Source organism: Chiloscyllium punctatum, chromosome 3, assembly GCF_047496795.1.
Source record: "Chiloscyllium punctatum isolate Juve2018m chromosome 3, sChiPun1.3, whole genome shotgun sequence".
Lineage (NCBI taxonomy): Eukaryota > Metazoa > Chordata > Chondrichthyes > Orectolobiformes > Hemiscylliidae > Chiloscyllium > Chiloscyllium punctatum.
In genome coordinates, this window is record NC_092741.1 from 64,988,284 (window position 1) to 65,060,372 (window position 72,089).

Sequence of the window (72,089 nt, forward strand, 5' to 3'; positions counted from 1 at the left end):
GATCATAGAACTGGAATTAATTTGTTAGCTTGTACAATGAAGTGGTATCAATATAATGGGCTGTATGGTCTTTTCTGAGCCATATGATTCAACCATTCTACAATGTACACTCAGTTCTTGTATAACACGCCTCAAGAACAGCATTTAAAGTTTTGGTGCTGTAATTGCATTACAGCTAACACATGTTTTAAAAGTTTTGTGCTGTAGAAACAGTGTCCCCAATTCATCAATCACATTACAGCGAATTCGCATTGATGAAACATACGTTGTAACAGGATGACCTGTAGTTTAGTTATTCTTAGATTTCTTAATTTCATAATGATGAACAACAACATCATTCGTTTTTTTTCTTGATTTGACTCTTACTTGCTACATTTTGCAGGTTCTACTTCTCCTGTCTCAAACAGTATCTGTGAAGTAGCCTAATTTAAACTGTTGCCTGTCACAACCAAAGGAGTCGAGTGGACATAAACAATTTCACTAGGGAATAAAAGAGGAAAAAAAAATGAAACAGGAATTTATTGACATGTCTTCCACTTCTAGGCAGCACTGGTGACGTTGCCTTTAAGAAGAACACCAGGTTAAGCAGAATGTGAACCTGATTTAAAGGGTTTTTTTGTTTTAATCCCCTCAACTTCCTTCAGGGTATAAGCAGCAAATGCTAACTATATTTTCCCATCTTGGGAATAATCAGGATGCATGGATTTCATTTGCATGCTGATGATGACACAAGGGTTTAAGGTGTCAAGGTACATGAATCCAATTTTGAGGATAAATAACCTTCTCTGCAGGATTGTGGCAAGGTCTGAGCATCTGGGGGAGCACATAACTCAGATAATAATGCCCTCTCTTCCCTCGACATAATAGATGTATATAACTTCAGGATTGCTAGGTTTTCATAATTTTATCTATTTCTTGTCCCAGTACGGGCTGTCATTATAGCTCTGCTTCTCTGTTGCCAATTCCCACATGGAAATGGCTCACGCATCAGAACATTTTTTTAAATATTTCTGTTCATTTGCCAATTTTTATCCATGTATGGTGTGAATGTCGATAATATCATTTGCTTCTATTGCAGGGAACATGTGTTATAATGAAAGAAAAGCAGACAACGTGGAAAATGTTCAGTAGGTCAGGTAGTATGTGTGGAGACAGATACAGAGTTAACATTTCAGATCACCTATCTTTCATTGAATAAGTTCCATTTGAAATCTTTGGTGTCAAAGCAGAATTAGTATGAAATGAAGTTCACAAAATACTCTCTGGGAACAATTTGAGCACAAAATCAGAAGGTGTGTGCTCACATCCACAGGACTCCCATTGTTCCCATAGAATGTAGTGGCACCCAATTGAAACTTCATATTTTGTAACTCGCTAATCCCTGGAACTTTAAAAAATAAATCATGGAAGGGTGCCATCAGTAGCATGTAAATTATGGAAAACGTTAATGGGTGGGAGGGCTCAGCAAAGGTTATTAAAGTTTCCAAACCAAGTAATACGACAGAGAGCATGGAAAGGATCAGAAATCTAACTTCAGGCAATGAGAAGGGTGGCAGGCAACGCAGGACTGAGTGTACTGTACTTAGATACATGCAGTATACAAGACAAGGTAAATGAGCTTGTAGTGTAGATTGAAACTGGCAGGTACGATGTTGTGGGTATCACAGAGACATAGCTGCAATAGATCAGGGCTAAATATCCAAGAATGCACATCCAACTGAAATGAGAGGCAGATGAGCAGAGGGGACAGGTTTGCCTTGTTTGTAGGAAATGAAATTAAATTAATAGCAAGAAGTGACAGAGTCAGAAAATGTAGGATCTGTGTGGTTCGAGTTGAGGAACCACAAAGGAAAAAAATACCCTGATGAGAGTTGTGTCTAGGCCTCCTAGCAATAGTCAGAAGGTGAGAAAAAAAAACAGGATATAGAAAAGGCACATGATGGGGTACTTCAATATGGAGGTGTACTGGGAAAATCAGGTTGGTAATGGATCTCAAGAAAAGGAATTCTTGGAATGTCTACAAGATGTCTTTTTTTGGACCAGCTTGTGGTAGAGTCCACGAGGGAATAGGTAATTCTGGATTTGGAGATGTACAGTGAGGCAGATTTGATTACGGAGCTTAAGGTGAAGGAGCCCCTGGGGGACAGTGACTATGTATGAAAGAATTCACCTTTAGTTTGAGAGGAAGAATCTGGAATCAGATTTAATGGTATTACAATTGAACAAACTCCAAAGATGTGTGGCAAAAACTGCCCAGAGTTGATCGGAAGGGGAGCCTAGCGAGAAAGATGTTGGAGCAGCAAAGGCAGAAATTTCAGGGGGTAATTCAGGAGGCACAGCAGAAATTCATCTCAAGGAAGAAGACACATATAAGGGAAGGCAACCATGGTTGAAAAGGGAAGTCAGGGACAGCATAAAAGCCAAAGATAAAGCATACAATGCGATGAAGATTAGTGGGAAACCAGAGAATTGGGAAGCCTTTAAAAACTAGCAGAGGATAACTCATAAAAAAGGGACAAGGGAGGTGAAATATGAGAGCTGGCTAAATATTAACATAGAAGAAGATTGTAAGGGTTTTTTATAGATACCTAAAAGTACAAGAGAGGCAAGAGTGTACATTAGATAACTGGAAAATGAAGTTGACGACATGATAATGGGAAACAAAGAAATGGCAGAGGAAGTGATTGAATATTTTATGTTAGTTTTCACAGTGGAAGACACCAGCAGCATACCAGAACTTCAAGAGAATCAGGGAGCAGAGGTGAGTGTAGTTGCTATCATTAAGGAGAGGTTGTTGGGGAAGATCAAAGGTCTGAAAGTGGATAAATCATTCAGACTAGATGGACGACACCCCAGCGGTCTGAAGGGAACAGCTGAGGAGATTATAGAAACTTACTGATGATCTTACAGGAATCGCAGGAGTCAGGGAGGTTGCCAGAAGACTGGAAAATGGCAAGTGTAACACCCCTGTTTAAAAAGGGAGAGAAGCAGAGAACAGAAAACAATAAGCTATTTAGCTTGACCTCGGTTGTTGGTAAGATGTTAGAATCTATTACAAAAGATGAGATTGTGAAATACTTGAAAGTGCGTACAGCATAATAGAGTAAGTCAGCATGGCTTTGTCAAGGGGAGGCCATGTCTGACAAATCTTTTTGAATTCTTTGAGGAGATAACGAGCAAGTTTGACAAAGGATAGCCAGTGGACACGGTCTGTTTGGATCTCCAGAAATTGTTTGGCAACTTGCTGCTCAGGAGGCTGTTGAATAAGACCTCATGGTGTTAGGGGCAAGATATTGGCTTGGATAGAGGATTGCCTGACTGGCAGAGGACAGACAGTAGGGATTAAGGGATCTTTTTCAGTCTGACAGCTGCTGATTATGGAGTTATGCACAGGTCTGTGTTGTGACGACAACTATTCACATCGTACAGTAACAATCTGCACAAAAGAACTGAGAACATTGTTGCTAAGTTTGCAGATGACACAAAGATAGATGGGGGGAAAGGGAATGTTGAGGAAATAGGGAGGTTGAAGAAGGACTTGGACATGCGAGGAGTGGCAGATGGATTACAATGTGGGAAAGTGTAAAGTGATGCACTTTGGAGGGAAGACTAGAGGGGAAGACTATTTTCTAAATGAGGAAGGCTTTGGAACTCTGAAGCACAGAGGGACTTGGGAGCCCTAGCTCAGGATTCTCTTAAGGTTAACATTCAGGCTCGGTTGGCAGTGAGGAAAGCAAATGCATTCTTAGCATTGATTTCAAGAGAGCTAGAATACAAGAGCAGAGATGTACTACTGAGGCTGTAGAAGGTTCTGGTCAAATCACATTTGGAATATTGTGAGTATTTTGGGCCCTGTATCTAAGGAAGGATGCACTGACATTTGAAGTGGTCCAGAGGAGGTTTACAAGAATGATCCCAGGTATGAAGACCTTGTCATATAAGGAGTGGTTTGGGACCCTGGGTCTGTATTTGGCATTTAGAAGGATGGGAGGAATCTGATTGAAACTAATGGAATACTGAGAGGCCTTGATAGAGTGGATGTAGAGAAGATGGGAGAGACTAGGGCACGAGGGCACAGCCTCAACGTGAAGGAGTGACTCTTTAGAACTGAGATGAGGAGAAATATCTTCAGTTATAGGGTGGTGAATCTGTGGAACTCATTGCCATAGAAGGCTATGAAGGCCAAGTCATAGAGTGTATTTAGGACAGAGATAGATAGGTTCATCATTGAGAAGGGAATCAAAGATTATGGGGAGAAGGCAAGAGGATTTGGCTGAGAAACATATCAATCATGATCTAATGGCAGAGCAGACTTGATGGGCCAAATGGCCTAATTTTGCTCCTATATCTGAGAGAACTTTCAACCAGGTTGGTTGCTACTTATGCTGTTTGCTGCCGATGGTACATGTGGAAAAGCTCAAGAAGCGTGAAAAGATAAAAATCCTTTAAAAGGACAAGGCTTACCGTGGGCAAAGAAATTGAAGTATTAACAAAGCCTCTAACTGTTGATAATTTGTACGTTCAAGCAGCAGAAAAGGTCAATCAGACCATCAAAACTTAGTCATATTGCACCTTCACTCCTATAGCTTAGCCAGTCATGTTGTGAGTGCCTCTAATGTATTAACTTATATGTCAGTTATTTTAAACATGTAAGGAACAAAATTCTTATTTTCTGTTTTATGTTAATTTTTCACTATTTAAATTTAAGGCCTTTGTTCCTCCAATACTAAATTATTTTGAATAGTATTCTGGAATTACTCTACTTTGTCTTAATAATTAACACCGTCTGTATCTCATTAAAATCCCCAGCACATTTATTTCGAGCCTTAAGCTTCTCTAGCTATTAGTTAGATACAAACATTCAAATTAGGAGAAGAGTAGCCTATAGAGCCTGCTCCGCTATTCAATAAGATCATGGTTGGTCTGTTTATTTCATATTCCCATCTAACCTCAGGAATATTTTCCTCCCTTGCTTATCAAGAATCTACCTCCCACTACCTTAAAAATATTCAAGGACTCTGCTTTCACTGTCTTTTGAGGAAACAAGTTCACACGGGTCTGTGAGAAAAAAAATCTACTTATCTCTGTTCTGATTGGATGACCGATCAGTGATCATGAGTTCTAAATTCGCCTGTAAGAGGAAATATCTTTTCCACATGAGCCCTGTCAAGCACACTCAGGATCTTATATGTTTTGATCAAGTCACCTCTTACTCTTGTGGTAATTTTTAATGAGTCCCTTTGCAACTTTTTTGATGCACATTGAACATTTTTTTGTTTATGGTTAACAGAACTAAAAATATTCTTTCATGTTTGGTCTCATCAAAGCATCGCAGATTCTCTGCAGACTTGCATGGAAGAAGTTGCAGTTCAGTGACTACTCAATCGCAGTTAAGGCTGATATGAAGCCCAAAGCATTTTAAGAAACATATTATTGGCTCAATGGTTTTGGAATGGTGGGGGGATCAACCACAGCACACACTAAACTGACCAGTGGGTTTGACCCAGATTGAGGTTTGCAATCTCTGGAGAATCTGCAAGTAGGTCAAGGGAGTTTACCCGATGTGTTAGGAATTGGCATTCCAAGTAGTTGAATTCTCCAGGCTTTAAAATTAGGGCATTAAACAAGGTGGAAGATATATATGACTCTAATTGAGGAACACAGCACTAAAATATTCCCAAGAGCTATGCAATACCCAAAACCAAAGGGACAGTGACCCAGGTAACCCAGCATTCAGGTCAATATATATTTTATTATTGTATTTGGTTGTTAATTAAAAACACATTGTAAACCCTTTAACTCATTAGAGTGAGTGCTTGAGCTGAATCCTGTCTGTGCTTTGGGACATCAGTTTGCAGTAGTCCATCTGCTCTGCTGCCTGCTGACATCAATTAGATGACAAAAGTGAAAATGCCTATGTCAGTTTTTCAGGCAATCATGTTAACAATGTGTGCAATTGATGTCAGCAGCAGGTATAAACTGCATTTAAACATACGTGTAATATTGTGAATGTACAGAATGTACTTATATTTCAGGTGAGAAAGAAAACTGAAATACCCACTTATTTTTCAATTTTTGTGCTCTTTTCTCACCACTACTGTAATTACTGGTGTAAAGCTTCACCAATGTCATCTGGTACCATGTCTAAGTGTTAACTCTGCATATATGAGCCTTGACGGAATATTTATTTGATTGGAAAGATGGAGTAAGTGACATTGTGCAGGGTGATGTGTTTCATTCATCCTTATTTGCTGGACACAGGGGTTTAGGGATTAAAGAGTCAATTTCAATTATATTTTTGACTCTAAATTCATATTGTAACCAGGACTGTAAAAATCTGCAGGAGAGAATACAAACACTGGTTGGATGGGCAGATTGGTGGCAGATGAAGTCCAGTTAAAGAACAGTGAAGCAGGATTGAGAATAGCAGAAGGAACTGCCCCTCAGATGGTAAGGTTTGGAATGAAATAGAGCTGCCTTGATGTGTTAACAAACAAATCAGTGGAGACAGTGTACTTAGCTAAGGTGATATAAAATAGAACTTTTCATTTTATATTTAGAGATAGTCATAAAAACAAAATAAGTAGTGTTCAACTTATACTGGGCCTTAGTTAGGTCATAGTTTAATACACAATCAGGTTTTGTACACTCCATTATTAAGTCTAGTCTAGTTTTCTTATATTTAATGATTTAAAATATTACATTGGTTTATTATTATTGAAAGGTTGCTGTGTTAATTCACAAGGGTATTCTCAAGGATATGGGTTGCTGTATTGATGACAGACTTGCAGAGATAAAGTTATTTTCACTGGAGCTGAGAACGTTGACAGGTAAGTTGGCTGCTCACTTTTAAAAATCAAGCAGTTTTCAAAACTGACAGCCTTGTGCTGTTGACAAACTCCAATTTCACACCCTCGTTATCAACTTGCAGTTCAGTAGACACTGCTGAATGTTCATCCTTGGACTGTAGAAATTGCTGGAAATGCTCAGCAAATCTGGCAGCAGCTGTGGAGAAGGTTAACGGGCAGGATGTTATGAATGTAAAATATAGTTGTATGAACTATGCCAGGATGAGGACCACAAAAGCTGAGGGAAAACTCAGACATTAGTAGGGCCCCTGCCATATTTTCAAGCTGACTGACACCAATTAGTTGAGGTCTGTACCTTTAAAGAATGGTCACCTCCAAACCCACCCCCTAACTTCCTGCCCCTCTCTCCTTGTAGCCAACCAATTGGATGGTCAGGGGCTCAGCAGTTTCAGAAACATCATTGGGTGTGATAGTCAACTACTGGAACTATGTCTGGAAGAAAGGACACCATGCAACTGACTTCCTTCTCAACCAGGAAAATGGGATCTGGGGGCTGGCCAACATAGACCCAGGCTGGTGGTTGACAGGTTGGGGGCAGACGATTGTGGAAGGGAATGTTGCCATGATGCTGGCCGTTGCTGTCAGGGGCCATTTCATAGAACACAGGAACACCAACCTCTCCTGACCACGCAGAGGTGACAAAGGTTCAAGTGCCAACCTCCCTAAGCGGCAAAGAGTCCAAATATCACCTGATAAATTGCCAGCAGCAGTGGGGAGAGACCTTACATTAGCCAATTAATTTGCTAAATTGACCTCTGTCTTCCCTGCTTCTGCTAAAGTGGCAAATTAGCAAGAAGGTGATGGGCACTCTTATTCCACCTTCCCTTATCACTATCACAGCCCCCACCCCCACTCCCTCCTCTCAATCCGCTTCCCATACTTTCCCCTGAGGGCTGATATCATCTGGATTAACGATTTCTCATCAGAGCTGAAACAGGTCAGAGATGTAATAGGTTTTAATGGGTAAGGAAATGGTTAAAAAATAGAAAATAAAAGTTCTGCGATAGATTGAATTTGGATAAGTCAAAAGGCAAAAGAGTTGGTGCAAAGACAAGGAGACTCATAATGGGGCAAGTGAAGAAGCAAAGGGTATGTCTCGAGGGAGTGTGAATGAAAGAATCATGAACTGCTGCCATCCAAAATCAAACAGAGAAGAAACCCAAGAAAGAAAAAAAAGCAGCAACAAAGGAAGTGGTGGAGGCTGGTACAATTACATTTAAAAGGCATCTTGGAGATTATGAGGATTGCAGTTGCTGGAAGATCAGAGTCGATGGGGTGTGGAGCTAGAGGGAGCACATCAGATCAAGCAGCATCAGAGGATGAAGGGCCCTGCCTGAAACATTGACTCTGCTGCTCTTCTGATGCTGCTTAATCTGATGTGCTCCCTCCAGCTTCACATTTTATTGACTTTAAAAGGCATCTGGAAGGGTAAACAAATAGGAAGGGATTAGAGGTATATGGGCCATATTCTGGAAAATGCGACTAGATTTATCTAGGATATCTGGTCGACATGGACAAGTTGGATCGAAGGATCTACTTTCATGCTGTATATTCTTATGACTGCAAGAAGCCTCAACCTATTCTTTTTTTCTCTGCTTAGTGTAACTTCTCAGTTCGGGGAGTATTCTATAACTCTAATTTCCATTGCCCAATCTTTTAATAATATGGAACCCAGAATCATTCCAAGGTTTACGTGAGATCTAACCATGCTTCTGTACAAATTTAAGCAACTTCTCTGCTTTTCAATTTTATCCATCTCAAAATGAATTCCATGCTTTGATTCCATTATTCTTGTCTTATTAATCTATGATGGGACTTCTATTGATTTATGTGTTTGATCCCCAGATCCTTCTGCCGCTCTATTCTTGTTAGGTATTTATCCAAAAGTAAATTACTGGAAATCTGAAATAAAAACACAAAATGCTGGAAATTTTCAAATCTGGCAGCGGTTGTGGAAAGAGAAGTTAAAGGTAGCGATTTTTGAGAAAATTTGTAGCTCAAGTTGATAATATGGATGTAAGTTAGCTTGCTGAGCTGGAAGGTTTGTTTTCAGATCTTTCGTCACCATATAAGGAAACATCATCAGGTGAGAGACTCGGTGAAGCACTGATGGTATGTCCCACCCCTATTTGTATGTCTTGATTTCTTAAAGTGGGTGATGTCATTTCCGGTTCTTTTTTATCAAGGGAAGGTGGATGGGGTCTAAATCAATGTGTTTATTGATGGAGTTCTGGGTGGAATGCCAGGCCTCTATGAATTCTCATGCGTGTCTTTGTTTCGTTTGTCCTAGGATGTGTCTTGTCCCAGTAGTGTCCTCCTTTATCTGTATGTATGGAATTTCAGATTGATGACTTTTCGTAAGAACTTAGCTATACTTCACCACATCAAACACTGGCAATCTTACTATTCTGTGTCAAAATTACACCTGAGTTCAGGGTCACAGTATATCAAACATAACTGACTATCACTTCCAACTGTCTTTAAAAAAAGCTTTTCCCTGACCTTTTTATTAAGTGTGTGGAGCTCTTTGACGTGGTCTTCATGATCTGAGACCTTCTGTTAACTGCTTTTGATGGTACTCATTACCTCCTTGCCCCATCCCACCAAGTTATTTGGGTGGAACTGAGAAACAAGAAAGGGAAGATCACCTTATTGGGATTGTATTATTGATCTAATAGTCAGTGGGAAATTGAGAAACAAATTTGTAAGGAGATTTCAGTTATCGAAAAGAATACTAGGGTGGTTATGGTAGGGAATTTTAACTTTCCAAACATAGACTGGGACCGCTGTAGTGTTAAGGGTTTAGATGGAGAGGAATTTGTTAAATGTGTACAAGAAAATTTTCTGATTCAGTATGTAAATATACCTACTAGAGATGATGCAACACTACCTACTCTTGAGAAATAAGGCAGGGCTGGTGATTGAGGTGTCAGTGGGGGAGCACTTTGGGGCCAGCGACCATAATTCTATTAGTTTTAAAATAGTGATGGAAAAGGATAGACCAGATCTAAAGGTTGAAGTTCTAAATTGGAGAAAGGTTAATTTTGACAGTATTAGGCAAGAGCTTTCAAAGCTGATTGGGGGCAGATGTTCGCAGGTAAAGGGATGACTGGAAAATGGGAAGTCTTCAGAATTGAGATAACGAGAGTACCGAGACTGTACATTTCTGTTAGGGTGAAAGGAAAGGCTGGTAGGTGTAGGGAAAGCTGGATGACTGCAGAAATTGAGGTTTTGGTTAAGGAAAAAAAGGAAGCATATGTTAGGTATAGACAGGAGAGATCAAGTGAATCCTTAGAGTATAAAAGCAGTAGAGGTATACTTAAGAGGGAAATCAGGAGGGCAAAAAGGGGACATGAGATAGCTTTGGCAAATAAGGTTAAGGAGAATCCAAAGGGAGTTTATAAATACATTAAGGACAAATGGCTCAGTGGTTAGTACTGCTGCCTTACAGCACCAGGGACCTGGGTTCAATTCCAGTCTGTGTGGAGTTTGCACGTTCTCCCGTGTCTGTGTGGGTTCCCGCCCACAATCCAAAGATGCACAGATTAGGTAAATTGACCATGCTAAAGTTCCCATCGTGTTCAGGGATGTGTCAGTTGGGTGCATTTGTTAGGATTAAATGTAGAGCAGTAGGGTCTGGGTGTGTTACTCTTTGAAAGGTCGGTGTGGATTTGTTGGGCCGAAGGGCCTATTTCCACACTGTGAAAAAATGGGTAACTAGGGAGAGAATAAGGCCCCTCAAAGATCAGCAAGGTGGCCTATGTATGGACATACATGAAATGGATGTGATACTAAACAGAAAAAAAAAACAGAATGGGAGCATCAGAATGAGAACTGTGTTATGAATAGACTCTGGCAATATTCCCTAATTCATTTAAGTTCTAGATATGACACCCCAACTATGAAGCTTCCAGGTGAATAGGGATGAACTGGACTGCCTCTTTATTCATCCCATTGGTTGGTAACGACCAGTTAATTTCAAAGGATCCCATCCATGTCTTTCTGCTATTGATGAATTGGGGACGCTGTGAACTTTTAAAACATGTGTTGGCTGTCATGTGATTACATTACCAACACTTTAAATGCTGTTTCTAGACTGTGATTTTTCTATATCACTGGGTTGCACAAGAATGCAACCACCACACTTTAGAAGAACCGACTGTACCTTTCTCCCAGATCCAAATACTTATTTTAAAAGGTACTAATTTAACCAGGCTTTCTTAAGTTAACAGTGTGAATGCATTAATGATTAACATGAAACAAATTAATACTACAACATATTTACATATTGATTAAAACAATGTTGCAATTGCAAAAAGAAAGAAGTAAAGTTAGGAGTAATGCAAAAAGGTTATCCTGATCAATCACTGAATTGATCCTGAAGAGTGGATGGTTTAATGTTGCAACAAGTGAAGTAATGGTTCCCAGTAATATAGGTATATGTAGGTGGGCAGGTAGCTGATGATCCTTTTGAATATTGGTTGAGATTCTGTAGTTCTGATGCCTTTTGACTCTGATTGACTTCCAGCATTCAGGATGACAGAGATCTCTCTTGTCCTGTTTCCTTTTTGACTGGTTTGTAGCACTTGGACTGAGAGAGATCTGTTCCTCACTTACAAATCAAGAGTAACCAAAGAACAATTCATTGACTGTGACATTTGCAGCACACTAATACTCAAACCCAGACTGGTACAAATAACAGCATTCAGTCCCACTAGTCCATGGTAGTGGAGTTGACATTGCTTTTGTCCTGCGTTTCCTTGTTGTCTGCAGCTTGCGACGTTATCTGCAGGTGATGGCTTACTATTGATCCATCAATCCCCCATTATCTTTGTAGATATAAGAGATCAGAGTCCATTCTGTTCAAAGATTCCTTGATTAGTTTCGTATCCTATTGATCACACACCGAAGTGTTTTATGAATGCAGTTATTGTGTTTGTTAGGGGTCGTTTTAAAAAAACACATTTTGGAATTAAGGGCTAAAAATGCTGGTATTACCTTTTGTGGAACCATGTTGGACAGGAAAGCTGCACAGATTTTGTTTATTCATTTATGGGATGAGGGAATTGCTGACTAGGCCAGCATATATTGCCCAGCCCTAGTTGTCCAGATGGCATTTAAGAGCCTGGAGTTACATTTGGGTCAGCCAAGGTAAGGATAGCAGTTTCCTTCCCTGAAGGACATTAGTGAACCAGATGGGTTTTTCTGGCAATCGACAATGGTCATTGTTAGGCTCTTAATTTTGGATTTTTGTTGAATTTAATTTTTATTATTTTTAGTGCCTAGTCGAAAAGTGAGGTGCTGTTTGAGCCTCATTGAAACACTATAGGAGATCGGGGCTAAGAGGCCAATGCGAGAGCAATTAGTGACTAGTTTCTAAATCTTATTCCCTCTTTAAGTTCAAAATCTTGTACATCAGAAATGTTTGACCACATGAGTCATTCACAGATTGGCAGCAGTGTTGAATTTGGCCAATCTCTCGTTGACTCAGATATTCCAGTCAGGTTTGGAAACCTTATTTCCGACCCTGATCCCATTAAAAAACTACCTCCTTTCATTTAGATGCCTATAATCTTTGTAGAAACCGTAACCTCCTTTGAAGCAGTCAGGGTGCTGTGTTTGGTGATTTCAAAAGTCCAGCAGCACAGCCAGCTGCTCCAGTGAAAGGGCAAGTATTAAATGCAAGTGTGGGGTTAGGATGGTTGTTGTTTTAGAGTTAGAGTGCCAGGTGAGTAAGAGGTTAGTGTGTCAGATGGGCAGGTTAATAGGTATATGAGTGAGTGATTTGGATACATTATGAATTGTGGGAGTTGGATCAGGTTGTTGGGAGAATATCTTAGACCTGACAGGTGGGATGGGTGTATTGACTTAATGGGGGTGAGCTGCTGGGGTGGGGAGGTTGTCAGTGTCAGGCCAGGCTGGTCAAATCCGCAGTGGGGAATGGTGGGCATGGGGTCTGCTGGGTTTTGGATGGTGTCAGGAGGGGTTGCCAGGAAGTCTGGGGATCTCAGGAGTATACAGTGTGCAGTCTTGGTCTCTATAATTAGAAAGGGATGTAATTGCAGTGGAGGCAGTCAGAGAAGATTCACTCAGCTGATTCCTGGGATCAGGGTTCATCTTATAAGTGAAGGTTAGACAGATCAAGCCTGTATCCATTCAGTTTGGAAGAATGAAAACTCCCCTAATTGAATTTGGTGTCGTTGGGGGATTCAGGGGTGAGTTGAGGTATTGCTTTAATTGTTACCCAAGCATTAGTGGCTGCTTTTAACCCTCTAACCCTTCAATATAACTATTCGACTGAAGTGAGTCAAACTCCCCCGAATTCTTTGAATTTAGTGAGCTCTTTGAAAAGTTTCCAGATACAAGGGAACTGCCCATCAGAAATTTCCCAGGCAATTCCCATAGGGACAGCTGTTCTGGGCGTTCTGCATAGTCCTGCTATACAACTCCAAATATGTTGCTCTAAAGACTCCCTTTCCAGGCTATTACATGTTTTCCTCATGTTTTTTGAATTTTTTCATAAATGTTTTATTGTGTATTCATTTTTATGTGAACAAATTGTGTGTTATTTCTTCTCATGACGGTGAACATGAAGGAAAAAACATTGATGATGAAAATATTGTAAGGTTGGGCTACTTTGATTGGCATACCATTTGTGTTTTGTTATAAAACAGAATAAAAAAGCAATGCTTTGATCACTGAAAGGGATATATGAATTGTAAATTGTGTATTTAGGGTTTGTATCAGCTTATACTTAAAATTGGTCTCAATGCAAACCAGTAATATTTATGAACTCACTGGGGCTTAGAACAATTCGAAATTCTATTTGACTATATATTTAGGAACTCTGTACAGTTCACGTTGCAAACGCTATAACTAATACCCCAGGTGGGATAACAGTGAGCAAAGAATGAAATCAAGGCTAGAAACAAGGTTTAAGGCAATGCAGCAAGAATGCAAAGATGCAACAGTTTTCTTTTGGCAATTCTTCAAACACACACATTTTGAACAACCTTTCTTGTCTATTTGATAAAGAAATTTGTGTTTGGCTCTCCCCATGTTATGGTGTATGTTTGTGTTCAATGCATGAATAAAGTATGTCTAGTTTTAATTAGTTTAAAAATATTACTCAAAGCCTGATCTCCTGGGAATTCTGGCAACCACAATTCAGTTTCTTTTCTTTTTTATCTTTTCTGCTTCCATCACCCAAGGCAGTGTCTGATGTTAAAGACATTCTTTTTTTAATGAATTTTTCAGGGGTTTCTATTTTTTTTTAAAAAAATCCTTAATTATGGGGAGTAAGACCAGGCCTCATTCTTAATCCTGACCCCCAGCTATTGGCTTGAAGCATTAATCCAGCCTGGTGCTATGCAGTGGGATGCAGGCCTTGTCGGGGGCTGCTGGGAACGCGTAAGAGTGAGGCCAAGCAAGTGAATACAAAATAAAAGAATTTTGTATGTGATTTGCCACAGGGGTTGAGTTTAAAGCCAGATGATAGGAGTTGGTATTGTGGAGATAATCCAGAAGACTCGTGGAACAAGCTACTTGAAGCTGCTTCCCAGTGGAAGGTTTTACTTTGCCTGAAAGGACCGGCCTTGGTTTGATAACCCTCACAGGACCAGAACACTCCGTTACCTGGGGCTGTTTGTGCGGCTGGTGAAAGATTTTGATCTGCTTAAAGCCTCTAATTTAAGGACTTTTTAGACAAAAAAAGCTAAAACCTTAATAGATTTTAGAGCACAGCTTGGAGTGGGATAGGAAAAGGCATTAATTATTGTTGGTTCTAATACTAATTAAATGGTTCATTTAATTCCTTTCCTTTTTTGTTACAAACGTCTGTTTGTCAAAGATAGAAGAATAAGATCAATAAAGAATGATACGGACAAGTCAGATTTCGAGGATGCTGTTTAGGTGCACAAGCGAAAGCTGCAAGATGACAGATCTAAAGAAAGTAACCATCATCTGACTGAGCAATTGAAAGGAGGGGATAATACCCACGTGGATGTTTCTGTTTTTTGGGGCCCTTGGTGCTTTTAGGCGTTAATGATGTGCCTGATTACACTGTCATTGTTTAGCTGTATTCTTTCTCACCAAAAGATGTTTAATTATATTAAGATTTTTTTCATGTGATGTGAGCATCACTGGCTGACCTCGCATTTATTGCCCATTCCTAGTTAACCTTGAAAAGATGGTGCTGACCTGCCCTTTTGAATCATTGCAGTCTATTTGATGTAAGGACACCCATATACTGTTAAGGAGGCAGTTCCAAGATATTGATCCACTACATAATGAAGAATACAGGAAGAAGAAATACTCACTCACATACAATTCCTTGCAACATAAGTTGATATCCCATTGATGTCAAATGAAAATATTACTCAAGCCTCACAGATAACAGCACATTTTGGACAGGGGCTGAGGTATCTATGACAGTAACTTCTGCACTTCCTTATTTAACTGTACTTCTCAGATTCCAGAGTTTGTTGTCAGTTTTATCTAATAATCGTGAGTGCTCAAGACCTCAAGAATTTGTAGGTGTCCCGCACGATCCCTCAACTAACAAGAAAATGTGTGAGCTGGGTGTGGTCTCATCTTCACTTTTATATCTGCCCAATATAATCTTTGCTTCTCTTTGATGATCAAAAATCTGTTGAACTCAACCTTGAATATGTAAACGATCAACCTCCACAGTTCTCGGGGGAAGAGAATTCCAATAACTAATCACACTGTCCCTTAAATGTGAGACTCTAAAATCTTAAATGCTGATTCCTAATTCTAGATACCCCTGCAAGGAAAACACCTTCTCAGTACTCACCTGTTGTGACCTTTTAGGATCATATATGTTTCAAAAGAATGACCGTTCATTTCTCTAAACGCTGGTGGGTATAGGCCCAGCCTACTCATATATTCTTGTGGCCAGCTTCATTGTATAGCACAAAAAAATGGCCCACAAATTGCTTCAATGCTCCAATAATTTGTAAAGACTCAAAGTTATAATTGGTCCTGTCTATCTTGAATGTCTTAGATCTTCGCAACCATACTTTTGGGTGTATGTGATTCCAGTTCTTGATTGAATAGTAGAAGAACTCTCATTGTGGGCTTGATTCAACCATGATTGCCAAAGGTCTGAGTTACTGTCACTATATCTGCAGACAATTGTCTCTAAGAATGAAAAGTAAATGCAACATTTCAAAAAATAAAACTTTGTAACCAAAACTCTTTTTTGGTTAAGAAAATCTTTTTTTAATATTGTATGCAAAGACATAGCAGCTTTAAAAATACATACTGTTTACTCAGACCAAGTGATAAACAGAGACCAAATTAGTCCTGATTTTGCTATTGATGAATATTCAACCTATTCTGAGTCAAACTGATTCAGTACTGGTTTAGATAAAGCCCCTAGTTAAATCTCTGGCACTGGTAATGCTCATGGGGCTAAGAGGGAGTCCTTTATTTCTTCCAAATTCATGCTCTGTTCATGCCCTGCCCCATTCATCTTCCGTCAGCCAGTTACCTGCATTCTGTCAAAGATATAACAATGGTTTTCAGGTGCATTACAGTTGCCTTCAGACAAATGGAAACTCAATACTCTAGACTCAAGACTTAAAATTGCAGAATCATCCATCATTGTTAATACCCATGAAGTACAGAATTTGCAGGCTCTGACTAACTATAAAGCAGCAGAATCACAAAATCTATTATTTTCTTAACATGGGATGAAAATTGAATTAAGAAAGAGCAAAAAAGGAAATTAATGTTGAATTTGATACTGGAAATCTCAAGCTAACTACACCTGAGTTGTAGCAAGAATTGCATTTGGGGAAAAAACATCCAGATGCAGGAAATACTCAGATACTCAGTGTCAGTGAGGAAGAAACAAATGTGATGATTTAGAGCAATGACCTGTCAGCTGGAATGCCAACGATATTGTTGTTATCGCATAGTTGGTTAGTCAAATGTCAGTGGCAGTTAAAGTGGTGGTGGATAGATCAACTTCTCTTGCATCTTAGTTTGAATGCATAGTCTCTGACAACACACCACCTAAATCTATCAAAATCCCATTGCGACTGAGTCCGGCAGATTTGAGATGAAGTTTTGTGTAGCTCTTGTGCTAAGCTGGAAACCAGCTTGAAGTAAACCTAAACTAAGCACAGCGCACAGTTTCATTATCCCCACTGACTGAAATATCAGAGAGTCCTCGGACAACTAACCTTCTAGGCTGCAGGTACACTTTCACTTTGCATATGAATTTTTACCCATTGTCTGGCTTTTCCTTTGTTGCTTACAATTTGGACTCACTGAGAAGGAGTGGTTGGAGATGGGAGAATTCAATGCCAGTCAGAAAATTGGAGGCTGACTTAATTCTAACTGCCTAAAGGAAAAGAAATGCTGCCTTGAAGAACAATACTGGCACAATATGTTCGAATCGGAGAAGATTACCCTACGGGACTTTGGTTGCGATCTTTTTCAGATATGGAGGATGACTAGGGTTCATGGAGAAGGAAATTCATGTGGCTTTAATCCAGCTCCCAGGGGACATAAGTCAACTGCACAAAATTTCCCTCAAATTTGACACTAATTGGCACTTAGTCAGCAATCTCTCAAAGATGGCTAAAAAGAGTGAAAGCAAAAGAAATAAAAATGTCACATAGGTATGTTTCTCTCAGGCTGAAGTGAGGCAGAATATCATGGCAATAGAAGGAACTTAATATTGCACCTGACACTTGCTGTGTCCAACTTGAGATAAATGAAATAAAATTAGAAAAGACACATACATCAGTTAATATTTAAAAAGAATAAGATGATGGGTGGCACAATGCTTAACTGATACAAAATGGAAAATGTTTCTATTATGGTTGTGTATCAGAATCTTATTGATCAACTGTTTACACAAACAATACACAAAAGAAGCAAATTGGTTATTCACTGCGTAAACAGAGGTGAATGTGAGTTGCCCATGCAAAATCATAAAAGTAAGATATTGTTCTACATCTACCTTGAATTCTGTAATACCTTTCATTCTTCCAAAGTGAATGTAATCAGGAAATCCCGTAATTGCGAAAATCTGTTATCCCAATTATTGGATTTGGAGTAATGCCATTGCGTGCAAATAAATGTGGTTTAATGCAGGTTAGACAACCAGAAGTAGCTTATGTAGGTCACAGACAAAACACAGGTATAAGTTGGTGCATCAGTGATGACTGACATAATGGAAGCATGTAGTATCACATGACTTAATGGTGCGCCATTCATATTGATCTCAGTCTCATACAGAACCCCTTTGGCACATGAATACAATTTGGATCCTAATACAGAATTTGAGATCAACATTCTAGCAGTCTGAAGCCAGAGGCAATTGTCAGATCTAGTGACACACAGACTATTAAAGGAGTATCCCTGTACACAGGCAATAAATATGACAAAGTATGTATTGTTCAATTAACAGAGTAATGCTGGCTTATTCATTATGAAAGATTGTTTCTTTTCCTTTGCACCAGCTCAATAAATCTGACAAAGGTACCATTTGTTGGCACTCAAGAATGTGATGCATGTTTCTTCGATGAGGTGAATTAATGCAAATTTCATTGAAAGATGTTAGAACATTCACAGTACCAAAAAGATATTTAGTGAAATTGCAGTACTAAATATAGATATTTTCAACCAGCATAGACATGCACAGTTCTACACAGACTTAAAGACACAGAGTAAAAGAGTAAAATCACTCATTTTATTTTGTTATTGGCCATTCATAATTATATCTCAGATCATTTTAAAGTACAGCACAACACAAACTACATCCTGTTGGTGTTTCTTTACTTACCTCGTAAAACAATCAGCTTGTATCTATTCTGTATGAAGAGGTTGATTATATAAAATGACCAATTTAATTTGATCCAACATACTACGTTTAATATTATTGGGGAAGAGCAAAGGAAAGGAACTAATTTGTAGCTGTTATAGTTACTGGAGCAGGAATGATGGACTGAATAATCTCTCTTTGTATGATATAATATGATGGGCTTGCTTTGCTTTGCTGGTATGGTTCAGGACTTGGATGATGACACAAAATGGAAGTTCTGAAAGCCACACTTGCTGGCAATGAGTAATTCCTTCCACAGGATCAAAATCAGTCATAATATTCATTCAGTTCATTCAGCGTTCATATCACACCTCAAATTAACTTTTACTCTAGATTCAACTTAAACCAACTAGCTTGTAAAGTGTGGATGCCTTACACATTGAATTTGTCCACCAATAGTTCAGGGCCATTTAAACTGATTGATATTGAGGTAGTGTCCACATAAATCATAGACATTTCAGAGAATAGAAAATTTTCTGAATTTTGAACTTTTGCAAGGCAGAGTTACTTTTATCGTCAACTCTTCCAAAAATAGCTAAACAAGACCTTTTGCCTATCCTATTTTTCTCCTCATGACAATCAGATGCCACTCTGATGAAGGGCTATCAATTCTCACTCCACAGATGCAGTTTATCCTTTTGATTATTTAAAGCATTTTCTGTCTTGATTTCAGGTTTACAGCATCTGCAGAATTCTACCTTTTCATGTGTCTTTCTGATTCTATAATCCATAGTGAGTTCCCAACAATTGCAGTTAATTAACAATATTCACAGCAGCAATAGAAATAACATCCTCAGTGAGATTGGTCATCGGGTGGATGAAGCTTAGATTAATTTAGCTGTATCTGAGCTCCTCTAATCAAGTTACAGAATTTTATTGTTTTTAAAAATCAACTTTTATATTTTTAAGAACACAGAATTTTTTGATTTTTCTGTTTTTAATTTTCTCAACACAATTGTGGGAAAGTTGAAGGCACAATTAGAGCTCAAAAACAGGGTAAATAAAGGTAAAATATTATCAGTAAAAAGCATACTTACTTTGAATAAAGTAAGAGACTGTGTAGAAACAGTCAATTAAAAATGGGCAACAATTTCCAAGCTTAGAATTAACAGAGACATCAACTTAAATATTCATATTTATTCAAGTTTTTCCATTTGTAAAGTTGTTTTCTGTGTATTCTGATGGTCGATCATCAGAAATTTAGAAATGTAATTGATTTTGTTCGACAACAAATGTCTCTTGTCCTGGTTTTTTGACACGGATTCCCTATTTAGGCCTTGAATCCAATTTTGAGTCTCCTGCTCCTCAGATGCTATCTGACCTGCTGTGCTTTTCCCGCGCCACCCTTTTCAACTCCAATTTTGACATCTATCCATGGGCCCATGGACCTTCACTCTCAGCCTCCATGCTCACCCTTGCCCCCAAACTACCACCACCACCCTGTAACTTAGTATTTGTCATATATTGATCAATAAATACAATTTAATTAAATAAAATGCAATGGATTCCTCAAGGGAAATCATATTTAACCAAATTCTTGCAGCTGAATGATGAGGTAAAAGAAAGGGTTGGCCGGGGCAATGCTGTTAATGTGGTTTACATGGACGTCCAGAAGGCATTTGATGCAGTACAGCGCAGTACATGTGTGCAAAGTTACAGCTCCTGGAATAAAAAGGATTGTAACAACCTGGATACAGGAAACCGAAACAAGTGGTTAATTGCTGATTTTCAGGTTGAGAGAAGGTTTGCAATGCAGTTCCCCAGGTATAAGGACCTTTCCTTCTCCTGATATAAATTAGTTATCTAAAACTTGCGGTGCAGTGCACAATTTCAAAATTTGTGGATGATACTAAATTTGGAGGCAATGTAAACTTTGAAGAGGATGTGGACAAGTTGGTGGAGCAGGTAGATAATTGGCAGATGAAGTTCAATATAGAAAAGGATGAAGTGACACATTTGATATAAAGAACAAGGAGACACAATATAAAATAAATGGTACAACTCTTCATCGGGTCGAGGAGCAAAGGAACCCGAAAATGCATAAGTCTGTAAAGGCAGCTAGACATATATCAGACACAAGAGCTGGTTCAGCTGGAGTATTGCTCTGAAAGGCAGCAATGGATTAAGAATTGTACGTAACATGAAAGTTATGAACTATCCTAAGTTGGTTGGTGTCTTTCTGGCCAGAGACTGTAGGGCTGGTTGATGTGTGTAAAGTTGGATATGAAGGGATTGTTCAAATCTTACATTTCTGCTACATTAACCCTCGGGGTGTCCTTTCTCGTCATTTTGAATTGTTCACATTAGTATTTAATTTCAATCGTGTCATAATATCAGATGGAGATGAATTCCATAGTTTGCTGAAAACTTCATGAAGTGACTAGAAACAAAACTGTACCATTACACGTAGTGATAGAATCCAGTAAACTCTAGTTTTTAACAAGTTATCTGCACTGTGATTGAACTGGAGGTTATGGAATTTTTTTTGTTTTAATTTCCGGCCATTGGTTATGTAACGTGTGAAAAATTAGCAAAAATATTGCTTTTTTGTGTTGCATGCATTTCTCCAATTTGGAGTTGTTGCTATGGTTTTGTTGGCTACACAGTTTCTAACAAACACTTCTATATAGCAATCTATTACTGAGAAACAGACTACTTCATGGGATTGCTGATTCACCTTAACAATACTTACATGTACTGCATGGGTTAGGTGCAATAGGCATAGCTGTACCTGTTTTGTGATAGCTGCTTAAGTTACACATGCAATACAGGAATCGTCAGTTGCTGTGAGTTCACTACGTACTCTAGTGCAGGGTCAATTCTTCCACTATTTTGCAAGATGACTTACTTTTTTGGATATTGGCTTACTTTCTGAGCTATACTGTCTGTCATCAGCACAGCCTTCAACTCCACTTATGTTACAAGGTTCATAGAAATGTGAGAAATCATTTCATTTGTGTGGACTTTAATGTCACAATTCACTTCAGTATCACTAATGCTGTCCATGATAGCAATATAGCTACATGTGTTAGCTACTTGATGGTGGGATATTTAGGGTGACATGACTGGTCCCCCTCAATTTTTCATTAAATGTCCTGCTGCCTTCATTGGTAGTTTATTGGTAGTTCATCACAGTTGTTGTGTAACCAGGAAAGACAGGAGCTCAATCTAAGGGGGTTACCTCTATGTTTTGCTGCCGATGACCCCAATGCTAATGATGCCTTTTGAGCATCATGTGTCATAATAAAGCAAAGTTGATAAAGGGAAACTACTAGTTGTAGTGTACTTAGATTTCCAAAAGGCATTGGGTGTGTTAATATGGTATTAACATGGATTGATGATTAGGTCAACACACAGGGACAGAGAACCAGGACTGGTGGGTGATTTTCAGGTTGTGAAGACATAACTAGTAAAGTGCTACAATGATCAATCCTATGTCTTAATTATTTATTATCTTTACTGTTGAGCTGGAGAAGAGGGTACAGAGAAATCTGTCCAAGTTTGCTGATGATACAAACATAGGTAGGAGGGCATGTTATGATAAGGACATAATAAATCCACAAGGGAATACTATAGGTTGAGTGAGTGGGCAAAAACTTGGCAGATTATCTTTAATGTAGGAAACTGTGAGTTCCTGCACTTTTGTAGGAAGAATCAAAAGACAGACAATTATTTAAATAGAGAAAAACACCAAAAATGTGTAGCAGAGCTCTACTGTGTTCTTAAGCCTGAGACATAAAAGGTCAACATTAAGGTACAGCAAGTAATTAAAAAGGGAAATTATATTTTGATCTTTATTGCTAGAGTGTTGGAATTTAAAAACAGAATAGAACAGAATAGAATAGCAATTTATTGTCATGTGTGTTTTTACAAAAAAAGTGGAAGTTTTCGAAGTCACCATATCATGGTGCCTGTATTATTGACAGAAGTTATAGTTAAGAAGAAAACAGTAATAATTAAGACAGAGTTCATCTCAGATCAATTTCAGTTTGGGGAAAGTCAATTAAGATGACAAACACTGGAAATCCCAGAAGCTACCGCTGAAGAAAACCTATACATTAATGAGACCTCCACACTGAGACAAGACTACCAAACCTGGAGACTGCCATGGAGAAACCAAGACCACCCCTCTGGGACAAGGATGCCACAATGAGACACCATTGATCCAGAGTGGAGTACAAGCCCTCCACGCTGGGATGAGAGCACCACAGCACACATCGAGACATGCTGGGGCTGAATGAGGTTGCCAGGCTGGGCCACTGGAAAATCTTGGAATCTGCTGCTGAAGATCTCCACATTGATGTGACCTTCACACAAACTTGGAGACTACCACGCAAAGTTGAGACAGCGCCTCTAGGATGAGGCTGCCATAACAAGACACCACTGCACCAGGCCAATACTGCCATGCCAGGCTGGAAGCCTTCTCTTCACCGAGTCTGGGCTGGGAGAAGATGCCTTTTGTCAAAGAAGTTAAAGAAAGTAATGTAATAAATGGAAACAGTAAGAAAAAGTAAAAGAGTAAAAAGCAGATGGAGCAGATGAGCTCCTGGACTGAGGAGCCTGCAAATTGCACTGCTACACTACCACCATCTTGCTTCTTTAAATAGGGATTTTTTTATGCAACTGTACTGGATGTGGGTGAAACCACACCTGGAGTACTATGTACAATTCTACTTTCTAACTTTAAGAAGGGATATACTGATATTGAAGGTAGTTCAAAAGAGATGCACTTAGCTGATTCCTGGGATGAATTGCCAAACAGGTTCACCTTTATTCATTAGAGTGATACAATTCTGAGGGGTTTGAAAGGGTGAATGTTGAGAAGATGTTTCCACTAGTAGGGCAACCTCAATCTAGGGGACATAGTTACAGAGGAAAGACAAACTCATTCAAAATCAAGATTCAAATGAGTAGCGAATGGCTGGAAAAATCTATGTCAGAGAGTGGATGGCTACATTCATGCAAATACGTAAAGGGGAAGCAGATAGATTTTTGAAATATTGAGGAATTGTGAGCTAAGAGAAGCTTACATGAAAGAGGAGTTGAGATGTGGGGAAGATCAGCCAAGACCTTATAGAATGGCAGGCCAGCATTGAGGTGCTGAACGGATTACTCCTGCTGCTACTTCTTACGTTCTTTTGTGTCACTCAGCAATTTGCTCATCTTGCCTGACAACAGCATAGGTGCTGCTGAACCCAAAGTGACACAGGTGCTCCACAACTGACTGTGTCCCTGAGCACTGTGTATTTGGAATTCTGTGATTCCCACTCCAGAAGTCACCTGCACCAGTGAGCCATCTGTGTGACTGTGAGGAGCTGTCAATTATTTGCAGGTTAAGATGATCCCATCCAATGAGTTTGTTTGTTGTCCAGAGCATTACAATGCATGTGCATAGTAAACAACTCAACTGGACAATTTATCTTCGCATAATTTTTATAATTAGCTGATTGTTATGGGCAATTATCAGTAAGGACAAACAAGAAGCATGAATTGTAATGTAGATAGCTAATGAACCCATTACCAGGCTCAAATGCATAAATTTGTAGAATTGAGGTACAGCGATAATTAATAAATACCTGTAAATGCAATCCTTCAACCATATGCCAACACAATTTGCACTTATTTCTAACTAATGGCTGGATTGCTGACAACACTGTTCAGAGATACTTGTTCAGAATTACTATGTTTAAATTGTGTAACATTTTTTGTACAGTAATAAGTTGGCACGCAAGATGTAAAGTTACGGAAGACTGGAAGCAGAATTGAAATGGTTTCTTAAAGGCGTGAGGTATACTCCAAAGGAAGACATTAGTTCACAATTAAATTTGTTAGGTACTTTTTCATGACTCAAGATTTATAGAAAAGGAAACCCAACTCTGTCTGGATATATTCTGGAAGATGTGAACTCCTGCCTTTAACTAATCATTGCTCACACTCTCTAAATCGCAGCGCCCACCAACCGCCCCCCACCCCCCACCCCCACCCCCAGCTTCACCGTCCCCCAGTCTCCAACACTCTTCAAACACCCCACAGTAAGAACATTGCCATTGGTTGCTCAGCATGGCAATCTGACACTGCTTGGTGACCTGTGTTAAAAATGAAATCTCTACTTTAGAGGTTAACGTGCCAATGTTCACAGGTGTAGGTGCAGGGGAATGTTTCCCATCTCCAACAGATTATTGGCATTCAGTTTCTGACAACATGTCTGGACTTATACACTACGAGTCATAGAGTCATAGAGATGTAAAGCATGGAAGCAGACCCTTCGGTCCAACTTGCCCATGCTGACCAGATATCCCAACTAATCTCGTCCCATTTGCCAGCACTTGGCCCATATCCCTCCCAAACCTTCCTATTCCTACTCATATACCCATTACAAATTTGTTTCTCAATTTCCCACTGACTATGAGGGGTCCATAATGCAATCCCAATAAGGTGATCATCCCTTTCTTATTTCTCAGTTCTACCTAAATAACTTCCCTGGATGTATTTCCAGGAATATCCTCCCTCAGTACAGCTGTAATCCCGTCCCTTATCAAAAGTGCCTCTCCCCCTCCTCTCTTGCACCCTGCCATTTCTGTCCTTTCTATAACATTTGTATCCTGGAACATTAAGCTGCCAGTCCTGCCCATCCCTGAGCCACATTTCTGTAATTGCTATGATATTCCAGTCCCGTGCTCCTACCCATACCCTGAATTCATCCGCCTTCCCTGTTAGGACTCCTGCAATGAAGTAAATGCAGTTTAATTTATCAGTCCTACCTTCTTCTCTGCTTTGTTCCTGCCTTCCCTGGCTGTTTGACTCACCCACTTTCTCAACTGTACCAGTCTCAGATTGATCTCTATCCTCACTATCTTCCTGGGTCCCACTTCCACCACTATGTTACTCGTTTAAATCCTCCCGAGCAACTCGAGCAAATCTCCCTGCCGGTATATTTGTCCCCTTCCAATTCGGGTGCAATCTGTCCTTCTTGTACAGGTCACTTCTACCCCAGAAGAAATTTCAATCATCTAAAATGTGAACTCTTCTTCCGTGCACCAGCTCCTCAGCCATACATTTATTTGCTCTATCCTCCTATTCCTACCCTCATTAGCTCATAGCACCAGGAGTAATCCAAATATTACTACTCTTCAGGACTTCTCTTTTCAATTCCTGCCTAACTCTCTATATTCTACCTTTAGAATCGCATCCATTTCCTTTCCTATGTCATTGATTCCAATGTGTACAATGACCTCCTGCTGTTCCCTCTCCCCTTTGGGAATATTCTGCACCCTTTCTGAGACATCCTTGATCCAGGCACAAGGGAGGCAACACACCATTCTGATTTTTCGCTGCTGGCCGCAGAAAGATCAGTCTGTGCCTCTGACTAGAGAGTCCCCGATTACAATCGATTGCTTAGAACCTGACATACCCCTCATTACATTAGACCTGGTGTTGATAACCAGAAACTTGGTTGTTCATGCTACATTCCCCTGAGAGGCCATTACCCCCTTCATTTTCAAAAAACAATATTCTTAATTGAAATGGGGATAGCCATGGAAGACTCCTGCACTACCTGCCTACCTCTCCTACTTTTCTTGGAGTTAACACATCTATCTGACTGCATCGACAGCTTTTCTCCCCTCCCATAACTGCCATCCATCACATCCACTTACTCTTGTAAATTCCTCATTGCCTCTAACTGTCGCTCCAACCGATTCATTCGATCTGAGAGGATTCGCAACTAATGGCATTTGTTGCAGATATAATCCTCAGTAACACGTAAAATCTCCCTAACCTCCCACATAGAGTCATAGAGTCATAGAGATGTACAGCATGGAAACAGACCCTTCCGTCCAACCCGTCCATGCCGACCAGATATCCCAATCCAATCTAGTCCCACCTGCCAGCACCTGGCCCATATCCCTCCAAACCCTTCCTATTCATATACCCATCCAAATGCCTCTTAAATGTTGCAATTGTACCAGCCTCCACCACATCCTCTGGCAGCTCATTCCATACACATACCACCCTCTGTGTGAAAACGTTACCCCTGAGGTTTCTTATATATCTTTCCCCTCTCACGCTAAACCTATGCCCTCTAGTTCTGGACTTGCCCCACCCCAGGGAAAAGACTTTGTCTATTTATCCTATCCATGCCCTTCATAATTTTGTAAACCTATATATGGTCACCCTTCAGCCTCCGACGCTCCAGGGAAAACAGCCCCAGCCTGTTCAGCCTCTCCCTGTAGCTCAGATCCACCAATCCTGGCAACATTCTTGTAAATCGTTTCTGTACCCTTGCAAGTTTCACAACATCTTTCCGATAGGAAGGAGACCAGAATTGCATGCAATATTCCAACAGTGGCCTAACCAATGTTCTGTATAGCTGCAATATGACCTTCCAACTCCTGTACTCAATACTCTGACCAATAAAGGAAAGCATACCAAACGCCTTCTTCACTATCCTATCTACCTGCGACTCTACTTTCAAGGAGCTATGAACCTGCATTCCAAGGTCTCTTTGTTCAGTAACACTCCCTAGGACCTTACTATTAAGTGTATAAGTCCTGCTAAGATTTACTTTCCCAAAATGCAGCACCTCGCATTTATCTGAATTAAACTCCATCTGCCACTTCTCAGCCCATTGGCCCATCTGGTCCAGATCGTGTTGTAATCTGAGGTAACCCTCTTCACTGTCCACTACACCTCCAATTTTGGTGTCATCTGCAAACTTACTAACTGTATCTCTTATGCTCGCATCCAAATCATTTATGTAAATGACAAAAAGTAGAGGGCCCAGCACCGATCCTTGTGGCACTCCATTGGTCACAGACCTCCAGTCTGAAAAACAACCCTCCACCACTACCCTTTGTCTTCTACCTTTGAGCCCCTCAGCCATACTTTCATCTGCTCTATCCTCCTATTCCTGCCCTCACTAGCTCGTAGCACTGGGAGTAATCCAGATATTACTACCCTTGAGGACTTCCTTTTTAAATTTCTGCCTAACTCTCTGTAATCTCCCCTCAGAGCGTCAACCTTTTCCCTTTGAATGTCTTTGGTTCCAATGTGGACAATGACCTCCTGCTGGCCCCTCTCCCCCATGAGAACATTCTGCACCCTCTCTGAGACATCCTTGATCCTGGCACCATGTCACGCTACTAAAGGCCATCTTTGCTCCTCCACAATTTACAGACACAGAAAATAGCACCATCTTATTGCTCTAAACAAAACTGCCCCAGGCTAACTTAATACTTGTGGCTTATAATTGTAATATTTAATCAAGAGACAGATCTCAGTAAAACTTATAATTAAGAAAGAACTATCTCTACTCACTATTGTAGATTTACAGCAAGGCTACACTTAAAAACTATTCACTTATCTGTTCCTGTGCTGTGAGCTCTCCCACACAGGTTCCTCCAAGATCAGTTGTGAATTTCATTGTTTATTAAGTTTTCCTAGCTGCAGTCCAGTGTCCAGAAATACATGAGTTTAAACAGCAAGGAAGTAACTGCACAGATTCACTGCTGTGTCAGTTAGCAATCTGGGTTTCTTTCTCTCTATCTCTCCTTCACAGACCATATTGTCTGTCCTCCTCCCCTTTATTTTGACTTTTTCTTCTCCAAAGTTACAAAAACAATGCAATAGCATACAAAACAATAATTGCTGCTCCTGGAATTCAAGGAAATCACCTCAAACACCTAAAATACAGCAAAAAAGGAGCAGCTCTTCTAGGCAGAATTTTTTTCCCATCCTCCATCTTGGATTACCCAGAATTCTTTATTGACATTTACAGCACAGAAGGAGGCCATTTGGCCTATTTTGTCTGTGCCTGTTGACAAAGTGCATGTGCCTGTACACTAATCCTACTTTTGACCACAGTCTTTGAGGATATGACACAAGTGAATATTGAAACACTGCTTAAATGTTATAAAGTTAAAAATCACGCAACAGCAGGCCCACAACCACCTGATGAAGGAGCAGTGTTCCGAAAGCTAGTGCTTCCAAGTAAACCTGTTGGATTATAACCTGGTGTTATGTGATGTTTAACTTTGTACACCCCAGTCCAACATTGGAACCTCCAAATCATAAGAGTTACAAGAGGTTCTGACTCACTACCCTTTCAGCCAGTGAGTTCCAGATGCCCACCACTTTGTGAGTGATAAGAAATACTAGAACATAGAACATAGAAAAGTACAGCACATAACAGACCCTTTGGCCCACGATGTTGTGCCGAGGTTTAATCCTAATGTAAAGTATAGTAACTTAGCCTACACACCCCTCAATTCACTGCTCTCCATGTGCATGTCTAGCAGTCACTTAAATGTCCACAATGACTCTGCTTCCACAGCTGGCAATGCATTCCATGCATTCACAACTCTCTGCGTAAAGAACCTACCTCTGATGTCTCCTTTATACCTTCCTCCTAATATCTTCAAACTATGACTCCTTGTACCAGTCAACCCTGCCCTGGGGAAAAGTCTCTGGCTATTGACTCTATCTATTCCTCTCAGTATTTTGTACACATCGATCAGGTCTCCTCCCTTCCTCCTTCTCTCCAGAGAGAAAAGTCCGAGCTTTTTCAACCTTTCTTCATAAGGCAAGCCCGCCAGTCCAGGCAACATCCTGGTAAACATTCTTTGCACCCTCTCCAAAGCCTCTGTATCTTTCCTATAGTAGGACGACCAGAACTGGACACAATATTCCAAGTGTGGTCTCACCAGGGACTTGTAGAACTGCAGCAAAACCTCGCGGCTCTTAAACTCGATCCCCCTGTTAATGAATGTCAAAACACCACATGCTTTCTTAACAACCCTATCCACCTGGGTGGCAACTTTGAGGGATCTATGTACTTGCACACCCAGATCCCTCTGTTTATCCACACTGCCAAGAATCCTGTCTTTAATCCTATATTCAGCATTCGAGTTCGACCTTCCAAAATGCATCAGTTCGCATTTATCGAGGTTGAACTCCATCTGCCATTTCTCAGCCCAGCTCTGCATCCTGTCTATGTCGCACTGCAGCCTGCAGTAGCCCTCGATACTATCGACGACACCTCCAACCTTGGTGTCATCTGCAAATTTAGTAACCCACCCCTCAACCTCCTCATCCAAGTCATTTATAAAAAGAACTCATTGGAATTCATTCAAATACTCATCAACTTATTCTCATCCTTCACTATACTGTGAGAGTACAATTCCAATTGCATTTCTCTGCTCATTAATTGTGACATGTTTCTGCATGTGGGCTGAAAATTGCTGTGGTGTCATCCTCCCTTTGAATATTGTGAGCTGTGCAATTGTTCATCTCCACTGTGCAACTTTGCTCCTTGACAAACATCACACACATTATGTTCCATCTGTCCTACTGCTGGTCACTCGTTCAGCCTGTCTAAATCTACTTCAAGTGACTTTACATCCAACTTACAACTCACACTCACACCTAGTTATATATTAGCTGATCTTCTGCTCCATGAAAGACATATCAGGGTTGCTTTCTTAGAGTTACTGATTATGGTGAAGTCACTGTAGTGCTATCCATCTATAAGGATGCTCTCAATGGAGAGTCACCATACCTTAGGTGAGTGCAGAGGTTGAGGAGAGTACTGCATGGCAACCTCAGTGAGTCTGGGAATTGAACACATGCTGTTGGTATCACACTGTGGGTGCTGGAGCCTGAGAATGTAAACTATTTTCCATCAGGCTCATTGCCATTTATATTGCTCTATATTTTATGCCTCAGTGTAATGCAGAAATAAAATTAGTTTCTCTGTGTGTAATAGGTTTTGTTGATTGAGTTTAAAATATCTACTCCATGCTTCAGTTGCAGCTCCCAGCTCTTTCCCCGGTTTGTTTATTTACCTCTGAGTGCATATCCAGGCCAAATCAGTACTGTACAGTGAGCATCGATAATAAACTTCTCACATGATCAAACACAGAACGATTGAACACTCAAATAACCAATCAGTAACAATCAGGAGATGGCATTCATTGTCTTTCAATGTGAGGGAATACATGATTATTGATTTTAAAAAAGCATATGTCTCTTGAATGGTTCCTATGGCAGCACAAAGGAATCTGAGATTTCTGGTTTGCTAGACATTAAAAGCAGGAACTCAAGCAATATGACCATTAAAAGAAAATAGGCTTTATTGTGAGTGGTTTAAGATATCAATGCTACACTGCAATAGGAGAGTCTATAAAAATTCCTGGCAGAACAATAGTTAATTAAAGTACTGTGTGCTGCTAAAACTTCCCAAGGTAACTAGAATATTGAAGAAATATGAACATATCTCATAAAACTTTGAGAATAATGCCTAATAAGAGGAAAAACAGACATGAAAGGGATGTTAAATTAGATAAAAAGCAAAGTACTGTGAATTCTGGTCATCTAAAATAAAAACAGAAATTGCTGGAGAAACTCAGCAGGTCTGTCAATGTCTGTGGTGGGTGAAACAGACTAAAAGTTTTTATCCGATATAACTGTTGTTGTCAGTTTAATTTCAATGGTGGGAAAACTTCTGGAGACGGTTATTCCAGACAGAATTAGTAGTTACATGAAGCGGAAGAGTCAGTATAGATTTCTAAAGGAAAACTAATTTTTAACTAACTCGCTGTTGCTTTTTGAAGAAGTGACAGAAAAGGCTTGATGAGAGTATTGTGAGGTGATAAAAGGTTATTTTTTTAAAAAGCACACGTAAGCATATCTGAAGCATACGTGGTATATAAACATTCAAAATGCATTTGATACAGCATCACACATCAGACTTGTAAGAAAGATTATAGCTCATGGAATAAAAGGGTAAGTAACAACGTGGATATAAAATTGGTTCAGTTAAACTAAGGAAAAGAGCGTAGCAGTCAATGGATAATTTTAGGGCTGGAGGATTGTTTGTAATAAACTTTTGGAGTCTTTGCTTTTCCTGATACAGTACATGTTAACGATCCAAATCTTAGTATGCAGGGCATAATTTCAAAGTTCACAGATGACATGAAACTTGGAAATATTGTAAACTGTGAGGAGGCTAATGTAGAACTCCAAAAGATGGCAGATGCTGTTCAATGTGCAGAAGGGTGAGGCAATGCATTTTGGTTAGATGAACATTGAAAGACTATATGAAGCAATGGATACAATTCTACAAATGGTGTAAGAGCAAAGGGACATGGATGAATATGTGCACAGGTCATTGAAGATGACAGGGCAGATAGAGAGAGAAGTTAATAACGTTATTATTACGGGCATAAAGGACAAGATCAAGGGGGTAATATTGAACTTGTAGAAGACACCTGTTAGACCTCGGCTGGAGTTTTGTGTACAGTTCTGCATGCCTCACTTCAGCAAAGGATGTGAACACATTGGAGACAGAGCAGAAGGGATTTACAAGAACAGTTCAGGATGAGAAATGGTTCAGTTATGAGGATAGATTGAAGAAGTTGGTACTGGTCTCCTTGGAGAGAAGAAGGTTGAGAGTTATCATGAGTGAGTTGGATAAAATAGACCGGGATAAACTATTTCAGTTTGTGAAAGGAACAAGTACAAGAAGACATAGATATAACATGATTTGCAAAAGAAGCAAAGGTGAGATGTTAAAAATAATATTTTCACTCAGCAAATAACTTAGGGTTTGGAATGAACTACTTGGAAGTGTGAATGAGGCAGGTTCAATTGAACCATTCAAGAGTGTATTGATGATTATTTGGACGAAAGTAATGTGCAAGGATGTGGCACAAGGGGTAAAAGCAGAAGATTGGCTCGAAGCAATGGCACTAGTAGTTGAAGGCTAGTACAGGCTCCATCAGCTGAATAGCTTCCCTCTGTGTTTGTGACACTGTGATGAAGAAAGCAAATCCTCTCCAACTTCAGTATCTGTTATGATCCACATATAGAGATCATCATTTGGCCTGCACTTGTTTTATCGGTTGTCTCATCAGAAGCAAGAGTTGAACTTGAAAACTCCAACAGAACCTTATGTCCAAGCCATATTTTTAATGCCACCTGGTGCAATCCTGTGAGATAAGCTGACTTTGAAATAATTTAAGTTTCACTGGAATCAGTGAAGCTGTGCTGGCAATGATGCACTCCATTGCAAGTTCTCCATTTGTATGATACCTAAGGTTTTTTTTCTTGCAATGAGGTCATTCACCACGTAACTGGCTCGAGTAACCCTGCCCATCTCCTTTCTCAGCTTTATGAAATTTTCTGTGTATGTCCTTGACCTTGTTCATATTTGATGTACTTTACACTGCAATATCATTTCATATTGTTTTGGTTGCATGCCTCTGAAGAAATCAGGCACTCAGACTTGCATTTCACCTTGCAAAACAAAAACATTATTTGCTCATTTCTCATTAAAAATATGAAACTCTGCAACCAATTTCCTTTTCTTTGCAGTAGCCATTTTTGTTGTCATTCTGTGCCAGATACAGGCCTCTGCTGGCATTTCTCTAACATTGGCTTTTGGGCCTTCAGGCTGCTTTCCTCTGGCAGCCATTGCTTCTCTGGTGGTGGATTCTGGGTTTACTCTGATATGCACGTGGCCTGCTATTTTACTCATGGTCCCTTGCTCTCAAGTCTCATCCCCTCGATGTGCAGTGCTACTGTTTCCACTTCGAAGTCAATTACTCCTTTGTAGCAACTATTTTCTCCAGGATCCTGTCAATCATGGTGGGTTGGTTTCAATATATTACAGGGCCAGATTCAACCCATAGGCTGGAGGTTTCCCACCCTGACATACAATACAATAACGTCTTAAATTGAGGTCAGATGAAAACTAAGATGTTGTGTAGTCTGCAAAATTGGTTCTTTTAGAGGTGGGTTCTTTACACAGAGAGTTTTGAGAGCATGGAATGCATTGCCAGCAGCAGTTGTGGAGGCAGGGTCATTGGGGACACTTAAGAGACTCCTGGACATGCATATGGTCACAGAAATTTGAGGGTGCATACATGAGGATCAGTGGTCGGCACAACATCCTGGGCTGAAGAGCCTGTTCTGTGCTGTACTGTTCTATTAACCCGGCCCCCACTAACATCCCCAAAAGAGGAAAATTGAGGGAATGTCTTTCACTCAGAGGTTGGTGGGAATCTGGGTGCTCACAGGCAGGATAAGTAGTTGATTCAGAAGCTGTCTTAACTTTAAGCTTTATTTAAGTGTTCACTTGTATTGTCATGGTCTCCAGGACATTGGGTTAAGAGTTGGAAAATGAGGTTAGTGTAGCCAGATCTTGTTGACCCGCATAGACATGATGAACTGAATAGCCTTCTACTGAGCTGGAGTGTATCTATGAATCTATGTGGAAGGAGTTTCCATCCTTCCACTTCACTGGCCTCCCCTGAGGACACCATCATGTATTAACTACATCTACAAGCTGGCAAGTGTGACTTTTAGAACCGTTACAATTAACATCAAACATGGACAATAATAGATACTTCACTCAATGTGCAAAATATCTACAACATCTCATATTTTTAACCAAAAGAATACTCTCTGATGTTCGAATAATATAATTGCAAATCAGTTGTAAAGATATCAGTTATAAGTCCAGGAATAATTTCAAATAGGTTTCCATTTTAAAAGGATAAACAAATCACTGTGGGGAGAATATCTAAAAAAATTCAGTTTTTTTAAAAAAACATTCATTGTGGGATTTATTATTGTGATAAGCATATACAAAGAAAGTTTCTTTGGCCATTCAATGGGGTTTACCTTTTGTCGACAAAATAGTCAGATGCAGGTGATAGTAGTTTGTGAGGTAAGAGGCTCAGGCTTTTAGCTGTGACGGAGGCCTTGTGAAACACAGCTAGATGATTAAACCGTCTTGTTAATTGTTCTTTCTAGAATGAAAGGGATCTAGAAGTAGGATGAATTTGTAGAATCACTTTCATTGATTCCTCTTCCCATAACACTTCATGGCCAAAGACAATCTCTTCAAAGTGCAGTAGATTTGCTAATTCTGAATGAAGCTAATTCAGGAGATTATTTTTTTTCTCAAAATGTTTCACATCATTGATTGACATTTCGGTTCAATGTGTATACAATGAAGCAGCCAGGCTGTTTTGTGCACAGGGGATCCTTGATTGTCTTCTTACACCTCATACATTCAGTTTGTGCCTAATTGGATGCCAACAAGATCTCTGCGATGCTTGCCTTTTACGGCACTGCAGCTTCATTCCAAAGCTAGGAGCTGGCAATGGTTTTCTGTTTCACTTTGCCTTTTAGCACAGAATTTAAAAAGCCAGATAGCTTGTCATGGTGTCTAACAATGATCAGTCAAGGGAGTAGACGTGCACGTTGCTATGTAAATGACACTTCAACAGCAAGTGGCAGCTGTTTATGTGGCAAACACACCACATGTGATTCACCCAAATGTCCATTTCTGAAAGTCTAAATAGAGTAGTCCTTAGTCTAGTGAAAGAGCACTATGGTCAGTTCTCAGTCAGGAAAGGTGGTGAGGGTCCTGAGTGAATGGGTAAAAAGTTTTGTGGAGACGAAGGATTAGTAGTTTGAGAGTGGGGGGGTGAGAGACGTTGAGGGAAGGTACTTCATGCAAGAGTGAGACCTTGAGCCTGGAAGGTGGATATAGTGGCAGAGATAGCGTGATGTGAGATAGCAGAGAAAAAATGATGATACTTACCCTTGCAGAGAGCAAAAAGGCCATGAACCTTCTTACTACAGTGCTGTGTATTCCTCTAAATTGCAGACACTGCATTGATCCAGATAATTACTTTAATTCACGCTAGCATACTATGCGGTTGGTTTAAACACTGCCGTGCATGACGTGAACTCTGTAAATTCTCAGCACTTGGGAAAGGTTTCACTGCTGCCGTATACAATACATTGTATTATGTAACAATGACACTGTGGAGGTGGGGTTCATACTTAAATGAGGTGAGCAGCAGAAAATTGTATCAGGAAAGTCTCCAGTGATCATAGAGGGAAACTCTCCATAAAACTTCCCAAGACTGACACATGGCCAAAATTTGGGAAAAATCAGTCAAATTATATACTTATCATGGTTCTGCCTTTTGAGATAACTTGGCCAAATTCAATCTCCATCAACCCTGCTGCAATAAAGCACTTTAACTTCAGCCACAGAATAACACTCACATATGACAACTGGGAATTTTTAAATTTCCTACATTCGCTATACTTCAAGGTTCTTGTAGTAATAGAAAAATTCAGGGATCAACTCATGTTGAATTATGTTGAAAGTTGCACAGAATTAATGTCAAACCTTTTCATAGCGTATCCACGCTTTGTTTGGAGGGTGGTCTAAATTCATATTGCTCACTCATCATCCGCACTGCTTTCCTTGAGGTGGAGACTCAGTGTTGGCAGGAAAACACAAAGCACCATTACATTCCTGGAGAAGATAGATAAGTGAGTCAGTGTCGGCTTTGGGTGGAATTTTCCACTACCTTAAGCAGCAAAGGCAATGGTGAGAAAACATGGAAAATATGGCAAGAATGGGGAAAAAAAATCAGATTTGTAACCTTGTGAGAAAGTATTTCCATTTTCCCCTTACCATTTTAAACCGCATATTCTGAATTTCTCTGACCAATGACGACTGACTTACTTCCATGCATTTGTATCTCCTTATGAGGTAACCTCACCTCATTACTCACCTCAGCTCCCCCATTATCCCCTCCTTCCCTGAGAAACTAATTCCCAATGTGCAAGACAGAAAGGTTACTGAGAGCTGTTTGCTTCTTAAGCCTTCATCCAGTTTCACGACCACCATTTCCCAGCAGTCTCCATGGACACCACCTCTTCACCTACCCACCCCTGTGTAAATGGGCATTGCCAAACTACCAGCCTCAGCCTATCTTCATGGCTGCTTTCCGAACAACTCTCACATCTCTTCAGACTTCAGGACTTCACTTCGGAGCTTGGGACAAATAGAACTTACATACTTCTATAAGGTTCGCCTTGGCCACAGGGACACAGACACACATCTCATGCATCTACATATGCAGCAACTGAATTTACATTCTTAATGCTCACTCATCTTGTGCTGATTTTGAGGCTGACATTGCTGTTTAGTGCAGAGGGAGAAGTCAGCAGTTTTTCTCAGTTTAGAACACTGAGAGCAGGCACAAGTGTGGATATGTTACTGTACTGCACCAGACCATGTCAGAGTCAAACATATAGCATGTGACTGGGTTCAGTAAATACACTATTTGTGCTTCTCTTAACCACTCCATCCATGGACATCTCGAGGGCTCTGTCTGCTTTCAGTTCTGCTTGAAGGACTGCTGCCACCTATATAATACCCAGCACAAATCTTTCAAGTGTCTCTTTCCAAGCTATTAAGTTAGAATAGGTGAGACCGTAGTGATGATGACTCTAGAATCCAGAACTGCACATTCAAATGTTCTCAGGACATGGGTTCAAGTCCCACAGTTAAAATAAGAATTCAACTAAGTTCTAGAATTAAAAGGTTCATGGCAATGCTGTAACCGCTACTAATTGCTTTACAAAGACCATGTGTTCTAATGCACTTTAAGGGATGTTGTTAACTGGTCTGATTTACATGTGACTTCAGACCCATAGCAATGCATTCATCAATCTTAAATGTCCTCTGAACTGCCTTAGCAAGCCATTCGGATTCAGATCAATTAGGGATTGGCAGTAAATGCTGGCCTAGCCAGAGCCACCTGATACCCATGAATGTTTTGTTTTTTGAAAAAAATTGCAGTACATCTATATTTATCTTACTCAAAGAGAGTTGGTTTTCTAAAAGTAGTACAAAAGTTCTTTTATTTTTGCACTTTAATCAGTTCAAGATTTTTTTCTTACTAATAGCAAACCTATTCGAAATACTGACTACATCAAGCTTAATTATTCTGGAATTTCCATATAAAATATTGGTGAGCAACAGTTTTTCAAAGTGTTGAAGATCTTATCTGATCTGTTCAAAACAAGATTCTAAATTTATCCATTTTCCAGGATATAAAGATTCAGACTGTGGAGTGCAATGTCAAATCAAATTGCAGTATTAGAATGGCTGCCTGTTCTTTTTTTCCGTGACGGATTTTTGCAGAAATGTCTATTGATTTCCTAGGAAGATATGGTGGAGTCTGGATGTACAGAATATCTCCACCCTAGTATTTAAAATGATTCAACACATCACAAATCTCTGCCTGTGGTCATATCTGAACATCAGACAAGCGCCTCATGAAAGTGATGCCTTTTAAGCAAGAGGCAGTTCCAGCTGCCATTGTGATGTATAGATGTGGCAGAGGGAAGATGAGCGATTAATTATGTCTGTCTAAAACCACTGCCACGGGATCAGTTCTGTAAGCTGTGATGGAAAGCAAGAATGGAACACATTATTCTTTCATTGTTGTCAGGTCAAATGCAACAGTGTAAAAGAAAAGATGCAAACTAGGGCTTCAAGGCATGACAATGAGTCAGTTTAAAGCGCTTGGAGTCTTAAAACTCACAATCAATTAGTCTCTCTTGTAATTCTTTGTAACAGAGCCCCATACTAGCTTGACAGGAAGAGCAATAAGTTTCCTTTATTTATAATTATGTAGCTACAGAGAATGATATATCATAAGCTGCCTTTTTTTTAAAAAGAGAAATGTTCCTGTATTAAGTGTCTCATGAAAGTGGCAGAGAGTAATCTTATGGGTTTATTTTAAATATGAAAAGGTTATCAGTAGTGATGAATGGCAAAATTAGACTCCACATATTCCAGATCTTACACAAAATTATATTTAATTGGAAATGTGCTTTGAGTTGCACCATTTGGCTTTTGCTCTGTTTATTTCTTTTGAGACAATGGATCAGGCTGAATAACACGACTGTAGTCCCTTAAAGCTTTGGTGCGTCGGGTTTTCCTCTTGTGCTGCTGGTACCTGTAGACTCAGTCCCCAAAGACAATGCCAGAGGGGTTGAACCAGGTAGGTGACTGGCTTTTCCCTTGGTGATTCAAAACAGATTAATGTCAATGATTTATCCTCAGCTGCCTGAAAATGTGATGTAGAATTTATCTCCAATTTCTCTCCATTTGCCATTTTATATGAAATTTGAATTGTGAATATTTGAATTTCATGCTTCCCAGTGTTGATCCAAAGTTCATAATATGGTCATTCTTGGATATTAATTTAGATATTACTTTGATCTCATCCCTCTTAGTTATTAATACTCTGGGATCTTGTCCTATTTACAATATAATACAATAATACAATACAGGAACAGGTCCTTTGACCCATCAAACTTGCACTGATTCCTATTCCTTATTTAGACCTACTACTTACTGCTCATTTTCCATATTTATCTATCAGGAAATGCCTTAAACATTGCAAATGTGCTTTTAACGTGGTTCCACCATCTCCACTGGCAGTGCATTCCAGGCAGCCATCATCCTCTGTGAGAAAAGGTTTTCCCACACTTCTCCCCTCAACTTTCCCCCTCTCACTTGTGCCCTCTTGTAGCTGACTTTTCCACCCTGGGAAAAAGCCTCTGGCTATCCACCCTATCTATGCCTCTCATAATTTGGTAGACCTCCATCAGGATGCCTCTCAGCCTCCAACTTCCCAGTGAAAATAATCCAAGTTTATCCAACCTCTCCTCATAACTAAAACCCTCAAGACCAGGCAACATCCTGTTCAATCTTCTTTGTATTGCCTGTTAATATAGCAAATTAGACTGATTTCTCTAACTTCTGAGGTAAGACTGCTAACTGTGACCACCGTAATAGAAAAAATCAAATTGACTGTTGCTTCTTAACAACAGCTGGGAATTTTTAACAGTCAAGTGATGTTTTTCAATGATGGGTGTGGACAGAGCATTTTCGAGCAAGCAGGCAGAATAAAACAGCCAACGCATCACAATTTTAAGGTAATGCCACAGGTGTGCTCACGTAGCAAGTGACCTCAGTAAGAATAGTGATCCCTTATGCCTTTATGTTTATTTGGTCCTGATAGGATGTTTCAAGGCAGGTTCAGGAGGTCTCTGAGTCGAGAGTGTGGTGCTAGAAAAGCACAGCAGATCAGACGGCATTTGAAGAGCAGGAAAATTGGCGGTTCAGGCAAAAACTCTTCATCACGATTCATGCTGTCTCTGGTTGCGTGTTACAGAGGAAATGGTCATCTGAGGGCAGGCTGTCTGTTTGCCTTTGTACCGTTCAGCGTAGGTTGTCAGAAGGTGGAAGTCAATTCAATTAAGCATTAGAAATCACATTCAGAAAGTTCTTTTTTAAAAAAGCTAAAAACAACATGGGGTGGAATTTTCATTTCTCTAGTTTCGCAAGAGTAGGATGACAAGATGAGGATGAAATGCAAAATCAGATTCTCCATGTGAAGAAAATCTTCCAGATAATCTTCTCAAGCTTTAAATGGCAAGCTCAGAAGCTCACCCTTGAGTGATAACAACAGTCAGACTGATAGATGAGATGGCAGCACTGACATATGAGGAGAGGTTGAATTAGGTAGGAATACATTCACTGGAATGCAGAAGAATGAGATTATATCTCATAGAAACCTGTAAATCTTGAACAAAACTCGACATGGTGGACACAGGAAGAATGTTCCTGATGACAGGGTAGTCCACAATCAGGAGTCATATTCTAAGGATATGGAATAGGCCATTTAGGACTGAGGTGAGGAGAAATCTATTCACCCAAAGATTTGGACACCTCTGGAATTCACTACCACAAGAAACAGTCAAAAACAAAATGATTTCAAGTAAGAGTTGGCTATAGCACTTGGAACTAAAGGGATCAAAAGATATGGGGGGAAAAGTGGGAAATTATTGAGTTGAGATTAGCCATAATCATAATGATTGGCACAGCAAGTTTGTTGGGCTGAATGGCCTACTCCTTTTTATGTTTCTATGTTTCTAAGATGCATTTGGATCACATTAAACTCAACTTGCTCAATTAACATCCTACTTCCAATTCTATTCTTCTCCACTGAGAAACTACCCCATACAAATTACTGATATGTAAGTTAGAGTGGGTATCTGCTGGCTCCAAAGTATATCAATATCACTTTTATCTGTCTATCATTGTCCCCATAGTTGCCTTGTTCTTTCTCAATTGCATTTCTTCTAAGGCTTTGTCTATTGTCTCAATCTGTTAGCTGGCCTAATTTGTATTCATTTTCTTTTCTTTTCCTGATTCTATTAATAATCTAGTATCTCTTCTATTTTTCAATTGAAAAGAAATTCTACTTTTTGAGTGTTTGTCTGTCTATCATCTCTACAAAGGCTGATTGACATGTTACATGGTTCCATAACATTTCCAGCATCTACAAGGGTGGCACGGTGACTCAGTGGTTAGCACTGCTGCCTCACAGTGCCAGGTACCTAGGTTTGATTCCAGCCTTGAGTGACTGTCTAAGTGGAGTTTGCACATTCTCCCCATGTCTGCGTGGGTTTCCTCTGAGTGCTCTGGTTTCCTCCCACAGTCCAAAGATGTGCAGGTTAGGTGAACTGGCCATGGCAAATTGTCCATAGTGTTCAGGGATGTGTAGATTAGTTGGATTAGTCAGTGGTAAATGTAATGTAATAGGGTAGGGGAATGAGCGTGAGTGGGTTACTCTTTGGAGGGTAGGTGTGGACTTGTTGGGCTAAATGGCTTGTTTCCACACTGTAGGGATTCTGTTCTATTTACTGTGCTTTCCGTTTCACTGTTCTAATGATAAGTGTCACTGCACTGCTAAGATTGCCACTTTTGGACAATTGTTTGAGACAGATAGATTAGCTCATACACCTCAACACAAATTTATCTGTTCTCCTTTCATTCAGGTAAGCCCCCATGATTCCTTGCTATAATCTTTCATGGAAGATCTCCAGTTCTGATAGTACAAAGAGTAGACTATAAAAGAGGTGAACTCAATCAAAGAGCAGAGTATCTCTTTACATTCAGTCATTTTCTAATACAATTTATTTCCTGTTTGACATTATAGTTACATTCAACAAACTGCTGCTTCAAATAGACTTGACTGCTTTCCATAGATTTCCACAAAATAGTCCACTGCTAACAAGGCCACAAAAAAGTGTCTATATGAATATGCTAATTTTCAAAAATCATTTGTGACTCCTCCAGACCTAGTGCCAATTTCTGTAATATCTACACACCCAGCAATTATGCCACATGATACACTTGTTTTCCTCCCCAAATATTTAGAACACTACAGAAAATTCACTTCCTTAGTTGAATTCTAATGTTTCGTACTTCGATATGTGCCAAATAATTTTATGCGTTCATTGTAAGCTTGTCATAATGCAACATTATAAAGCTACCAGACTGTGGTTGTCAACATTTTCATCTTATGCTATGTTATGCACAATGCGTTACAAAATATCCCTGTTGAAACATGCAAAATGTTTAGGTCCTGGGAATTATGTTGTAATAAGTGCACATTTTTCAGAGTAAGTTATTTTATCAGTGTAATGCCACTTCTGGGGAGGAATTTAATCAAACATAGTTCTTTCAGTAGCCAGATAAAGCAACATTAGTAGTAACTTAGAACTGGCTGTAAATTTAGAATTGTTTAATGTTTTAGCAAAACAGCAACGTACTGAAAAACTAAGAAAACAAACCAAAGAACTGCGGATGCTGGAAATCTGAAAGAAAACCAGAAATTACTGGAGAAACCCAGCAGATCTAGCAACATCTGTGAATGGGAAGCAGAATTAACGTTCTGGGTACATTACTGAAGAAGGGTGACTGGATCTGGTAAGTTAATTCTGTTTTCTGTCAACAGATGCTGCCAGACCTGCTGAGAAAATAAGAAACATGGACAAAAAATGTAAATGATAAAAATGAAAAAAAATAAACAGATGAAGTTGTGTACAGGAGATTCAGTAGTTTTCTTTTAAAAGGCTAAATTTACACAACACATGATCTAGAGCATTCTAGCTCTGATTCAGTTCTGTAGTGCCAGGAGTTTTGGCACTGTTCATATCAAAAGGCCTCCAAAACAAAGCACAATCGAAGCTGTGGAAACACACAATGGAGGCACCAGCTCCCATTTTGGAATGGGTCTTCGTGTTAGAAGTGGGAGCATCCACTAGAAGTATGCACTGTACGCATTTCATGATCTCAATCAACATGTAAGGTTGAGATGATACCAGCACTGCCTCTCTGCAGCTCCATTATAAATATGTGCTAGGCAGGGAGGATCCTTGACCCCAGTGAAAGTCATCAACAATTACCTTTATTTTAGTTATTGATTGATTCTGCTGGCTCTTGCTGTGCTTTTAAAAGGGTTTGATGGTCTCCAGACTTTTCAAAGTTGCTGAAGTCTACAGCAAGTGTTACACCATACACTGTCAGAATTTGACCTGGTCTCAATGACTTTGGATAAGCCATTTGCTCCCAGCATTGTTTTGGTTGAGTTTCTCTGCCCTTTTGGTGTTGGGATGTGGGAGGATTGGCAAATGTAGGGATATGACAAGGGTGGAGTGAAACTGATGTCTGCCCACTACCAGGACATTTTACCAGTAGGAGAAGCCCCAGTGGCACAGCCTTCCAGCTAATTAAGGTCATTTCATGCAAGCACCAGTTTTTAAGCACACAGCAAGGAGGAGTGCCATCTGTAACACAATATCACGTCAAACCAAAGGGAAGCTATTGGGAGACAAAAGCTATGATGACAGGTCTCATGGCTCCAGTGCACAACAGAGAAACACTGTAGTTGCATATTTCTAAAGAAAGGAGACAGAGGGTGGTAGTAGAAGGCTGTTTCTGTGACAGAAGGCCAGTGTCCAATGGCAAACCACAGGAATCAGTGCTGGATGTGTGTTGTGATATATATAAATGATATAGATGAGAGTGTGGAGTGGATGATAAGTAAGTTTGTGAATGACACAAAGATTGGTGGTTGACAGTGAGGATGAAGGTCTTTGGCCATATGAAATTATAAACAGATTGGCTGGATAGGTAGGTTATGGCAGAAGGAATTAACCCTGAAAAGTATGAGGTGATTTGGAAAAATATCAAGACAAGTGAGTTCTGAGTGAATGGTAGGACACTAGGAACTCAGAGGAACAGAGGGATCATGGGTGTTTGTCCACAAATTCCTGAAACAGGCAGTGCAGGTTAATGAGGTAGTGAAGAAGACATGCAAAACACTTGCCTTTATCAGGTGAGGCACAGGTTTCATGTACATTAAGTTAAAGCTGTATAAAACTTTGGTTAAGCCACTGTTGGAGTACAGTGTGCAGTTTGGGTTTCTGCACGATAAGGAGTTCAGAGGAGAACCACATTGATGTTGTCTGGATGGAATACTGCAGTTGTGAAGAGAGGCTAAATAAGTTCGGGATTGTTTTCAGGTGCAGGTAACTTTAATTAGAGAACAAACTCATGATTTTTAAATCTCCTGCTTAGGCATGCAGTCACTAAACAATGCTGTAAGCCTGGCTGCACACAACATCGTATAAATTGGCAAGCAACACCAAGTTTATGAGGTGCCTGCGTCAGAATCAACAAGCATGGGGTGAAAACCTCATCACAATATTTGTATCTGTTCCCAGGCCTTGTTCAATTTGTGGCTGCTGATTCAGGACTGTTTCATGCAATTGTGCAATTAGCAAGACATAGGATTACACATTCTATTCCAGCTACTGAAAAGTATTATATTTCTAGATACCTTTCTTTCTATCCTAAATAAAGCAGTATTTTACATGAACAAAGAGTGACAGATAATATTCCATCCAAATTTGGCATCCTTTTTCTCTCTCTACCTGCCACGTGTTTGGTTTGTCTGTCTTTATTGACTCTTCTGATTGTACTCTTGGGTAAACAAAATGTTTATATATCATTTTCTTTTCAAATTTGAAGATGGAAAATTTGTTAAAATAAAGAGCGGCATGGTGACTCAGTGGTTAGTACTGCTGCCTCACAGTGCCAGGGACCTGGGCTTGATTTCTGCATTGGACAACTGTCTGTGTGGAGTTTGCACTTTCTCCCCATGTCTGTGTGGGTTTCCTCTGGGTGCTCCGGTTTTCTCCCACAGTCCAAAGATGTGCAGGTTAGGTGAATTGGCCATGCTAAATTGCCCACAGTGTGAGATGCATTAGTCAGGGGTAAATATAGAATTGGGGAATGGGTGTGGGTGGGTTACTCTTCGGAGGATCAGTGTGGACTTGTTGGGCCAAATGGCCTGTTTCCATACTGTAGGGAATCTAATCAAACTTACAAGCTTATTTCTATATATTACTGAAAATTAGCTAAAAGTGAAGTGCGGGGCATCTACCAGACAATAAAAAGCCTAGGGTTTTATAGTGTTGTTACACTTTCCACATGTACTTATTGTTTGGTAGCATGCAGTACTAGTACTTCTATGTTGTGCAGTATTGTTACTCCTGTACCATAACATTGAGTGTTAATGCTATTCCAGAAATTGCCGTGAGCATACATATAATATTATCAATGTACGTGAGCTTATTCTCTTGTACCTTGTTCAATAGTAATCTTTGACATTAATTAAAGGCAGTTCCTTCCAAATTCTCTACATGACTTGTATTTCTGTTTCAACATAACAATAAAAAGCCTGTGGTATATCTTGCATTTGCTTGATGACAGGATGCTAATTAATACACTGACCAAGACAAAAATATCATCTGTCTAGTAGGTAGCAGGGTGAGGAGCAGAACAGGAAAAAGCTGAAGTCCACATTTACATTCACATAAATCTGTGGTAATAATGGTGTTATTAGTATCATAAGTAGTACGAGCACTCCAAAGCATACATACAAACAAAACAGCTATTGCAATTTACGTTAAATGTAAACAAATGTAAAAACCGCACTAATCATTAAAAAAAAACTAAAGGTTGAAGTAAGTTAAGTGAATTTCAAGATGCAAAGGTTATTTTATCTGAAATTTTAAACAACAAGTAGCCCCAGGGTATCCTGAGAATTCCAGGCCTGTAATGATCCTGGACATGATATATAAACAGCTTATGTTAATCAATGTTGGGAAAAAAACCAATGATTTTATTTCATAGCTATAAATATTTTTCTATTCTTTTAGTATCAGAATGCAATTTCCCCTCCTACAATCATAGACAATGAAACAACAGTATGAAGGGAATAAAATACTAATAAAATCATGAACATTGGGCAACAACTTGTAAATCATATGGCTAATATAGATAGATTAGTAAAAGATCAAATGTCAGTTGCTGAAATGGACAATTCAATTTGATATTTTATGTTGCCCAAGAACAATTCCGAAGCAGATCAATTCATCCTTAAATGGATTTTTATTCTCCTACAAGCAATTCATTACTCATTTATCAAGTAAAATCAAAATTCCTTCGAAACTTTCTGCAAACATTTAGCAGAATTTGAGAGTGAGGAACATTTATGATCCTGTAGCATTGTATATTATGTTTGATTAGAACAATTTGCTGGAAACAGATACCAAACTTCCAAAATTAAATGAAACATAAAAATTCCAAATATTTGTTATTCAGCCATAATGATATGGCTAATTACTGACCTGAGAATTATTACAATTCAATAACTATAACTTCCCTGCTATAGGAAGGATGTTGTGAAACTTGAAAGGGTTTAGAAAAGATTTAAAGTGATGTTATCACGGTTGGAGGATTTGAGGTATAGGGAGAGACTGAATAGGTTGGGGCTTTTTTCCCCTGAAGTGTCGGAGGCTGAAGGGTGACCTTATAGAGGTTTATAAAGTCATGAGGGACTTGGATAGGGTAAATAGACAAGGTCTTTTTCTTGGGGTGGGTGTTCAAAAATGGGGGACATAGGTTTAAGCTGAGGGAGAAAGGTTTAAAAGGAACCTAAGGGGCAACGTTTTCATGCATGCATAGAATGAGCTGCCAGAGGAAGTGGTGGAGGCTGGTACAATTATAACATTTAAAAGGCACCTGGATGGATATACAAATAGGAAGCATTCAGGAGAGATATGGGCCAAGTGCTGGCAAATGGGACTAGACTAATACAACATAGAACATAGAACAATACAGCACAGAACAGGCCCTTCGGCCCTCTATGTTGCGCCAACCCGTGAACTATTCTCAGCTCGTCCCCCTATACTATCCAAAATTTACTTACAGGATGATCAGAGGATTAGATAGGGTAGACAGTGAAAGTCTTTTTCCTAGCTGATGATGTCAGCATGTACGAGGGGGCATTGGAAAACTTTTAAGATGAATAAAAGATGAGCAAAAGAGAATAGAAAATGAACTTTGCAAGTAATATAAAGACAGATGGCAAGAGCTTCTTTAAATATATTAATTGAAGGAGAGAGGCTAAAGTTAGCATCAGCTGCTTAAGAATGATCTGGGAAGAACCATGAAATAGCAGAGGAGTTGAATAAATACATTGCATCAGTCTTCACAGTAGAAGATTAATAGTATTAATAACAATTAAAAATACTAAGTAATCAAGGAGGAAAATATTAGAGAAGAAATAAATGCAATAATTATCACTAGAGAAAAAGTGTGATAGAAACTAATGGGCTAAAGATCAATAGATTCCCCTGGACCTGATGGGATGTAACTCAGGATATTAATAGATAGTGGATGCACTTATCATAATCTTCCACAAATTCTTAGATTCTGGAAAAATCCCAGAGGTTTGGAAAACTGCTAATGTGTTTAAAAATAGAAGGAAACAGAAGAAAAACAGCTAACTGTAGACCAGATAACTTGATATCTCTTATTCGGAAAATATCAAATTATATTATGAAGGATGTAATAAGTAGAACAATTAAAATATAAAATGAGATCATGCAGAGTCAGCATGACCTCATGATGATAAATCTTGTATAACATATTTGTTCAGATTCTTTGAGAAGGGAACAAGCAGTAGAGACAAAAAGCAAGCATTGGAAATGATGTATTTGGATTTTCAGAAGGCAATTAATATGGTACCACATGTTAGGTTAGCCAATGAGGTGGGAGTCCATGGTATTGGAAGTAGTATATTAGCATGTATATAGGATTAGCAAACTAATACAAAACAGAGAGTTGGTATAAGGGGGTATTTTCAGGATGGCAATCTGTAACTAATAGTGTGCCACAGGATTCAGTGCTGGGGCCACAATTATTTTCAGCATATATTAATGACTACATATTAACAACCCTCATAACATTTAAGAAGAATATAGAAAAGGTATTCTTTGCTATGGGTATAGATTAGAGTGGTGCTGGAAAAGCACAGCAGGTCAGGCAGCATCCGAGGAGCAGGAAAATCGCTGTTTCATGCCAAAGCCCTTCATCAGGGATGAATCCTGATTCATTGCTATGGGCCAAGTTCTGGAAAGTGAGATTAGAATAGTTAGGTGGTTTTTTTTGACTGGATTGGGCATGATGGGACAAAGTCCCTTTTTCTGGAGCTTAGATCTCTGTGACTCAATGATTGCATGGATGAGGAAGGCAAATGTACTGTAACCAAGTTTTGCAGTTGACACAAAGATTGATGGGAAGGCAATTATTGAGGCTAACACAAGAAGTGTCCAGAGTGTTGTAGAGAAGTTAAGTGAGTAGACAAAACTTGACAGATGGAAAATAATATGGGAAAATGTGAAGTTGTGCACTTTGGCAGGAAGAGTAGAAGCACAGAATATTGGTTAAATGGAAAAAGACTAGATAAAGCTACATTACAGTGGAATTGAGAGGTCTTTGTCCATGTACCACAAAATGCTAGCATCCATGTTCAGTGCGAAATAGAGAAGGCAAATACAAAATTGGCCATTATTTCACAGGGAATCAAGTACAACAGTAGGGAAGTCTTACAAAAAACTATACAAGCACTAATCAGACACCAGCTGGAATACTGTGAACACTTTGATCCCTTTATCTAAGGAAAGATGTAATAGCATTGGAGGCAGTCCAGAAAAAGGCTCTCGAGGTTGATCCTGGACATGGAAGGACTGCTTTATAAGGAAAGGTTGAGTAGGTTGAGCCTGCATTCCTCAGAGTTTAGAAGAATGAGAGGTAATCTTATTGAAACATGCAAGGTTTTTAGCAGAAAAAGCAAAAACAAAAAAAAAAGAACTGCAGATGCTATAAATCTGAAATAAAAACAGAAATTGCTGAAGAAACTCAGCAGGTCTGACAGCACCTGTGGAGAGTGAACAGAAAGCCTGAGCACCTTCCTCCATGTTCTTTATCCATCCTACATTCCAGGCCCCGTCATCAAAATGTTGTTGCAGAACATGGGCTGCCTAATGATTAGGGTGTTTCGTACTAGTAGACTGCTGACCATTTTCATATATAGCACACAGGACCAACATCAAATAGATCCTATTTTATCTCTTCTGAAAGCAACTATGTACACATGACACATCCAGTAACTGTTCAAAATGAAAACTGTGCTTTTCAAGTGTGAAGGATAGATTTCCTGAATCTTTATGTGTCTTGAGAACATAATGAAAAATGACAAATTGTAAGTCCATAATCATCTATTACTCACTCGACAATCCGAATGAAAATTTGTTATATAATCAGGATGGTAAAAACTTAATCATTCACTGTGATTCCATAAACTATGCTATACAAATGCTGATCATAAATTAAGTACTAGGTTTATATTAAAACTTGTGTCAACCTATATAGTCAAAAACAAAATCTGTTTCTTCATCATTTAAGACAAGATCGGATAGGATTTCAGTTTTACTTAAAACCATGAATGATTCAGCCTTTTCTTGTGAGATCATTTTACATCAATGATCTCACCCTATGATAATCCCTGTAGAATGTAGAACAGTTAAGAAGACAATAAAATGTCTGTTCAGAGAAAAGTTGTCATATAGTTTTGGAAAGTATAAAAATGAGAAGTATGCTTGCAGAAATATGATCATACAAAACCTGACGGGAAATCTGCTTACCTGAATAAACTCAATTTAGATAGGTGTGGTCAGAACAACGTCACTTGTGCTGGATTACAAGTAAATAGCAACTTTATAGGATCAGAGAGAAAAAAAATACTGGATGCTATAATTATACTTATTAAAACTTACCTTGCCTTAAGATAGAGAACACTCATTTTTCTTCATAATTAATAATCAACAAACAAAATCACCTTCCTAGAAGTTGTCATGATTTGGAGATGCCGGTGTTGGACTGGGGTGTACAAAGTTAAAAATCACACAACACCAGGTTATAGTCCAACAGGTTTAATTGGGAGCACACCAGCTTTCAGAGCGACGCTCCTTCATCACCTGATGTCAATCACCTGATGAAGGAGCGACACTCCGAAAGCTAGTGCTTCCAATTAAACCTGTTGGACTATAACCTGGTGTTGTGTGATTTTTAACGTCCTAGAAGTTGTACATTTTAAAATTGTATCTTTTCATGAATTATGATTTTTTAGTTATTTGTTATTTGTTTCAGATAAAAATAGATTTGATTCTGTATCATTCCAAATAAAATGTTTTTCATTTAGTGATTTGAGTTGGTCGGGATGGTGGATAGGAATGACCATTTACACTTATCCTTATCTCTCTAATCTGGTCCAATCCCACAACCCTCCAAGATATTTGTGCTCCTCTATTTCTGACCTATTCTGTGGGGTACTTGGTTTTGTTATTATGATACAGTTAATTCGTGAGAAAATTGTTTTTGGGATATTCAGAATATAAAACTTTCGGTTGAAATAGTTTATTCTATTTTGAAGAACTGTCCAGGATCAATCAAGATTCCTCACAATTATGTGTGTTTATTCCACTCCTCTTTATTTCACCATTTGAATCTCCCAATATCCAAGCACTTGAGTCTCCCTTTGATTGGAGGAGATGAGTTGTCATCACCTGACGGTTTAATTTTGCAGATTGCATTTCTGACTTAAATGAAATTAAATTTGAATTCATCATTAAGATTCATTTTTGTCTGCATCTAACAGAGTAAAATTGTGAATGTTAAATGAGGTGTAGACTCCTCTTTTGAGTTTTTAACCACCAAGGCCTATTTTTCTTTAAGAGCCAAAAAGACGTTGCATTGTACCGTGATTAAAACAGATTCTATGCATTATCATTGAACTTTCCTCTATAATTAACATTCAAATTGAATCCAGATTGTTAAGATAATAACTAGCTTTAAAGTTCTTAGATAAATTAGAAAATAACCAAGAAGGCTAATAGAATGCTGTCCTTTATATCTAGAAAACTGGAGTACAAAGATGCAGAAGTTGTGCTGTAGTTATACAAAACCTGGGTTAAATCCCACACAGACTACTGTGAGCAGATCTGGGCACCACACCCAAGGAAGGATATATTGGCGTTGGAGGGAGTACAACGTAGGCTTATAAGAATGTTACCTGAACTTCTGGGGTTAAATTATGAGAAGAGACCATACAAATTTGGCCTGTTTTCTCTAGAATTTAGATAGTTAAGATGTGATCTCATAGAAATCTTTAATTTACAACAAGAAAAGACAAGGTAGATAAACTATTTCCTTAGTTTGATGATTCTTGAATGAGGGGGTATAGTCTGAAAATTAGGGCCAGACCATTCAGGAAAGAGTTTTGGAAGCACATCTGCACACAAAAGGTGGTAGAGTTTTGGAACTCTCTTCCACAAATGGCAGTGGATGCTAGATCAGTTGTTAATTTTATATCTCAGATAGATACAATTTTGTTAAGCAACTATATTAAGGGATATGAGCCAAAGGCAGATATATGGAGTTAGGCCACAGATCAATTGTGATCTCTTTGGCTAAAGGGGCTGAATAGCCTATTCCCGCTCCTTTGTTGCTAATACAAATGCTTCCTAAGACCCAGGTAGAAAATGCTTCCTAAATTCATAGCCTCCCTGAGAGAAGCCAAATGGATGGTTAGTGTGAAAACCTACACAGGAATTGATAATGGTGCTTTAAAGTTCAAGTTGAGGAAATTTTGAGGGAAATGCAGTTACTGCCTAAACACATTTCAAAAATATTGAAAGCATACACTAATTAACAAGATGTTAATATAACAGAAAACAACCCCAGGAATAAGTAGATATTTTCACATTGGTGGAATTTTTAAAAATTCACTTGTGGGATGTTGCATCTCTGACTGGCCAGCATTTATTACCTGTCCTGGAGAAGGTGGTGGCGAGTTGTCTTCTTGAACCGCTGTCATTCATTTGTTGGAGGCAGACACTCAATTCCATGAAGGAGGGAGTTCCACGATTTTGACCAAGTGACAGTGAAAGAATGGAGATATACTTCCAAGCCAGAATGTTGAGTGGGAGGGGAACATTGCTGGTGTTTGTGTTCCCATGTATCTGCTGAATGAAGTGGTTGTGGTTTTGGAAGGAGCTGTCCAACGATCTTTGGCAAATTTATGCAATATATTTTGTAAATGGTGCAACACTGCTGTTACTGTGCTGAGTGCAACTCCCAGGAGAACATACTCAGTACCCAGTGTGTGCAGGCACAAGGTAAGCTTCCTCAATATGTGGGATTACCAGTATTCAGATTGAGCACCAGCTGGTGCCTGAGATGGAGCCTGTTGCTAAGTCAATCTGGTTTCTGTCTACCATTGGCTCTCAGTGCCACCTCTGTCTTAAATGTCTTTGTCTCTGGATCATTCCAAGGCTCAGCTGAAGATATTTGCAGAAACCTACTGTCGGCAACGCACCAATGTGTAAAACCAAAGACTGATGATTTGTATGACAGGGTTGGAAATTATTTTAACTTTGCCAATAATGCCAGTCAGAGACATCTATCTTCACACAATGGATGTGTACATTGTTGCATGTACAGACAAATTAGGCACCCCCAGATCATTCAGCAGTATGCACAACCTTCCACCCTTTAGGCCAACTCGATCACAACCGAAAAAATAAAAACGTTTATGCAGTTGTTCACATGTTTCCAATACAGCTACTAATATGTTTTGGCCCTACAGTAGTCCACCCTTTTGTTTGCTTAATGGACTTACCCAGATTTTCAGAGCATCCGTGCCACATCTTGCATTTGTTTTATTCATGCATGGGACGAGGGCATCATTAGCTAGGTGAGCATGTATTGCCCATCCCTAATTGTACACAAGACAATTCAGAGATAAACACATTACTGTGAATCTGGAGTCACATGTAGGCCAGACCAGATAAGGATGGCAGTTTCCTTTCCTAAAGCATATTAGTGAACCAGAGGGGTTTTCCAAACAATCAACAATGGATTGATAGTCATCATTAAACTTTTAATTCCAGATTTGTAATGAGTTCAAATTCCACCATCTGCCATGACAGGATTTGAACGTGGGTTGCCAGGACATTGCCTGGGTTTCTGGATTAGAGTCCAGCATTAATACCACTAGGCCATCGCCTCTCTCTAACCTTGCCTTTTATGCTTTGACTTCTCAGGTATAGGTAACAGGCACACAGAACTTCTGACCTGGCTTGCCTTTTCGCACATGTACAAAGTCAGGAAATTCACCAGTCAAAAGGGTGGACATATTACTGTACATTACCACACAATTGACCATATACACCTAAACCACGTGTCAGCCGTGTACACAGCAAAAACATTGCATGTGCTTCAAACAGCTGGCCACATCTGAAAGGCTAAAGGGAGTATTCCTCAATCAAGTCAATGAGTTCCTAGCACTAAGTCAGGGATAGCGGCTGATATTAGCCCAGACACTTGGGCAAGGTCATTCAATTGGTCAAGGTGATCAAGGGAAAGATCCTTTGATCATAAGGGGAAAGCAGGCAAAGGTTGTGTACCCCACTATCCACCTTGTCTCTTTCTTCATTGTTGTGAGATATTTCCTCCTGAAATGCAAGGATAGGAGGCAGTGAATGTGTTGAAATTGGGACGCAAAGCTGATGGTATGAGTGCAGATGGGCAAAAAGATGGTGAGTTATCCTGAGTGAGTAAGTAGGCAGCACAGAGACCATGCGGACTTGTGGGGGAACTATGTGGATTAGAGCAAATAGGGAAAGTGTTACATGCATGAGTGAGAGAGGAAGGGCATGAGTCTTGCTGGGTGTATAAGATGAAATAGAGTGAATACAAGGTGCTTGAGAGACAATGGTGGGCATGTATCTCGGTGCAGCAGGGAATGTCATTGCTGGATGTTCTTTCAGATAGCTGAGACCACACTCACCTGGTGATAATCATGGACTAAGTTGGTAAGGTTTGGTGCCATGGACTCCTCTGTGAAGAGGATATCCCTACTACTCCCCATTCAGCAGCACCTCATGGTCCCATCATGTGATGTTGGGTATCGATTTACCTTCATCTACCATGTCCAGGGCAAGTGTCAGGGAATAGACTCCAGACTGCAAAGGTGCACATTGACCTTTTAAAGGTGGTGCAGCATCTGGAATCCCAGGATACCTCAGTAATAGAGAGTACTCCTGGCTACAGCGACTAGGAGAATGGGTTAGCCTTGGATGATGGGGCATCATAGGGACGTAGTAGATAGTTAATAAGGCAGGTTGGAATGATAACATGAGAAAACCTACTAAACCTAATAGTGAAAAGCTCTCCATGACATTCAACAAAAATTATACTTTGCCAAAATGTGGGAAAATTCAGCCCCTAGAATATTTGTCTTGTATTTCATACATCTGAAAATGTCAAGTGTTCCACAGGTCCATGTAGACACATTCCATAGCCCTCCTTGCCAGAGACCTTCATGTCTAACTGTATCAAGGGCTATAGTAACATCCCATTTGTGTTTGTTATGATTGCTGATGAAACACATTAGTAAGACACTGTTTTATTATTGATAGTGTCTATCTAGGTTCATTGCACCCATCCTGGGTGGATCCAACAACAGCAGGTATTCCTGTGATTATGGCCAGAATACAATGAAGGTGTAGAGAGAAACTGAGGAGGCATAAAAGCATCAACAAACCCAGGACCAACAGCAATTTCCAGCAGCCACTGTTCCCTTCAGGATGCAAAGGAGTTTCAGTAAGTCAAAGGAGTAAAGACTTCAAGGTCATTTCCTCCAGCTGAGTGAAGAGAATGATGAGAAATTCTGAGAGTCATTAAGGATAAAGGCACCATGATGGCTTCCAGAGTACATGATGCAATCTGCCAAGAAGTAGTAAAAGGTAAAGATAAAGTCATCATCGTCCTACTGGACCACTGGGCTGCTCTCTCACTGGAGAGAGTTGACTGGTGGTGGTTTAACCTGACGGTCACTATTCATCAGGAAGGGAGAGAAGTTGAGAGGAAGAGTCCTTCATGGTTAACTCAGGCAGTGCAGGAAATGAACCCACTATTAGTAGTAGCAGCAACACAACATGAGAAGAAGTATTTCTTTTTCGCAACATTCAAGTGCTGAATATATATTTTAGCTTTCTATGTCCTTCCATTGTGTCTCAGTGCAGTTCCAGGGTCTGCAGGTGTTTTGGACAGAGTCTGTCCTATAGTGGAGCCTGTTGGTCTTGAATGACCCAGGGGTTGTTTTTGGCTAGAGAGCACAGATCTGCTGTGAATGTTCTGGCTAAATGTAAGTTGACTCTTCTCAGTTTCCATTACCACAGGCGTGGGGATCCCAGACAGGGGAGGGCACTTCTGGAATGACCGGAGAGGAGATTTCTGTTGGGCCTATTTGAGGGTTCTGAAGAATAGTCACTGGATCAAAATGGTAATTCTACTTTCCCTGAACAGATGCTGCCAGATCTGCTGATTTCTGCAGCCATTTCTGTTTTGTTACTGAAGGTAGACATGCAGGTGCAACAGACAGTCGAAAAGGCAAATGGTTTATTGGCCTTTACAGAGATAGGATTTGAGTACAGGAGCAGAGATGTCTTACTGCAATTGTACAGGGCATTGGTGAGACCACACCTGGAGTACTGTGTGCAGTTTTGCTTTCCTTATCTGAAGCAGAATGTTCTCACTACAGAGGCAGTGCAGCAAAGGTTTACTGGACTGATGTATGAGGAGAGGTTGAATCAGTTAGGATTATACAGAATTCAGAAGAATGAGGGTGTATCCCATAGAAACCTATAGAATTCTAACAGGACTAAATAGATTAGATACAAGAAAGGTGTTCTTAATGATGGAGGATATCCTGAACCAGGAGTCACATTCTAAAAATATAGGGTAAACCTGGAGTTGTAGACAAATTTGTTCAGCCAGAGATGGTGAGCCTATGGAATTTGCTACTACAGAAAGCAGTCAAGGTCAACAAATTTTAATAAGGAGTTGAATATAACATGTGAGGCTAAAGGGATCAAAGGATATGAGAGCAAAGCAGGAACAGGCACTTGGTTTGGATGATCAGCTGTGATAACGATTGGCAGAGCAGGCTCATTTTTTCTATGTTTCTGTCCCTCTGTCACCTTGTTGTTGATGCAGTGCACAAATTGTTGAAGTGATAGAATGCACATTTGTATGCATTTCTAGTAACCATTTGTCCTCTGCAGGAGCTGATGGCAGCTGTCAACCTGGACATGGAGACAGCCAGATGCATGCACACTGAAGCACAGCACTGATAGCACATGTAGATACCTCCATGTTTCAGTACAGTTTCTGATTGCTCTGACAAAACTTCTTGTTTTTCCTGTGTCAGTTAGTGCATTTTCATATTGTTATTAATCACCAAAATGATGGGACCATCTTACATCGGGGGCTCAGCAAGTACCTAATCTCTGATAGTTCTCTGTATTTCAGAGATTTGGGGCATTCTTTCCATGTGGAGACATGTCAGCGATTATTCACTACAGTCTACTCCCATATCTAATCTAGATAGAGAACCTATTGAGGTGAAATACCTTTGGCTGGTAGAGCGTGCAAGCCAAAGTCTTGCCTATGCATCTTCTGATAGATCTGTGGCATCTTCCTCAGAGGTGGAGTAGGAGCTGATGGCCTCTTGTGGGCAGAGGTTTGGATGTTGCTGGTGCCTATATAAAACAATAGAAGATTTGAGTTATGCAACTGGGGTGCAAGCTTGAGCATGTTAAGATTGTTTTCACAATGTCAGTATCATGGATATAGCGCTTTGTTTGCAATGGCATAGAGGTTTCAGCATCCCAAAGTGAGCAATCATAGTTTTCTTCCACATGGTCAAAGATTTTCTCTTTGTATACTGTGAGAAGATAAATGTTGGTCATGCTGCCACCTAACTTGGTCCTTTCAGCCTTATTAAGGGATGTTTTCTCCTGCAACGAGACAAAAGGAGAGATTGAATGAGATGAAAGTGGCTCAGTTTTCAGTGTTGGTGCTAGGAGTCCAAAGCTCAGAGGCCAGGAAGTGTTAATAGGTTGTTGGGGATGGACTGGGGAAGAACCTTTCAGCGTAGATGCTGTGTGCAATGGTAAGAGTTGTAGACCATGAACATTGCTCAGAGATGGGTGCAGTAGTAGAATTAGAATGATTCTAATCTGGGCACTCTAAATTTAGCCTGATGTTACAGTGGTTAGCATCGCTGCCTCACAGCACCAGGGACCTGGGTTTGACTGCAGCTTTGGGTGACTGCGTGGAGTTTGCACATTCTTCCTGTATCTGTGTGAGTTGCTTCCAGGTGCCATGGTTTCCTCCCACAGTCCAAAGATGTGCAGGTTAGGTGGATTGGCCATGGTAAATGCAATGTTAATGGGATAGCATGGGTCTGTGCGGGATACTATTCAGTGGGTTGGTGCGGACTCAATGGACCGAATGGCCTCTCCCTGCACTATAGGAATTCTATAATTCAACTGTACTTTATGGGTTGTCAAGCAATTTGATACATCTTAAGATCATAGAAAGTGTTATGCAAACGTATTGTTTAGAAGACATTCTTAATTCCAAAAACAGGCTAGACAATTAAGGCTTCTTGCACTGAAACACATGGTCAAAGGTCGACCGAAGAGTAGTTACAAAATTATGAAAGATTTGAGGGCACAGAACAAAGAATTACTTTGGCTAGTTGGCAAATCAGTGACTTAGAGACATTTGAAGCTATGAAAAGGAAGAATGGAACAGAAGATATAAAGAACTCACCTCCTACAAAGAGTCATTACGGCATGACATATTTTAACACAAATGGCTATCGAGGCAGAGAATACAGCATCATTTGGAATAGAGTCTAATGTTTATTTGAAAAGGAAGAATGTAAAAAGAGACAGGGAAAAGCAGGAAATGGAATTACAGTAGATAACATCAGCTGAGGGTTTCCCACTGGAAAAAAATCAAAAGCCTGAATGACTCTTGTCTGTGATCTGATGCATCTGATTTTAGAAACTGTAAAATCTGCATGTTGTCCTATCAAAACGCACACTTTTAACTCACTACAAAAAAAACACCTTTTATTCCCAATGGCCCAGCTAGTAGATGATCCATTCTAGCAAGAGGAGCCAAACGCCAACTCCACATTGTACTTAGCTCAATTCAACTGAGGCAATGATGACAAGAACAAGATAACAATAAGCCTCAAATTCCCAAAGATTATCAACCAGAAAACCTCCTCCCATTCATTCTTCAGTAAGCCAGGTCTTGAAAACAACATGCATTGGAAAATAGGATCAGTCTACCATTCCACTGCCATTGTTAAAACTCAAATGAATAATTGTCTTGGAAAGGACTGGAGGGGAATTAATATTTGTCTCAGACCCCTATCATAAGAATGGTGAGAAGCGAATTAGTCAAAAAGAAGAAATAACCTACAATGAGATAGTTCATTTGTATTTTCAGATATTTGCTTTTTACTTAGTATTTTGGAATTCAACAACCTGGAAAAAAACTCCCACAGACATATTAAATTGTATATTATATCAATTTATATACAGAGCTGCAACAATTGGCCTCAGTGCCCTGGGGTTAGGAAGATAAGTAAGCCATGGTAGTGCTCCTGATTACTACCCAATGACGAGTACTTAACATGAATATGCATTTATCAGTGATTCTCAAAGTAGAGTTTGCAGAGGTTTTCAAAGGGTCCACAAAGTAATGTCACAGTAATCAATTCAGAGTGAACCAGGAGTTAGCCGTGAAGTGTGGCCCATGCACTGCAGTGTAGAGGGTATTTGGTTCTGTGGTCTGGGAGGAAGCATGCATGGAAGAGCATTAAGAATAGAGTGAAGGTCACCAGGTTAACACACAGTTATCAAGGCAATGGGTGCCAGATGAGGTCAGCCTTGTTCAATAGTAGGAAGTTTTTTTAACTGCTTAAGTACTACTTATTGTTCAGTGAGAGTTAAGTACACCCATCCAACTAATGCCAGCAAGTATAAACCTATTTTGGGAGCAGCATTAATAAAATATATTTTACATGCACTCTCATATTGTAAGAGGTGTGGTTTGATCAATCATTACTAAGTCACTTTTAAAGGGACCCTTCATTCAAAAGGTTTGAGAAATACTGGCATGCATATTGGAGACTATCAGATTCCCCTTCAAATAGGTCACCAACACTCTCTATGAAGAATTATAACTGAGCGATAGTCAATTAAGTAGTTACTGGGTGTGTTCTACATCCAACAGTCTTCATGGACCCTGGTCTTAGCAAGAAGCCAAAAAATTATGGAAGACGGAGAAAATTGAGAAAATGTAAAATAATTTAAATAAGTAAATAAGAATCAAGAGCCAAGAAAGGTATGTATTCACATAATTAAATATTAACATAAAATATTGAAAAGTAAAATGTAGGAACATGAATTGTAAGTTATTTTGTGTTTGCTGAACATTCAAAAATTAATAAGAAAATCACATAAAGAACTGTCTTAAAGTTAATTAAGATTAATTAAAATGTACACAAACTACATTGAGCATTAATGATATATATTCAAACTTAATTAAGTGGTGTAAAGATCCATCTGAAAGTTATGTATAAGTATTGAGTGAAACTTAAACCCTCCTTAAGGTTAAACAAAGCTACAAATAATTTAAGTAATTTATATTAGCCAGTTCGGAAGTTATTAGATATTGTAAAGAAATAGAAAAAAAGATGGTAACACTTAAATTAATAATCCTTCAGTTCCTAGCTCAATGAACAAAGAGATTTTTAATGGTTTGACAGCTGATGACAGTCCAACACTGCCTCAGCTTGCACAAGGAAAGCTAACCTATCAAACTGAATGGAAAGTGACAGGATATCATCCTGACAGCAGATTGAAAGTTGACTAGTAAACAATGATGTGTGAGGGATGAAGTCACGCTCAGCCAAGCTGTCACTGTTGACATGCAGACAAGTGGCAACATGAGGATCCAACTTTACATGATTCAAATGAGTTCAGGAGCTATGGCTGTAAATGTTTTCAAAAGTCATGCAGTTAAATGGCTGGCACTAGCCTTGTAAAGTTGTTCAGAGGATTATTGACATAAACCATGCTCTCACTGGTTGGCAATGCACTCATGGTAAAAATAGCACTTGGATTTTCAAGATCTACATTAATACATCTTCCTTTCCACAGCATCAATAATTTCACTTCTACGATTCCTTTGTTCAATTGTTTATGTAGGTATACATCCTCATTAATGATTTAGAGAAAAAAAAAGGCTGTTATTGGGAGCATATATTTAGCTCCATTTCCTGAACAAGTTGCTCTGAAAACAAAGGGAGCTCAGTGTGCAACAAGAATGAATGCAATCTTGTTTTCATGTGATTAACTTAATTTTGAAATAAAATTTCAATAGCGAGGAAAACATTTCGCAGGAAAGATAATTGGTAACACAATCGGATTACTGTCTTGCATCATATTATTTTGCTGTTCTCTTTAGAAGTTGGTAACAAGAGATGCAAGTCATTAAAACCAGGATAATATTTCAGGCTTGAAGTTGGTCCTAGTTCAGAAAAGTGCTTGCAGGGAACATTGATCAGAAATCTCAAGCTTCTCTCTTACAGAGTTTCCAGGATAATTATTAAAAAAAGTGCTAGGAGTAAAGTTAGCAATTGATTTTACTAGCTGTAGTCTATCAGTCAGTCATTATTTTAAGCTGCTTTACGAGACAGGGAATCAAAATGGTGAAAGTTGGAGATCAGGATAGACTTCTGCTGTATCTAACAAAATATATGAGTGCAACACAGTAAAACAAAGTAAAACAATCAAGAACTGTGGCACGGACAGCAAAATGGCCGAATTGTACTCATTCAAATTAAAAACAAAAACACTTCTGGAGAAAGTAACAAATCTTTTGATTAAGTAGAGGTTTAGCTATTGAAAAAAATATGGACGATATATTTAATTCTAAAAGGCTAAATCAACAAATGCACTTCGGTTCATTTCTTATTTAAAAATGTTCAGGTGGCATTTGAGAAACACATTTTTGTGTACTTGCAGAAGGAAAATTGATATAACTAAACAAGCATTTAACAAAAATTTTTAAAATATTTTCAGTATCTTATTACATCGTACTTGCAATGTCTCAGTTAAAATTGGCATGAATCAAAAAAAAAATCAGCATCAGTTAAGAATTAAACCTAGAATCTTCCTGATCTCTCACTCACTGCTAAACTAGTTTGACATTTGAAGCAGAATAAGTCAAATTTGTTTCCACACAGGTGTCCATATTTCATTAAAAAAACCCTCAAATCATTGTAATTATGTTTGGGAATGATATTCCAGAACTTGTGACTTCACCCATCATACTTGTTTATCATTAGTGTTGGTATGCTCGCATAGTTTAATTTATTTGCTAATTGTGGTGAGATTTATATTTCATTCACACTACCCATTTTCATCAACATGAAATGGAACAAGAGGGGCAACTATGATTACAGAGATTTCCTTTGTGAATAGATTGCATGATTCTGGGTTTGAGAAAATAAGAAATTATCACGGAAACACTGACTATTGTGTAATTATTGATGATATATTAGCACTTGAGGTAAGTACTGCAGTTGAAAGTTATAATCTGTTCAGGACGCTGGAATAATAAATTAAATTGAATAAAACATCAGCTAAGGACAACTATTAGAGTGTAACTCTCTTTTAAATATGTGAAACTGTCACTTTTCTGCGATTAAATACTTCAGTTACCTAAGTAAGATTTAAAATTCGATTGAATTCCCAGTATTTTGCAGTTTGATTTTCTGTCATTATTTTTCCTTAGTTGTGACATATTTAATCTCCAACCCTTATTGTCCCAAATCCTGATAAAGAATTTGATGCATCATCATTGCTTTAATCCAAGGGGGAGCTTACTTGATCCAGGAGTTGAAATAGAGAATTATTTCAACACTTTCTAACATAATACTGTATTAAACACCTTAACTCAGTGTCTGTAATAAATTGCAATACATGAAAAAAAATGTATTTATTTAAAGTTCAATGGTAAATATCCATTGTTTTAAGCTACAAAATGACTATTGCTTTTGGCAGGGTGACTTCTTTCTACCCCAATTACTTATTTATTTCCATATGTGATTTATTTTCCCTGAATGTCTGCAACATTTTTGAATGGTAATTATCTTCACTCAGGTATGTTGTTTCCACATATGATCTATCAGATAGTTATAAATGTCTGTAGCATCATTTTGTTTCTAGGGTGTAGACATTGTAAGAGCCTTTAAATGATAAAATTTTCTTGAAGTTTTCCTATTCATCTGTTGATCAAAGAATTCAAGGGTTCAACAGTGAAGGATCACCTTGGGCCACAGTGATATCAACATATTATGGGCATGTTTAATATGTAATTTCATTTATTTCTGTAACTTGTAACAAATAGAACAGCTTTGATGTAAAACAGTGCTAACACAATAGGCAAAATTTAATGGAAGTGATGTGGAATTAGCCAACTGTTTAGTTGTTTCTGAGGATAAGGTTTGACCAGATTAGTTACCTAGCATACACTTAACTGGTCAGCTTCAGGCCATTGTTCTTCAGATTCAGGACCCTGGAGGAGGCGTGCCTGCCTATAAAGAAGTCCGGGCTCTAGTTAGAGTCTGAGGGCTTTCCATTACAGGCAGCACCACAAGAAGCAATGGCAACTCCCAGTAATGAACCCAGGAAGAAGCCTTCGACCACTGAGAGACCAAGATCATACGAATGACGGGAATTGCAGAGGAGGTAGAGTAGGGCAGAGGAATCAGAGGGAAAGCCAGTGAATGGCTTGCAGTGCACTCCTTCCTTCTGACATTGTGTCACCTGATCAGGCACTCAGTACCTTTGAAAAAAGCCACCACCACCCATCCCACTCTGTCTTTCTGGAAGTACAGAAAAGTATGGCATTCGCATGCAATCCCTGAGCCACTACTGAATTTTAGCAAACTCAGGGATAATTGGTTTCAACTCATTCAATGTTGAGCTCAACTGACAACTTGTCCCAAGTGGATGAGTATCCCTCAAGGGCTTGTTTCTGCATCCAGTAAAACTGTGAGAGTTTTTCCTGCTGCAGAGAATGTGGCCTCTTCCATGATTTAGTCAGGCTGGCCACCATGTTTCTTCAAACAATTACAGACTGACTTTAAAGCTATTATTCATATTGCATTAATGTAATAGCTGATTTTAGAATTAATTTACATGAATAAATGTTTAAGTATTAATATATTAGTTAAAAAGGAATGGTAATACAACACAGTGACGATGACCAGACCTATGCAATTCATTGAATTCCTTTTCTTTTTAAAATTAACCTTTTTCCTAGTCAACCTGTTCAGAGATGTTATCACATACCTCTAGAACAGGTGAAACTTGAACCCAATTCTCTCAGGTCCAGGGGCCAGGAAACTACCATTGCGGCACAGGAGGGTTAAGTTCCAATCTCAGTTGAATTGCTGAATGAATAGCAGCTACATCCTACTCCCTAAGAGTCAGAGCAACCTGGAGGGAAATTCATGATCGACTCCGTTTCTATCTTCTTGTAGCCAGCTCATGTCTTCATTAATGAGGTCCTGGATTAGGTAGCTTGTCCATAAAGCCTACAGGGTATGTTTGCGCTATAAAAACATTTTTAAGGAGAATGATAAATAATGCATCATGCATACCACCTCCCAAAACTAACAAGGTTCAGCATTCAGGAATATAAAAGATTTGCATTTCACATTTCTTTGGCAGGTAGTCAAACAGATTTACTGATGATGGAAAGATCATTAAGCCAGAAAACAGATTTACCTTGTATGTATTATATGTCAGACTTAACCTGCAACTGCTCACAGCCTCTGCAGAACAGTATCCTGGCCACACACAATCCCAGAATAAAGTAAAAGTAACAAGAAGCTATTATTAAATTTAATTAACACATTATGATCATTTCATGCTTGTTAACATTCCTTCAATCTACGTGGGTTCAAATCCATTAAATACAAACTTGTTCCAACCAGCTAAGAGTATTGTTACCTCCTTCGGTGATGGAACAATTTGCAGATCTTCAGCTCAAAGTCAACTTCAGTTTGGTTCTTGTATTTCTATGGTTTCCATGGAGAAAAGAAATGATTAAACAGTAACTTACTTTGGATTCCTGCTGGTAATAACCAGCCAAATATTATGAAGGAGCTACTCAGACTTTCAGGTTCTTACTGGCAGTCTATTTCTATCAGACAGATTGAGGGAACAAGACCTGCCCATTTCCCTTTTATTTTAGCAAGAGCAAAAAAAAAACAGAACTAAATTAAATGCTGATGTCATGAAAATGAGATCATGAAAATTATAAGAATTTCAAATTGAATTTTGTTTATAGAGCATCTCAAACAATTTCTGCAAGGTTCCTCTCTTTCCAGTAGGAATGGTTGGTTTTTGGATCTGGGTGCTGATTACTCTTTTTCTGGGATTTTTGCAACCACCTATCATGTGACTTACTGCTAATGGCAGAGTATCATGGAAATACTAAGGACAGCATTTTCCCATCACTGGAATGAGGTAGGTGGAAAAATGTCAAGAATAAAGTGGAATATTGTCTGAGAACATTTTCCTCTGAAGCCTAAAAGTGTAACTCACTATTGAATGATGACTACCTGTTTCCATGCATGTGCATTTCATTATCTTGCCCCTCATTATTATCGCACTTGCCTTCTCTCCAACTCACTTGCAATTCTCCTTTCTGGACAATGCAAGATAATGTGAGAGCTGGGCAGTTACATCTCACTGATCACTTGTCACAGCCTCAGCAAATTCTGTCTTCACCAAGACACCCATATATTCTCCATGAACGTCATCCTCTTCTACCCCTTGTCGGTATCAGCAAACCAATTTGCTGTTCTCGATCCAACTCTCATGACATTTCAGCCTTTCAATCCTGATTAAAGTCACTTTGGAGCTCAGGGGTACTTAAGACATGCATACTACTGGCAGAAAACTAAAAGAACTGCAGATGCTGGAAATTAGGCACAAAAACAGAAATTGCTGGAAAAAGTTCAGCAGGTCTGGCGGGATCTGTGGAGAGAAATCAGAGTTAATGTTTTTGGGTCCAGTGACCCTTCTTCAGAACTGATGGTAATTAGGAAAAGGTTAGTATTTATGCAGAAGATGGATGGGGTGAGGAGTAAATGATAGGTGGAGGTGGAGTGTAAAAGAGAGAAGAACTGTTGGGCAGAGAATTGGAATGGGTAAATGTTAGTCTTGGGGAATGAACAGTGACTAATGGAGACTATTAGTAGCCGATACTGAGGAGTATGTGGTAGAGGCCCATGTGATGACAAGGCTGACGTGTGGGGGTGGGATAGGGGCATAGGAGATAGTGCCTCAACTCTAAAATTGTTGAACTCGATATAAAGTCCAGAAGGCTGCAGGTTTCCCAGTGGAAAATGAAATGCTGTTCTTCCAGTTTGCGCTGAGCTTTGCTGGAGCACTGCAGCAAGCCTGAGACAGAGATTTTGGCCAGGGAACACAGTGGTGTGTTGAAGTGGTAGGCAACGGGAAGCTCGGGGTCTTTTTTGCCGACAGAATGTGGTAGTTCTGCAAAGTGGCCACCCAATCTGTGTTTTGTTTCCCCAGTGCAGAGGAGACCACGTTGTGAGCAACACATGCAGTAGACTAGATTGAGTGAATTGCAGATAAATCTCTTCTAATTCCTCAAAGGTGTGTTAGGGGCTTTGGATGGTGAAGAGGGTGGAAGTTAGTGGGTAGGTGTGTCACATTTCATAGAATTCCTACAGTACAGAAAGAGGCCATTCAGCCCATCAAGTCTGCACCAACCCTCTAAAGTGCATCCCACCCAGACCTATCCCGCACCCTTTCCCAGTAACATGTCTTTGAACATAATGAACAATTTAGCATGGCTAATCCATCTAACCTGCATATCTTTGGACTGTGGGAGAAACCCGGAGCACCCAAAACGGTGACGATAGTAAACTCCACACAGACAGTCACCCAAGGCTGGAATGAAACTCAGATTCCTGGTGCTGTGAGGCAGCAGTGCTAGCTACTGTACTACTGTACTGCTCCCACTTTCTGTGATTGCATGGTAAGGTGCCATGGGCCATGTTGGGAGTGAAGCAAAAGTGGACTAGGGTGTCCCCTACAGAAGGCTAACAAGGAAGTGGAGGTAAATTTGTATCTGTTGGTGGCATTCTGCTGGAGGTGGCGGAAATAGTGGTTAATGATCCTATGGATGTGGATGCTGGTGGGATAGTAGATGAGAACAAGGGGACCCTGTCGCTATTGTGGGAGGGAGGAGAGGGATTGAGGTCTGAAGTGCAGGTGATGGGTCAGATTCAGGTGAAGGCTCTGTCAATCACGGTGTTGGGGAACCCTCACTTTCCGGCCGATACAATGGGTCTTGATTTTGGGAAGGAGTAGAAGCAGGCTGTGCAGGTTTGGTTGAGTAAGTTGGGTGGCATTGGAGGAGAGATCACTAGATGAAATAAGGTTAGTGACTATCGTTGATGCAATGGCCTGGTGTTCCACGAGGGGGTCATGGTCCGGGGGAGTTAGGAGGAGCTAAATGAGAGCTAGCACTCAGCCTCTACTGGAGGTCAGTATGACAGACAACAGACAACAACACTACCTTTGTCAGTGGGCTTAATTACAAAGTCAGAGTTGGATGTAATAAAATAATTTGTCAGTCATTAATGGACAAGACCATGGGAATCACATTCTACTTGTAGTAGATCAGGTGCCTGGTCTTTGACAATACTTTGAGTTCCAGTGACCTTGGGAGTTCCTTCCTTCCTATCAGTGATATGCTCATAGGAATGTGCTCCCAAGTCTAGTCTATGTAAAGTGTTCATTGAGGTGAAAGTCACTGAGCTGGTGGACAGTGCAGGTGAAAGTCTTGCTTGTGAATCCACTGAGGGTTCTCCTCAGATCTGGGGTGGAGCCAAAGCCTTGCTTATGACTGAAGATCAGTGGATGCTGGTGGTACTAGCAATAAAGAAGGGAATAATATATTTTCCTGAGAATGATACAAGCTTGTGTATATTGAGAGTGTGTTGACACTGGTAGTATAGGGAAAGCAACACAGCCTACAAGGTCATTTTCCAAAGTGGTCTCCCCATTCCCACATGAATGGCAGAGCTGTTCTCCAGCCAGCTTGAGATTATTCTCCTCATATAAAGGAAGAATCCTTATGTCTACCCTCATGACTTCACCTTCTCAGCACAGTTGTGGTTAATTAATTTCTGGAATGAGATGAAGAAAAGGATTAGATGAAAGTGTGTGGAAGAACCATTAGCATTGATGTAGAACTATGATAAATGGAGCGATGTCCCCAGTGAGTTGAGTACAAAACACAGAGGGCAGAAATAATTTGCTGTTTTGTGGGGATGAGGTGGTTGAGAGCTGTTGTAGTCATAATGTATACAACAGTGAGAGTTGTAGTCTATGAGCCTTGGTGAAAGGTGTGTGCAGGTTGGAATTAGAGTGATTTGTGATCATGAGATTGTGAGGTCGCAGATGGAAAATAGCATCACTTTCCTGAGTTTATTGTTGACCTTTCCTTGCTCTGCTGTGTATTTCTTTTTACTCCAAAAATAGCCGCTGTCTGAGTCTAGGTTGGCTGCATCTAGTGGCTTGGTCAGCTTTGCAGTCAGTGGAATAAAACACTATCTTCTTTTCCACCACCAGCACCTCTGGGTCTCTGTCAATGAAGTGGGGGGCAAGCTCTTCATTTCTCTAACCCACCACTTGAGTGGTAACAGTAGAGTACCATAGTGTGAGGGCTAAATCATGGCCTTCAGCACCCGAAGTAGTGCGTAGTTGGGTTTTAATTATGCTGCCAGAGGTATGAATACTGCTGAAAGGTCCCTTCAAGGGCAAAGACTACCAACTCTCTCACATTGTAATTCCATTAGAAGGTTACTGTAGAGCCTGGTTGCATTATTAATAAAGAGTGGACGATTGCATTAGAAAAGTCATTGTGAGACATGTTGGATTGAGCACTGTACATCTCCCTCAACAAACTACTTTAACTTAAAATGGTAAAATTCAGTTCTCTTTGTTTAAAATTCCTATAAGAGATTATCTACCTTAAAACTTCAAAAGTAAAAGACATCACAATCTATTAGTAGTGAAGTAATGCAGAGTGAATATAAAAACAGATTATTAAACAGAACAGACTATATCTCAGCAAATTAGGAAGGAAATCTTCCATGCTACATCACAATTGATGGCAGATTTTGTATTTTTAATGTTTATATTTAGTTTATAACTATTGCTTCACATTTTCTTGAGGTCACAGCCATTACTTTGATGTAAAATGAAGCTGCACTTAATTCTTTGCATTTAAAGAGAGTTAAAATACTGTAACTTAACTGTGGTGCAACTCAAAATAATGTTCACAACAATTGCTGAAAATTATTTTAATTATAGAAGAGTAGACTAATGGCCAAATAATGATTCTGAAAATGAAATTGAACAAGAAGGAATTTTGAAACAAACTACCAAACATTATATTATCGGACAATACGTTGTGAAAGGAACTAGTGACAAAGTTACTTAGATCGAGTGCTATGCAATAAGACAAATTATGGATCTCACAGTTAAGAACAACTGAGAAAAGTGATCATAATACAATTAAATTTTAAAGTGATACTCTCCAATCTTAAACAAGAATTTTAAATTTAAAACAGCCAATTACATAGTTATTAGTGGAAAACTTAACTAAGCTTAATTAAATAGACTAAAACATATGGGAATAAATAAACAGTAGGAAAAAAAATTAAAGATAGAATATAACTTGTTCAACAAAAATACATTACATTAAAAAAAACTCAAGAAAGTTAGGGATAGTACCAACTGAAAAAAAATGACAGAAGTTTCAAGCAAGAGTAAACCCTGAGGATTGGGATTTTTTAAAAACAAAGCACCATCAAAAGTGATAACAAATTAAAACAAAAAGAGCTGAAATAAGGTCATCAGGACTATCATAAAATTACAATGTTATAAAATTAAGAGCAGGATTAGACATTTGGCCCATTAAGCCTGCTCCACCATTTGATAAGATTATGGCTGATCTGTTTGTGGTCTTAGGTCCATTTTCCTGCCTGTTTCCAATAGCCCTCAGCTCCAGTGTTGATCAAAAATCTAACACAGCCTTGAATGTATCCAATGACCCAGCTTCTGTTGCTCTCCATTGAAACAAATTTGAATGACTTATGAGCCTTACCGGAAATAAATTCCTCATCCTCTCCTTTAAACTACGCTTCCTGTTCTAGATTCCCACGAGAGGCAGCATTCTCCCAGCATCTACCCTATCAAGTCTGCTCAGAATCTTATATATTTCAGTTTGATCAACTTTCCTCACAAGAATACTCCTTCATACAAGGAATCAACTTAGTTAACCTTCTTAGAACTACAAATATATTTGTGCTTAAGAACAAGACCAAAACATTTTTCCTATTCTTCATATTTTTATACATTATATACATCTACCTGTTTTTGCCCTTTTGAAAACCTGTCTACTCCCTCGACAGATTTTTTTATATCCTCCTCACAGCTTACTTTCCTATCATCAACAAATTCCGTGACAATGGTCTGCTTCTTTATTGAAGTCATTGAACAATTGTGCTCCACCAATCGCCATGGACCTCTACTAGTTACAGATTATCAACCTGAAAATTACCCATTTATTTTGTCTTTTCATTTCCCATTGGCTAGCTAAATCTCTAACCCATACCAAGATGTCACCTTTAAAATTCATCCTGCTTATTCTTTCCTCAGGAGCTCTAATAAATTTGTCAGACACAATTTCCCTTTCCATCCTTTCTGAAGGATTAGAAAGCATAGGAGTTGCATGTTAAGCCTAAAGTGCAATCAATTACAAGCTCGTTTACAATTCTAGAATGAAGAGGGTTTAATATGAACTACTATGACAATAATTAATTTTAGGAAAAGTAAGGGTTAAACTTACATAAATTTAGGTTGCATGGTAATTACAGAAAACTGAAACGTATCTGCCCAGAAGTTGCAGATCCTGGACTTAGATGGTTCCATTATTTTTTGAGACAATGTGTTGTATTACCATTGTCACTGAATTTATCATATGTGGATTTCACATTTGGAAAGAACTGTGATGTTTACTGCATCATCAAACTGTTGACTTGTTGCTGACAATACTCATTTTGACTTGTAGGAATCTATTAAAATTGTCAAATTAATTCAGTAAAACCTGACATTGCACTCATGCAAACAGCAGCTGTCACTTACTAAATGGTACATAAGTTTGTTTTTAGTCTGAATTTTCTTCTTTTGAAGAAATAAATTGTTGTTAATTGTTTTCAAACCTGCTAGGCAACTTGTTTGAAGGGTATTCTCTATCTATAATATATGTCAGTAATGTTCTTCAATATCTATAGAGGTACTCTGTAAGCTTGTTGTTTGATTAACTTTAACATTCAAACATCTTTGAGAGCCTATTTAATATTCCATTAATTACAGCTGCTCATTTTACAAATTACAGTATTAAATTTTAAACATAGATTTAGTTTTCAACAAGCTGTTTAGTTTGTATCATTTCATAAATTTTTAATACCAGAGACATATGTGTACTAACCTGACAAATATACATCTTTTCTTATTTGACAAGTGTCTTACATAAAATTATTTGCAGTAGTAAATTATTTATGAATGTATTTTATGCATATACACATACACACAAATACAGCCTTTACACAGCTGAGAAAATCACACAAACACTAAAGAGAAAAAAGAGTCAACTCATCTAATTTGATCTTCTTTATTCTACTTCAAGAATCAATCGAACTATACATTCATATTTTTCCCATTTCAAGTAATTTTCTCTTATTCCCTCAAGAATCAAGACTGAAATAGTTCCTTCCTGGAGTATTTCAACAAACCTGTTCCGATTTTGTATATGCCTAGAATCCTGTGCATTTTACTGCACTTTGCTCCACTGTCAATAGTCTTTAAAATTATACTATATGGTATTAACGTATTGTACTCATACACATCTGCATATGTTGTCCACTATGTTAATGTCCTGTTTAAAGTAAATGGATTAGTATTTACTTTGAAATATCAAGGTAAAATAATTGGACACATTTTCTTATGGCTTGCAGGAACTATTGTGATACATAACCAGCTCACAGAAATAAAGTGTGGTTGCCATAATTTTCCTCTCGAACAAATTATTATGCCAAGGCATTTTTAAATGTCAGCAGACATTAAGGTGCCTAAGAGATAGGAAAATAAGACTGAAATGTGCAAAGCATATTTGAAAGATTTGCAGATGATAAAAAAAAGGTTGCGTAGTTGATAATAAAAATGATTACTGTTTAATGTGAAATGATATCAATGGCTTCATTGAATGGGAGTAAGAGTGATAAATAGATTTCAGACTGGAAAATTGCATGGTTATCCATTTGGAGAATGAAAATAAAACAAGGGAACATGCAACAAATATTGAGAGAGGTGGATGAAGTGAGACACCTTGGCGTACGTGTCCTACATTGGATGAGGTATTGAATACAAAAGCAAGGATTTTCTGCTGGAACTAAACAAGACTCTAGTTAGGCCACAATTAAAGTTTTGTGCTCAGTTCTGGTCACCGCATTACATGAACTCATAACTGATACAGAAAAAGTACAGAGTAGGTTCACAAAAATGCTGCCAGGGCTTGCAAATTGAAGATAAAAAGGAAGATTTGGTAGGCTAGGACTTTTCTTTGAACAGAGGAAACTGAGGGGTGCATAAAATAATGAGGGGTTTGAATAATGTACAGGGAAGTCCTATTTCATCTTTGCAGATAAAGGGGATCATTGAGAGGATTTGTAGAAGGATTAGAGAAAGCATGAGGTAAGTCTTCTCCACCCAGAGATTGAAGGGTTTGGATCCATTGCCCAGTTTGGTGGTTGAGGTAGAAACTGTCAACTCACTGAGAAAGGAACTTGGATCCAGACTTGAAGCACAAAGCTACCGACTAGGTGCTGGTAAATAGGATTAGAATGAACAGCAAGTAATTCAGTATATGCTTAATGACCTCTTTCCATGTTGTAATTTTAAAAATTTTCTACAGTTCTAACATTTCTTCTTAAGATAACCCCTTCACCAAATGAATTAGCTGAATTAATCTTTTTCTGAATATATTTAGAATGCAATTAATTCATTTCTTAAATAATAAGTCCAAAACTGTGCACAGTACTCTTGATGTTGTCTCACAAAAGTCCTATTCAATTGTAACAAAAATCCTTGCTTCATAA

The 72,089-nt window shown here is 39.1% G+C and overlaps 1 long non-coding RNA gene across 1 annotated transcript; it reads right to left on the reverse strand.

Moving 5' to 3' along the window:
* Positions 1–16,143: 16,143 nt before the first annotated feature.
* Positions 16,144–56,810, reverse strand: LOC140454777 (uncharacterized). The gene is made up of 3 exons (XR_011952744.1): positions 56,356–56,810; positions 35,939–36,067; positions 16,144–16,390 (listed from the first exon to the last, which is right to left on the reverse strand). It is a non-coding gene; the product is annotated as an uncharacterized lncRNA (long non-coding RNA).
* Positions 56,811–72,089: the final 15,279 nt, after the last annotated feature.